At 45.3% G+C, this 60,948-nt stretch overlaps 1 protein-coding gene across 1 annotated transcript; it reads left to right on the top strand.

The window, feature by feature from the left end:
• The first annotated feature begins 1,167 nt into the window (after positions 1 to 1,167).
• Positions 1,168 to 28,855, top strand: Tram1 (translocation associated membrane protein 1). Its single transcript, XM_057791039.1, has 11 exons — positions 1,168 to 1,455; positions 9,429 to 9,492; positions 10,742 to 10,863; positions 10,989 to 11,105; positions 12,379 to 12,437; positions 15,815 to 15,899; positions 20,569 to 20,639; positions 20,738 to 20,842; positions 21,929 to 22,072; positions 22,343 to 22,503; positions 27,349 to 28,855. The coding sequence occupies exons 1-11, from the start codon at positions 1,333 to 1,335 to the stop codon at positions 27,420 to 27,422; spliced, it is 1,125 nt and encodes a 374-aa protein (XP_057647022.1). The 5' UTR covers positions 1,168 to 1,332; the 3' UTR covers positions 27,423 to 28,855.
• Positions 28,856 to 60,948: the final 32,093 nt, after the last annotated feature.

Raw genomic sequence — 60,948 nt, 5'->3', positions numbered from 1 at the left:
AGTTGAGTTCCTGGTACTGGGTCAACTCCCAATCCCTACTTTTTGAGTAAACGGATACATAGATAAGGAAATTGAGTCTCACAGAAGTAACTTGTCTATGAAAATACAGATATTAAGTTGAGCATTGATTCAATAACCGCTATTTATTTATTTGTTTATTTATTTTTGTTTTTTAGAGTCAGGGTTTCTCTGTAGCTTTGGTGCCTTACCTGGAACTCGCTCTTGTAGACCAGGCTGATCTCAAACTCACAGAGAATAGCCTGCCTCTGCTTCCCAAGTGCTGGGATTAACAATAACTACCTCCTCCGATTTATGAAAGTGGCAATAGGGAAAGGAGACTAAATTGCCTTGATTTGGTGCTGGAATGAATGTCGGAGGGCAATAAAAAATCGCAACATAAGTTGATTTTAGCTTCTAGATTGGGCAAGTAGTGCACCTTTTCAGGAAAAAGAAAGACCCTGGGTTCAACTGAAGAAGGAAAGAGGAACATGGCAAGGGAATCTTTTTTTCACGACTTCCTAAATAGTGTTAATACGATGTAACAAGTAAATCTAAACTCCCAGTGGAGAAGGGCAGTCTGGCGAGAAAGACACAAAAGAGTTTTAGACAAACAAGAGTTTAAAGCCAGTCTTTCTTTGAAACAAGGTGTTGCTATGTAGCCCTGGATAGTATTAAACTCACGGCACTTCTGCCTCAGCCTCGCAAGCCAAGGGATTACAGGAAGTCAACCATATCCCTAGCAGATGCTTGAAGTCTGAAGCAGAGGCTCAGACTATCGAAAAAGAGGCAACCTACTTCGTTTTTTTCCAAATACTGGACGGTGACTGTCGCTTACACAACTGCCCATCAGTGTGGAAGAACGTCGTAGCACCAAGGCCAGGGTGGGCCAGGAAGGCGCGAAGGCACCGGGCTAAGATGCATTTACTATGGCACGCGACCTTAGGGACCATTCCCATGAAGCTCGCGCCCCAAACGACTCCCAAACCACCAGCAGGGCGCGAAGCCTCGGCGCGTCCCCCGTGTCCCGCGACCTCCAGCCCACAGGGGGCGCTGTGGGTCACCAGGCGTGGCCACGGCGCGAGCGCGCGGTCTCTCCCTGGTGCGCATGCTCGCCGGGCTGGCTTTTTTTTTTTTTTTTTTTTTTTTTTTTTTCCGGGCCGCCCCGGCGGCTGCGTACTGGCTGTGGGATGGGAAGTGAAGCCCCAGCGAGCGGCTGCGGCGGGGCTGTGCGGAGCAGCCAGCGGGAGGCGGCGGCGGCGCGGCGCTGAGCAGCCGAGAGCGCGGAGCTGGGCGGAGGGAGCACCTGCAGGCACAGGCACAGGCGGCTCCACCATGGCGATTCGCAAGAAGAGCAACAAGAACCCGCCGCTGCTGAGCCACGAATTCGTGCTGCAGAATCACGCGGACATCGTCTCCTGCCTGGCGATGCTCTTCCTGCTGGGGCTCATGTTCGAGGTGAGCCCTCCTCCGTCCCGATCCCCGGCCCTCCCGAGCCCCGGCCCAGGCAGGCGACCCCAGAGGAGCCGGTCGGCGCTGCGCAGCCCCCCGCAGGCCCTGCGGCCCCGGCCCGGCCCGCCGCCCCCTCCCGCGCCGCGCAGTTCCTGCTTCCCGCGAAGGGTTACGTGGCAGCCGGCGAGGGGCCGGCGGGGGCGGCGGGCGCGGTCGTGGCGCTGGCCCTGCGCGGTGGGCGGACCCGGGGCCGGGGCAGCAGGGCCGAGTGACTGACAGGGACCCCCCGACCGACGTCGGCCGCTGCTGCCTGCGCGGAGGGCGGGGACCAGGGACCCGCACTCGGCGGCCCCTCGCCCCGCCGACGGCCACTCACCCAACTTTCTGCCTTGGGTCTCGTTCCCCGGAGGATCGGGTCTGATCCCGACCGAGGCTCGCAACAGCTGTGTTGAGGAGTTGAGCGATTCCGTGTCTCATCGCAGAGGCGATGAGACTGTCAGGAGTGTGTAAATTCTCTTCCCACAGATCTGAGTATTTTGATGACTTATTTAACAGCTGTTGAATGTGGGTAATGAAGTTTGCAAGGTGAACCTGTAACATCCTACGGGTTTTTTCCACCCTCCTCAGTGCATCCGCCCACTCCCTCCCCCCCTTCTAATTTTTTTTATCTGTAAACCTCTGAGCCTCATTAAATATATTGATGATTACCGTTTTGTCTCCCCTCCCCCTTGGCCTGTAACCTAGTGGGGATATTTTATTATTCATTTTTACTAGTATTTTTTTTTTTTTTTTTTACTGTCGAGAATAGAGCTTTCAAGATTTGCGTGAGAGCAAGAAACTAATGGAATGAGACAGCCCAGGCTGAAAGGTGGATAGGGTTTTGGTTTTTGTTTTCCATTAAGCCTATTAGGTGTGTGTGTGTGTGTGTGTGTGTGTGTGTGTATGATCATTAGATATCTGTCTGTGTTACGTTTGCTTCTCTTCTAGTAGACTTTCTAAATCTACATATGGGTACTTACTCCTGATAGTGTCGCATCCCATTGTAGCCACTGCTAAGGAGGTGGCAGAGCGAAGGGAAAGTGGAACTAACTTCTCAACAGCTTACTAGGCAACCCAAATCCAAGACGTAATTTGTCTCCCCTTACCAGACAACATAGAAGTCCCTGGCACAGGCCACACAGCTGGTAATGAGTCCATCGGATAATTTGGCCTGTGGAAGTCTGACAGTATTTTATGGTTAGGTGATATTTAAAATGCAGGGTTTGGTGTGTGGTGTGTGGCAAATGCTTGCTTTGATTGTTTGTTGGAGATTGAACCCAAGACTGGTGCAGGTCAGGCAAGAGCTCTATGCCTGACCTGTACCCCCAGTCCCTAGTGCGTGCTGTCTCAGAAGTGTGGCCCTGGGCTCAGTTATCAGCAACACACACGATGCTAAATATTTGTAATCTCTGAATTTATGACATTTTTCCTGCTGTGATATAAAAGTATGAGTTTGAGGCAGGAGAGTTATGAATTCAAATCTAGTGTGGCCTACATAGTGAATTCCAGGTCCCTCCCTGTCTTAAAAATAGTAGTAATAAAAATAAAACACAATCTTTTATATGCACCGGTATGCACAACAGTTTTTTTATGACTGGCCATCTCCAACACGGTAAGAACTCCTGACCTGAGAGGCCTAATTAAGGGATCTGTAGAGCAGATTTGTGTGCTTTAAGTGAAGCGAAATGTAAACCAGAAACTTGGACACTGAGAAATACCACAGTCTCTGCTCTTATGAAAACTGTTTGGTGTTCTTTTGCCACATTTTCTAGGGAAATTCACTATTATGTTAATGATTGGGGGGAGGGGGTGTAGCCCTGGCTGTTCTGGAATTTGCTGCATTGACGAGGCTGGCCTTGAACCCACGAGAACCTTCTGCCTCTGCTGGGATTAAAGGTTTAACAGTAAGTGAATTGTTTTAATACTAAATAGAAGCTTTTAAAACCACTCCAAAAAGGAGTGTATGAAAACCGTGAACAGAACAGCTTGGTCCGTGAAGTCAGTTCTTTCTCCTTAACCATATGTTAAAGAGTTAAGTTTGGAAGGCACATTATCTATGTGCGGGTGAAACTGGGTGGGTTTTTGCTGTTTGACTGAGGTTTAGCAGCAATTATTTTAAAAGTCAATCTAATTATAGAAGTACAGTGTGTATGCCGAAATAATAGAGACGCTGGTATTTTGCGGAACTGTTAAGACTTTTGTGGAAGAACACTGAGGAAATGTTAGGGAATTCATGGAGAAACCAGGAAGGACTGACACGGGGTGTTATCAGCCAAGCGCACAAGCACGTGGGAATGCTCTAGAAGTCTGTGCTCTGCAACTAATTCAAGTTAGGGAATATCGGAACTCAAGTTTCCTAATCTAGAAATGGGTTATGCAGAGGCTGGAATGAACTAAAATGTATATTCCCTCACTCAGGGTTGGACTTACAAGAAGGTAGCTATGGTAATTCCTTGGAAATTCGTCCAGGTTAGAAAACAGATGGCAGAATAAAAACAGGTTTCTCTCTCTCTCTCTCTCTCTCTCTCTCTCTCACACACACACACACACACACAATCTCTCTGTCTCTCTCTCTATCTCTTGCTCTCATTCTTTCTAAAGATTGAGGAAGAAGTAACCTGAGGGAAATGTTTGATTGTAGGATGTAGGAGCTCTTACAGATCTTCTTGTAAATAATGATGTTTTCTTTGTACAGTCGGTGTCTGTCTACAGAATGCAGATACTACTAGTGATTTTGTATTTAAAGTAGGAAACATGGAGCAATGAGAGAAGCTGTAAGGCTTCTTTGGAAGCTTCCTAGACGGGATTGCTATGGAAGGGTAAATAGGGTTCACAGAGTCAGTGACCTTGCAGACAGGCGGTTAGGGAGCCACGTTGTTTGGCTGCTTGTACCTGGTAGGTATGCGGATATCGATGTTTACAGCTATCACGGAATAGCATTAAAGGTTTCACTTAATTTATTCCTAGATTTATTTGTACATGTGTGCACACATGTGCACATAAGTCTGTACCACAGCACATGTGTAGAGATGAGAACACAACTTATGGGAGTTAGGTCTCTCCTCCTACCTCCCATGCAGGTTCTATGGATTGAACTCAGTTCATGAGGGATGACAGCAGGTACCTTTATCCACTGACCCATGTGTTTTATTATTATTTGGTTTTAGTTTCCATTTAAACTTGTTTACATACATGGATGTCTTGCCTGCATGCATGTCTGTGTACTGCATGTGTGCCTGGTACCCTTGGAGGCCAGAAGAGGGTGTCATACCCCCTAAACTGAAGTTAGTTGTAAGCTCTGTGGGTACTAGGAATAGAACCTGGACCCTCTGGAAAAACAGCAAGTACTATTAACCACTAAGCCATCTATACAATCCCACAAGTTTTATTTATGTATTTTGGGGTTTTTGTTGTTTTGTTTTGTGTGTGTAGCCCTGGCCTTCCTGGAACTCAGTCTATAGACCAGTCTGGCCTCAAACTCAGATGTCTGCCTGCCACTGCCTCCTGAGTGTTGGGATTAAAGGTTTGAGCCACCATGCCCAGCCAGGTTTTATTTTTAAAGATAGCTTGTTTTAATGATATTTCCCTCCTGTCTTAAAAAAGTAATTTTATATAAACTGATGGAGAAGTAGAATTTGATAGTCAGAAATTCTCTTGCCTTTCAGCAATCCAGTATATACAAATATAACAGTCTATCTTAATATACTTCTCATCTTTATAATATGAACAGGCACCAAGCCCCCACTTAGAAGCACTCAAAACACCAACTGACATCTTAGGACTTTGCATGTGTAGGCTTGGATCTCATTTGATTGTGGTAACCTATGTAAGATAGGTCTAAATTAACTCTTTGTCTTCTAAGTGAATAGTAGGATAAATGTCCAAAATGACCAGTTTTACTATTTAATGTAATAAGCACCGGGGTGGCATGTTTACATTCTGAATCGATTGGCTGAAGCCCTGCTGAATGGGATGGATGTTTAGGAAGCTGGGCAATGTCAACAAAGATGAGTTCCACTATACATTCTTAGGTGGGTATAGTTCCTGTTTTTTCTCCTCTCCTCCTGCCTAATGTCACATGCTAAGCCAATTGGAAGCCAGATCTTAATTTTATTTGGAAGCCTTGCATAAAAGGATAATGTAATTTTTGTTGTGTTTGGAATTTGGTACTATATTCATCTGTGAGGATTTACATTTGCTGTGTATAAATGAAAACAAGGTTTTCTCTGTGGTATTGATGATCTCATATTATAAACTGAAAATGGGGGCATGGAGGCAGCAGAAGAGACGGAGTGTAGATACGCACGCACGCACGTCCAGATACCACAGCACACACATGGGGGTCAGAGGACAACTTTGAGGAATCTCTTCTCTCCTTTCATCATGTGTGTTCAGGAATCAAAGTTGTCATCCTTTAACGCCCAAGTCACTTGCTGACCCCACCAAATCTCATTTTAAATCTTTTTTTAGCCTTGTATTGAGAGAGAGAGAGAGAGAGAGAGAGAGAGAGAGAGAGAGAATATGAGAATGTGTATGTTGGTAGGGAGGGAGGGTCAGGAGGTGACTTGCGAGAGTCAATGTTCTCCTTCTGGCACAGGCATCCCAAAGACTGAACCCAAGTGTCAGTCCTGGCGACCAGCAAAACCTACCTGGGCCATGTCCCCAGGCCCCTCACCAGATTTCAATGCAGTACCTTTGTTAACTCTTCTTTCTGTTCAGCTGATCTTCTTATCCTCCCCATTCAGCAACTCACTTTAGTGACCGTCTTCTAGATGGTTTGGTTTTGTTTTATCGTAGGCCTGATTTATCTCTAGATCGTGAACTCCAGGATAGCGGAGTTCAGGCACAGCCTAAACAGTTTACTCCCCCCCCACACACACACCCCCATTCCACTGTTCTTCTGCCAACTCTCTAGTGAGTCCACATTGTTGGGGTAACTTTGTCTCTTCCTTTCCGCCTATGTGTAAACTCTCATTGCTTCTTAGCTAAAGGACACCGCTGCATCTTATCCACAGGGAAGGGGTGTAGAACCCCAGGGATGCCTGCAGCCACATATTTTAGGGCACTACGTGTCCTATGAGTTTGCTACATGTGCTGTCGGTGATGGTTTTAGTAAACCAAGCGTGATGAAAGACTAACAGCAGTGATAAGATAGAACAGTTATACTCTAACGCCAGTCATGTGAAGGCGGCCTCTGTTATCCTCTCGCATTGCGTTCTCCCTTGTGCAGTGAGAAGAGCTGAAACAAGGCGGAGGATGATGCACGGTTAGGCTCCAGTGTCAAGGTCACCAGGCACAAGCACTACCCCAGCAGCTCATCCAGTTACCACGACAGCCCCTGGCTGATTGATGTCCTGGGTTAGACAGAGTGACACGGCACAGGCTCCACCAGGCTGCTCGCTGTAACACCGTTTTAAAACTGACCTCTGTCAGAGTCTGCTGCATTCGTCAAGGTTGCTTGACCACAGATACCTGAAAACATGCCTTGCCTTCTTCTTAGTCTTCTTCCCCAGCCCTTTCTCCTTTTCTGCTTACGGTTCCTTTCCTAACAGACCTTTCCACTCTTTTCCTCTTTGTATTTAATTCCTCCTTTTCCCCTGGGAACTATCCCTGGGGACAGACTCATTATCTTTCCTGGCCTAAAACAGCATCATGGTGGCTGTCTGCTAAGATACCTGGTGCCATCTTGTTACTCTTAGGGTTTCAGTCCACTGCACTTTGACTTCTCTGAGCCCTTCGTTGACATGTCTCAAGCTGTGAGCCGTGGATTTCATTGCAGTCACCTTATCTTGCCTTTTGGAAACGTGGCTATGTGGTCCATCCGGTTTTTCAAGCATTTTCCTCTCATCTTTGGGGACGCCAGACACTTTCCTTTCTCTCTGTCACTGACATTTCTTTTTAGTTTAGGATACCACTGGCTTTCCCGGTTTACAGTTTGGGAAGTCAGGCCGGCTGCTTTGGGTCTGTGGTGGAATGGAGCGGCAGAGGAGCAGGAGAGGGGGGAAGAAAGAGAAAGATCACAGGCTCTCCCAGTCCCCGTGACCCGGAAAGTCCTTCTAGGCTCCACGAGCTAAAGGTTCTAGTAGTTCCATGGCTAAGGACCTTCAGGCCAAGCATAGCAGGGACTTGATTTTTGGCCGTCTCTGTTCACTCTACAGACTCTGTACACTTGCAGAGATGGTAGATAGGCTCCCACAATTCAACCTCTGTCCAGACATAGTAATTCCCAAGTCTTAAGCTAACTTCTGCCTGCCAGCTTCTAGATTTGGATATAAGCTGCCTGCAGCCCTTTGCAACCATGTATCTCAAAGAAATCTCATTAGTTGGTCAGTTTCTTCCCTGATGTTCATAACCTGTTGTTCTTGTACTCCGCCTTTGAGTTAGCATTTGCCACCTTGTTGTGCAAGCTGTAAGCACCAGTAAGTAATGTGGGACACTTTCCTTTGCCTACCAATCCTTACTTGGCTTCCTGAGTGCCTCGTCTATCCCACCGCCACCATCCTACTGCCAACTTTACTGTCCTTCACTGGGTGTCTTGCAAAGTCTTACACTTGGCTTGCATGTTTACTCTGTGATGTTTCATCTTATATTTATTCTATAATGATGAACATATATTCTAGGTCCCACGCTAGGTTGGTCTTTAAAATTAGCATTGCATTCTTTCCCTTACTGTGTGGAGGTCAGGAGACAACCTGTAGGAGTCAGTGCTCTCCCTCCACCATGTGGGCTGGCAGGCTTGGTGACAAGGGCCCTTACTGGCTGAGCCATCTCTCCAGCCTCTCCAGACTAGGTTCTGAGCATACAGTGACAGGGTGATGTCAGCAGGGCCCCATCAGATGGCGCTTACTTCATAGCGGGTGCAACAGAGGTGAACGGAGTCCTGCTATGTTGTGTGACTTGAAGGAGAGGCACACCTTTGTCTGACAAAGGAGCTGCCCCTCCTGTCTGAGAAGACTGTGGAGGGGGCCAGAAAACAGGTGAGACCTTTGAAGAGAGGGAGGAATGTCGGCCCCACTTTGCTAGGAAGACAGGGGTCCAAGGAGAATCCAGGAAGAGTGGGGAACACGGAAAGATAACTGGAAGATGGTTGTGGTGGCGATGTGGAGAATCCAAGAGAGCACGAGACCCCTCCTTAAAATCAAATTTTATTCACACTGAAGCAACTCAGTACTGTTTCTGTGCTTTTCGTTTCTGCCTCTGCTGCCTTCTTCAACCCCTGGGCAACTCAGGAACATCAAACAAGCTCTTGTGCCACGCCTGGGGGAAGCATTTCCTGCCCCAAGGAAAAGCAAAGAGCGTGGTCCTTTCTCCTGAGGATCTGATGTGGGTGTTGACCCAGGTCCTGCAGTATTGTAACAGTCTGTTTACCGCTCCTTGTCCTGGGATCAGTTCATTCATCTGTACTGAGCCTTTCAGGTGGAGCGCTGGCCTCAGTGCCTGTGAGTGCCCAGCGAGTAAACATTCCGTCTTTGTGTTCTGACCACAGTTAATGAAATACCTGCTGACCAGTTAGCCGGGCGCAGGGGAGAGGGGACGAGCGCATAGACCATGCAAGTGCTCCAACTTCGCTCACACAAACTCTGCTTCCCTTATTAATTTACACAACATTTCCCTTGATGGGAACTTCCCAGTGATTGTTCTATAATAGAGAATTGATATTTGAGAGATCATTGTTTGCTGAGTCAACTGAAGTCATGTTTTGAAATGTCAGTGGTACACACGGGTCACGTGGTCTGAATTATAGAAAGGTTCCTTGGTGAATTGTCCTAACTTTAGACGCTGCTTGTGATCAGACATCCCCACTGTGTCTGCCCAAGGTGCCGCAGAATCGGGGGTCTTGCTTCTTGGAAGTGAGGGCAGAATTTGTGATCTTTTGTCCTTGATGTGTTATCGTTTGGGAGAGAGTCACTACTGATGCTTTCCATGCTTTCTCCCTCCAGATAACAGCAAAAGCAGCCATCGTCTTTGTTGCTCTTCAGTATAACGTTACCCGACCCGCAACAGGTAGGTATTCATGTCGCATGCCAGTGGACAAATTTGGAAGTGCCCATGGACACTAAAATGTATGTTACTCTCTAGCATCCGGGCTTTATTTTATCCTAAACAGTGTATGAAACCTGGTTTTATGTGTTTATTGTTTATTATATATTTTGTGCATGGTCTTGAAATTCCATCAGAGAATTTTCTGTATCACTCACTACAGTCCCCTGCTAATGGATATCCTGAGAGTAGATGTGCAGCCAGGATTTCTGCCCATGGTTATATTTTAGCCTGGGGGATGATCCTACACGCTTATTCTTTGCATTTTTTTGTACTCTGCCTTCAGCAGGCATTTTGACGAGGGAAAATATTAGTAAACTTTAGGAGTTATCAGATAATTGTGGCCAAGCTAAACTTTGACTTTAGAAAGTTTTATTTCCAAGTTATGCTATGTAAAAATTGGGTTGCTGTTGAGCAGGGTGCTGTGGTTGACTGTCGTAAGCGAGAGAGAGGATGCTGACTTAAGGAAATGGGGTGTACCCAGCAGTTACCTGCTCTGGGGTTCCCACCTTGGCGGAAGACCAGAGGGACAGGATGAGTTTTTCTGTTGTGTGCAGCTCTATAAACGCTTGGTAGAGTAAGCGACTGGGAACGCAAGTTGCTCGAGACTGTGGTGTTGCTGGGCATTCGAGATTCCAGGATGAACTTGTCACCTAGAAGTCCCTAAACAAACCTCAGAACTCAAAAGCAGTAGCCAGCAGCTCATAAGTACTGACGTTCATTTTGAAAAATTAAAGCAAATTCAAAAATTGACGTAACTTTTAAATAGTAGCTACTACTTTCTGGCGCTCAGAAATCAGAACCAGAGCAGACAAGTCACGTTAGCCTGCGGTGAGAAGCAGAGCGGAGGGTCCATTAGAAGTCCAGCCAAGCGGCTACAGGGCTCTAGAGAAGAGAGTAGGCGAGGTGAATGTCGGCCAGGTAGCGTGTGGCTCCCTCCCCCTGTTTTTTTGGTTCCTGGTGGCTGTGACTAACATGTGTCCAGCCTTTTGTAAGTAATCCCTGAAGCTTCAGGTGGTAGAGAGCCTCTTCAGTTTTCCTTCCCCTATGGCTCGAGACCCTCGGGGGAACTGTGGTATCGCTGTAGAACTCTATTGGGGGCTGGTCTCCTTTCGTTTGTTTCCATAACTATGTTGTACCGAGTGCTGTTTTCATAATCTCACGTATATTTTTTTTTGTGTGTGTGTGTGTGTGTGTCCTTTTTGGCCTTCAGAAGAACAAGCTACTGAATCAGCATCCCTTTATTCCTATGGTTTCAAAGATTTGGCTACAGTTTTCTTCTACATGCTAGTGGCGATAATTATTCACGCCATAATTCAGGAGTATGTGTTGGATGTAAGTATACATTCTCAGAAATCCCTATTTCATAAGGCACTACTAGTTCTCCGTCCTACGATCATCATATATTATGTGTATTTTGTGATTTGTTCTTTATTGCTAATACCTGCTTTTGTTTTCAGAAAATTAACAGACGAATGCACTTCTCCAAAACAAAGCACAGCAAGTTTAATGAGTCTGGTCAGCTCAGTGCATTCTACCTTCTTGCTTGTATTTGGGGCACATTCATTCTCGTCTCTGTAAGTATGTCACCAGGCATTGTCCTTACATCTCTGTGACGCTAAGAACTCTGCTCGTGGATGAGTATAATGAAGAGTTCCCAGGCTGGCTCTTTTCAGATAGCACCAGTTCGAAGCTGCTGACTGTTGGAGCAAGGTTCACACGGTTTTCAGTGTGGGACATCATTATTGTTTCTTGTTATCACTTGTAGATCTCTGCTTTTACAGAGAGGATCTCGTGTTAACCACAAGCTTGCTGAGATTAGATAAGCAGAATTGTTGTTGGTCAGTTCGTCCTTGAGACAGTGGGGGGGGGGGGGGGGGCTCCTGAAACAGCAGTGTTCAAGTAAGGCCGTTCGCTCTCTGATGAGAGGGACGACTGTGTCGACTTTAGTGTTAAATGACAACACACAGTTCCCCATTCACACCCCATTCCATGGCTCTACACACCTCTGAGACTGTTGAACCTTTTAGTCATCAGTCGTCATGGTGGAAATCAACAACAGCCAAGGAAGGTGCCCAGGATACAGCACTTAATGGCGGAGCTGCATTAAAACTCAACTTTCGATCCAGTGCCCACCCCATCTTACTGATGTAGGAGACATAAAGGAAATGTCAGCTTAAAATCTGTTTTATGTAAGCTTTTAATGTAAGTTACCCTGGGCCAGGAAGTGGTGGCATATCCCTTTAATCTCAGTACTTGGGAGGCAAAGGCAGGCAGATCGCTGTGAGTTCAAGGTCAGCCTGGTCTACAAAGTGAGTTCCAGGACAACCAGAGCTATGCAGAGAAACCCTGTCACAAAAAACAAAACAACAAAAAAGTTATACCAGGGACACATAGTCTTCTTAAGCCATCACTGTGGTTTAGAGGGGTTTTGCTTTATTTCTTGTTCTCATCAGATACATCCAGTTCCCTGAGAAGGAGGTTTGCATGACATTGTATGAGTTGCATCATAGTGAACTTCTGTCAAGAAGTACTGTTTTCAGTTCTCTGATTGCAGCTAAAATACAGCCTCACAAAGCTGGTCCACGCCTGTTCCATTCGGTTGCTGTTTACTGCATAATGCTTGTGTGTCTGTACTTCTTACTCTCCTGTATTGAATTGAAAGATACTTGAAAATTGGGTGCTGTATCTCACTTGGTTTATATGTCATACTTATATCCCTTGGTAACACAAGCCATTCAGATTAGCTTAGAAGAGCTGAAACCCTTGAGTTCAGCTCACTCTTTGGAACTTTGTATGGGGAACTGTAAATGTTTGTGGTGCTCATAGGCCAATTTTCCTGTCTCTTAGGAAGACTATATCTCAGATCCAACCATCCTGTGGAGGGCTTATCCCCATAACCTGATGACGTAAGTTAATACTGTGTTTTTAATTGGGCCTTTCTTAACTAAAGACTGCTCAAGTGACAAACAAGCTGAAGCCATTCCTGTTCATCTCTTCTGGGCTTGAAGCTAATACATGAAGTGGGCGGGCACGTTGCCTGCAGCTTAAGGATAGTGACGTCACCATTGTCCTAAGGAAAAAGAACTGTGTGTTGTTGTTTGTGTGTGTTTTCATTACCTTTACCAGCTTGAGACAACTGATTTTAACCACTGGGTTTTTTTTTTTTTTTTTTTTACTAAATGGCTATTTTTTTTTCTCTTTTTATATATTTTATTATTGATAGTTGTTGAGCTCTACATTTTTCTCTGTTCCCCTCCTCCCCCTCTCTGCCTCTTCCCTCCCCGCTTCAATCCTCCCCAAGGTCCCCATGCTCCAATTTCCTCAGGAGATCTTGTCTTTATCTACTTTCTACTTCCCATGTAGATTAGATCTATGTAAGTCTCTCTTAGGGTCCTCATTGTTGTCTAAGTTCTCTGGGGTTGTGGTTTGTAGGCTGGCTTTCTTTGCTTTATGTTTAAAAACCACTTATGAGTGAGTACATACGATAATTGTCTTTCTGGGTCTGGGTTACCTCCCTCAAAATAATGTTTTCTGCCTCCATCCATTTTCCTGCAAAATTCAAGATGTCATTATTTTTTTCTGCTGTGTAGTACTCCATTGTGTAAATGTACCACATTTTCCTTATCCATTCTTCTATTGAGGGGCATTTAGGTTGTTTCCAGGTTCTGGCTATGACAAACAAAGCTGCTATGAACATAGTTGACCACATGTCCTTGTGGCATGACTGAGCATCCTTTGGATATATACCCAAAAGTGGTATTGCTGGGTCTTTTTTTTTTTTTTTTTTTTTTTTTTTTTTTTTGGTTTTTCGAGACAGGGTTTCTCTGTGGCTTTGGAGCCTGTCCTGGAACTAGCTCTTGTAGACCAGGCTGGTCTCGAACTCACAGAGATCCGCCTGCCTCTGCCTCCTGAGTGCTGGGATTAAAGGCGTGCGCCACCACCGCCCGGCTGCTGGGTCTTGAGGAAGGATGTTTCTTAATTTTCTGAGAAATCGCCACACTGACATCCAAAGGGGTTGCACCAAATTGCATTCCCACCAGCAATGCAGAAGTGTTCCCTTTCCCCCACAACCTCTCCAGGATAAGTTGTCATCAGGGGTTTTGATCTTGGCCATTCTTACAGGAATCTCAGAGTTGTTTTGATTTACATTTCTCTGATGACTAAGGATGTTGAACATTTTCTTAAGTGTCTTTCAGCCATTTTAGATTCCTCTGTTGAGAGTTCTCTGTTTAAGTCTGTACTCCATTTTTTTGTTGGATTATGTGATCTTTTGATGTCCAATTTCTTGAGGTCTTTGTATATTTTGGAGATCAGACTCTGTCTGATGTGGGGTTAATGAAGATCTTTTCCCATCTGTAGGCTGTCGTTTTGTCTTGTTGACTGTGTCCTTTGCTTTACAGAAGCTTTTCAGTTTCAGGAGGTCCCATTTATTAATTGTTTCTCTCAATGTCTGTGCTGCTGGGGTTATATTTATGAAGTGGTTCCCTGTGCCAGTGTGTTCAAGTGTACTTCCCACTTTCTCTTCGATAAGGTTCAGTGTGGCTGGCTTTATATTGAAGTCTTTGATCCACTTGGACTTGAGTGTTGTGCATGGTGATAGATATGGTCTATTTTCATTCTTCTACATGTTGATATCCAGTTATGCCAGCACCACTTGTTAAATATACTTTCTTTTTACATTTGATATTTTTTGCTTCTTTATCAAAGATCAGGTGTTCGAAGATGTGTGGATTGACATCCGGGTCTTCTATTCGGTTCCATTGTTAACCCCTTTTTTAAAAAGAGTATTTTATATACATGACTTTTTGCCTAGACGTATGTGTGTGCCACCTGTGTGATGGGTAGAGAGGAAGTTGTGGGTGGTTGTGAGCCACCTTGAATGTGCCGGGAATGGAGCCTGGCTCCTCTGTAAGAGCAGCAGGTGCTCTTACTGATGAGCCGCCGTTTCCCCAGGCCCTGATTTTAACAGTTTTAATCTGTGTTCTTTTCCCTTCCTGCATCCACCTTTGTGCTTCTCGTCGGCATAGCTGCATCTTTCCATAGTTTCTCTCTTTTCTTTCCCATGCCCACGCCATCTCTTCGTTCCTTCATTTCTGCTCTGTGCTGTGCTGTTCCTGAGGTTGTGGTTCTCTTTTGTCTTGCATCCTGGGGGTCTGTATGTTGTTTCTGGTAGCTTAATGGTTGTGACCACAGTGAGCTGTCCATTACTCTCCAAGTCTCCTGCTGCAGGCGAGTTCTCCTCGCTGCTTTGCCTGCAAGGAGTCCCCACACGAATGTTGTTCAGTTTGTTTGTATAGCATCTGTGTATAATCCAGATGTTCTCTCGTTGTCTCGCCTGTGTGAGTCCTGCTTTATGTCCATACCCGCCACAGCTGTCTGTGCCTTTGCAAGAGTGGAGCTGTCTGTCTAGTGTGTTTGTGTACTTTATACTCTCTCTGCTTGGAAATATGTAGGTGCTTCCAATCTAGAGACCGCTCACTGACTACTAGAGAAAAATCCAGGAGGAAAGGGAGTCACATGGCATGCGTGTATTTGTCATATCCCCTTACTGAGTCAGTCTTTGATGTAAATATGTATTAATATATATGTATATTTGATGTAAATATGTATTATATATATATGTATATTTTAAGATGTAGTTACAGACATCAGTCTTCCATGCAGCCCTATTACATTCTGGAAACTTTGATTTTAGCTTATAGAGAGAGTGAAGGGGGAAGGGCCAGAGGTTTATGATGTAAGAGGAGACTGCTGAGTGGCACCTCAGCCCTCTCTTTAGCTCTCCCTCCACCTCCATGTGTTTGCAACCAGGAGGAAATAATGTTTTACTAAGGAAACAGCAGGGTATTTGGCCTGAGATTGCCCGTTTCCGGTGACAGTTACATCAGCCCCTCCCCCTCCTAGCATGTATTTAATACAGAGTAATGGATTTGGTTGTGACATCAGGGGGCTTTTTGCCCATTTCCCTGTTGATGGTGTCTTACAGGTGGGCCAGTCGCGCCCCTGTGTTTTTCCGTAGCTAGCATGGCCTACTCCTCAGCCTTAGGTAGCCAACAGACCAGAGGCTGAGGTTCTGCCTGCAGTGGCTTTGCTCACTGTTGCAGCAGCAGAGTTGACTGACTGGTGGGGAGCTGAGCCAGCGGCTGCTCAAGACAGTGTATGGGATGGCATCAGAAGCACGGCTGCCTCCTCTGTCCTGTTTCTTGCGCCTGTTTGATTTTTAGGTTTTTGTTTGTTTTGTTTTAAATGCAGTGCTTCTAAAGATATTTTCGCTTTCTCACAGTTTCCAAATGAAGTTTTTCTACATATCCCAGTTGGCGTACTGGCTCCATGCGCTCCCTGAACTCTACTTCCAGAAAACCAAAAAGGTAAGCTGGGTTTGGTTTAGGTTTAGAAATTGACTTGCCGTTTCTAAAACCACAAACCCCTGTGCCCTTGGCCTAGGCCTTGTTTCTGCCATTCTCTCACCTCCGCCTTCATTCAAAACCTAAATCTCTTTCACCTCAAAAGCTTGTGATTTTGCTTAACTTCTGCATTTAACGTGCTGATTGCTCACTTTTACATTACTGGTAATTTCAATGAAAACTTAAGTTTTTAAGATGTTAAACGCTTTTAAGAAGTTGGAGATGTGCTAGCTTCCTCCTACCTGTTTTACGTTTTTTGGTTTTTTTTTTTTTTTTCATTTTTGCTGTTGTTGTTTAGCAACTTATTTCACAAGTAACTAGTTGGAGTACAGTTAACAATTTCGTGTGTAAGTCCAAAAGAAGATTCAGTGTTGGCCAAAAAGTTAAATTTGCACCAGTCCTCTTTTATCCTGTGGGGAAAGGGCTTTGCTTAGAGAATGGGTAAACTAATGGAGCCCTCGGTGCCCCCTTCCTGAAAGCGGCCTCCTTAGCATTGCACAGTCACGTTCCCTTAGCTAAAGCTGTTGACTTTTGCTCTGGGGGCCCCTCTGTACCCCCTTCCCTCCTCCCCCTCTGTGCATCCCCCTCCTCCCCCCTGTACCCTCTCCCTCCTCCCCCTCTGTACCCTCTCCCTTCTCCCCCTCTGTACCCTCTCCCTCCTCCCCCTCTGTGCCATCTCCCTCCTCCCCCTCTGTACCCTCTGCCTCCTCCCCCCTGTACCCTCTCCCGCCTCCACCTCTGTACCTCCCCCTCTGTACCCTCCACCTCTGTACCCTCTCCTTCCTCCCCTCTGTACCCTCTCCTTCCTCCCCCTCTGTGTCATCTCCCTCCTCCCACTCTGTACCCTCTCCCTCCTCCCCTCTGTACCTCCCCCTCGGTACCCTCTCCCTCCTCCCACTCTGTACCCTCTCCCTTCTCCCCCTCTGTACCCTCCCCCTCTTCCCCCTCTGTACCCTCTCCCTTCTCCCTCTCTGTACCCTCCCCCTCCTCCCCCTCTGTACCCTCTCCCTCCTCTTCCTCTGTATCTCTCTCCTCCCCCTCTGTACCCACTTCCTCCTCCCTCTCTGTGTCTTCTCCCTCCTCCCCCTCTGTACCCTCTCCCTCCTCCCCCTCAGTACCCTCTCCCTCCTCCCCCTCTGTACCCTCTCCCTCCTCCCCCTCTGTACCCTCTCCCTCCTCCCCCTCAGTACCCTCTCCCTTCTTCCCCTCTGTACCCTCTCCCTCCTCCCCCTCTGTACCATATCCTTCCTCCCCTCTGTACTCTGTGCCTTACACTCCTGTTCTCTGGTCCTGTCATTGTCACCAGAGAGGTGCTTTCTCAGGATTCCCTGGCCCCGGTGATAAATTCATCAAGTATCTTTATTTTTGTCTAGATAGTTAAAAAAAAAAAAAAAAAAAAAAAACTATGTAGGATTTACTTGAAAATAAAGTCAGGGAAGGATCTAGATGGGCAGGGTCTAGGTGAGACGATTTCTGTCATTAGTTAATTACTCTGAGCCTAAGCTGATTCATTTTACTCCTTGTCGGTTATGTACATATTTACATTTGCCGCAGTTAGAAGCTTTTGTCTTTAACTCCCTAACTTTGAGTTTTCCTAAGTGGAATTCTGAGAACCATTTACTCACTGATTTAATCTCTGCCCTCCCATAAACCACAGACTGTCTTTAAAAAGTACGTTCTGCAAGTAGGCCCTTTATCACCTGTTCTGTACGTGCGTCCGCTGTCTGCTCTGATCAGGAAACACTCCCACGCAGAGGCCATGCCCTCTGGCCCGTGTTACTGTTTCTTTTATAAGGTGGGCGCTTTTCCAGGAATTACACAGGTCAGGGTGAGGACCCGCATTGGTGTTGAATGTCTAAGAATTATTAGGCCCACCGTTTCCAGGAGCTCTTCCCTGTAGTTGAGCTCCCAGTGAGTCTCAGGTGTCCTAAAGTTGTGCTGTGCAGAACAGTGGCTGCTTAGCCACCTGTAAGGTCAGTGCAACCTCGGTACCTCTTCTCAGTCGTAGTGGCCTTATCCGGCGCCTTTGTCCACGTGTGGCTAACAGCTGCCGTTTTAGATAGGAAGCACGCACATTGATAGTCAGCGTGTGTGTGTGCGTGTGTGTGTGTATTTATTTACCTCTCTGTCTTTGTCTGTGGTTTTTCTGTGTGGCCCCAGTCTGGCTTGTAACTCATGGTCCTCCTGCCTCAGTCTCCCCTGAGTGAGGGAAGGTGGTAGGTGTGTACCCCCACTGATGACCTCGACATTGATTTAGGGAACATTTGTGTAATTGTGGACAGCAATATTGACAGCATCTTAGTTCTTGATGCTTTGCTGCTGGACATGGCTCGACTGTTTTTAGCTTCCTTTAGGTATTTGCATACCCATGGGCATAATACCTTTAGATTCTGTTATTTAATCAGTATCTGCATCTTGCTCACTGACCCTTGTAAGTAAAAAGAAACATTTCTAAGCAGTTGTTCATTTTAGCTTCTAAAGCTTTTTTCTTATCAGTCCCTGCCAGATGGCATTGCTCCAGAATGCAGTCTAATTTTTATGGAATAATTTGCATAACTTCGAACTTAACTGAAACTATTTTTAACCCTTACACGTGACAGTTGAAAGTAACTGTTTCAAGTAATTAGCATAATTTGAAAGTAACAGCTGCATATGTGTTAAATAGTTCCTTAAAATTTACTCTATGAAGTTTATTTTCAGAAGAAATCTTTACTGGAAGGAACTAGTGCAGTGATTGTTTTGAGCCAGTCTCACAGGCAGACGAATAGGAAGAGAACACTGTTAAGGGTTGGAGAGGGCTGGAGAGGTGTGTCTGGCAAAGAGTGTAGTGCCCTTGAGTAAGAAGATTGATTCCTGCAACTTGAGTGAGCAAATCTCCATTTTGCCCGTGAGAAGATGGGAATGGCATTTCTCAGCCTGGGGTTGTATTGTGCAACCACAGTCCCAGCTACTGAAGAGAGAGGATGAAACAGGATGGCCGGGTCCAGCCTGAGCAGCATCTCAGAGAGCAGTATTGCTCTGCTAGCTTGAACTTGCAAGACTTTACGGAACTCGAGAAATAGTCAAATGTTTTGTTGCTGATAAGCAAATTAGCTTTGATTTTAGATAATATAATTGATTATTATATAAAATACTAGAAATGTTTTCCCCATTGCCCTTCTTGGCAGCCATGATCCCATCTTTTTAATCTGTCACTCCGCACAAGGCTTCCCATTGAACCATCTCAAAGCTTGTCCAGTCTGTCCGTAGACCCGGATAAGGGACTTTTGGTGGCAGTGGTGGAAGCCACAGGTGCCTTTCTCAAACACTAATGACTACTCAGAATGACTGGTACAGACTCCTGCAATAGAGAGCGTCTTAAAAGTGTCAGTTCACGATGGATTGTAGAGAATCCTTGCCTTTTATAGGCGTGTGTGTGATCATTTCTAAAGTTTGGTTTTAGTGTCAAGAAGTGAAATTAGAAATGAAAATAGAAATTTACAAGAGAATAACTCTAATAAGATCCTGGAATAACAAGTGAAAGTGATACTTAAAGTTATTTATAGTTTTGGAATTCATAACTTAAGCATACCAATTAGATTTTCCATGAAAAATGAGATTATACAAATTTTACGGCGTTCCACGGTTTCCTCCTTCCATAACTGCACGGACATTAGTATTGAGGATGTGCACAGCCAGATGTGGTGGCGCACGCCCAGAATCGCGCCATCGTCCTCAGAACGCTCTCTCAAGTTCTGAAAAGTAAAATGATTTGAAAACACTTTATTAAATGACTCATGGGTCTAAGTTTTTTTTGTGTGTGTTAATTGTAAGCAAAATCTGGTGGTGGCTTCTGGTGGAGAAAGGTAATTCCCATAATAAGACCATAGAGGGTGCATGTCATGATGTGCCCGCAGCACATATCCTGCCTCTCCTAGTTTCCTTCCTCTAGCCATGGTTCCCATAGCTGTGAGGAGCTGTCCTCGGGCACCTGGCTGGCTCCAGACTGCCCAGCCCCGTTGGTCCTCTCCCTTCCCCCACAGCCCAAGTGACTGTGTGCTCACCAGAGCCTGGGTGCTCCAGACTTGTGCGCTCCAATCCACATGGCCTTCCTCCATGGCGACTGGAGGATGTCGGGGGAGTCTGACCTGGGACAGTACACTGAAGCCGTCATGCTCTAGACGCGCTGTCTAGTTAGTGCACTCTTCTCACCTGGGCTGGGTGCACTCCAGTGGCTCCCTGTGCTTGTGCTTCTGCCTTCTTTCTTGGTGTTGGTTTTAGGCCTAGCCCAAACCCACACCTATGGGAAGCGCAGAACTTGTTTTCTTAGTTATATGTGCTTTTTCTGGGGTGCTCCTTGGGTGAGCAAGCACTGCTCAAGAAACACTTGTTTGTACGCTTCTAAGGGAACTTTCACTTAGAAAAAGGTTCCTGGATATCTGCCCTTTGGAAAACCGTTGGTGCCATCTTAGCAGCTTGGGGGTTTATTGGTCGTGAGGGTGGATTTCAGTGAGGGCGTTTTCTCTGCCATCGGCATTGAACCTATTGGTTCTGAGGTGCAGAGTCAGCTGGGTGTCACAAAGACAATGGGCTGTGCCTTTGAAAACACAAGTGTTGACCATGCTTTCCATCTCTGGTGCCTTTGTACTTGCAGGAAGATATCCCTCGTCAGCTTGTCTACATTGGTCTTTACCTCTTCCACATCGCTGGGGCTTACCTTTTGAAGTGAGTCGGGGTTTGGCGTGGGTGCACATGGACTAGCAGACAGTGCGCTAACCCGTCTGAGTTGGCAGCTGACCTTCCCTCGTGTTTTCTCTCCACAGCTTGAACCACCTGGGCCTTGTTCTCCTGGTGCTGCACTATTTTGTTGAGTTTCTTTTCCACATTTCCCGTCTGTTTTATTTTAGCGATGAGAAGTACCAGAAAGGGTAGGTACTGTCTTCCTCTGCAGTCACCCGGTTGTCAGAGCCGGTGTTCATGAATTCTACAGTTTTCTCAGAAATACACGGAAAGAAAATGGAACCGCTTACAATGTCCATGCTTCATATGTTATTCTTTAAATTGGAGCCTTTCTTAGCTGGAGAGATACTATATTGGACTTACTGTTTGTGAGGTTTGGGGGTCGGATCTTCCTGTAATAAATAGCGTGCTTTTCTTTCGAGATGGAGTGATGGAGAAGACTCATAGGAGAAAATAAGGGGTGGGGCTGGTGAGATGGTTCAAGCCCCAGAACCCACATAAAGATGTGAGAAAAGAACCAAGTCTACATAGTTTCCTTTAATCTCCACACGCGGGCCATGGCATCCATGCACCCCACCCACCCCATACAGCATACACACAACAAATAAAATTGTTAAAGAAATGGGTAATATGGCCATAATGATATGAAAATATTTTAATAAAAAAATCAGATCAAGAAGAAAAATAGGTGTAACCCGTAAAGTGAGACATCTGTGAAATGAAGCACTCCGTCCTGGCTTTACCCAGAGTGCTTCAGTTACTCAGTAAATACATTCTGAAGCCTGCAGCAACCATTTAACAATGAACAAACTGTTACACAGTAGTCTCCTGCAGTTGTGGAAAACCTGAGTAAGGTGATGGATGGTGACTAAGGACCTCTGACAGTGTGCTACATGTGTAGAATTTCCCACCATCTGAATCCAGAAATCCTTTTGCAGAGTAAGTGCTGTCTTAGGAGGTGGGGAGACGGCTCAGTGGGGAGTGCTTGCTGTGCCACCCTGGGGACCTGAGCTCAGACCCAGCCTCACGGGAAAAGCAGGCTTGCCAGGTGGTGCGCTCTCTTTCAGGGAGAGACCTGTCCCAAGCAGTAACTGGAGAGTAACTAGGAAGACAGCCTTGCTGATTGTGGCCTCCAGAGGCTCGGCCACACACATGCACGCACCTCTGACACAGCGGCAGTACTGTGTGGCCATGCGTTTGCTCAGGAGGGCTCAGCCTCTAGCAGCACCGTCTCCGCTGAGTTTGTAACTGTGATTTTGCACTTTGTCTTACAGGTTTTCTGTCTGGGCGGTTCTTTTTGTCTTGGGAAGACTTCTGACCTTAATTCTTTCAGTCCTTACTGTTGGTTTTGGCCTGGCAAGAGCAGAGAACCAGAAGCTGGATTTTAGTACTGGAAACTTCAACGTGCTGGCGGTTAGGTAGGGTTAACCATAATGTCCCACTGTTACTAAGTGTGCTACCGCTTCACTTTGCTCCCCGCCATCCAGTGACTCTGGCGATGACCTGCGGGCCGGGAAACCCTTGATTTGATTTTATGCCGGTTATAGTTTCTTTCAACATTGAATCATAATAAGGCCTTTGTTTAACTTCTAAGATTAATTTCTCAGTGAAATGATTATTACCATCCAATCCCAGCAGAATGCGTTACCCTCATGCACTGATCTTTTGTCTGTGTGTGTGGTTTTCAGGATCGCTGTTCTGGCCTCCATTTGCATCACACAAGCCTTCATGATGTGGAAGTTCATTAACTTCCAGCTCCGGCGGTGGAGGGAGCACTCTGCCTTCCAGGCCCCACCTGTGAAGAGGAAACCGGTCGTGACCAAAGGCAGGTCTTCCAGGAAAGGAACAGGTTGGTACTGACTGAGCCATGGAAACCAGAAGTGAAAGCGTGGAGAAGCGTAGCTGCAGGATCTTACAAAGGCAGCCCTTAAAGAAGGAAAAGCATGTTTACGGAGTACACCTCAAGGACCGCGGCCTAGCCAGTGACAAAAATCTAGCTGTTTAAGAGAAATGGGTGTGAAGTGACCCTCTCCCATTCCTCGCTGCTCTGGTCGCGTGAGGGCCGTCAGTCCAGCAAGCCGTCCTCACTGAGTCCCAGCACAGCAGGAATCTCAGCGGCTTCAGCGGCTAGCTAAGGGCGTGGCACTGTATGTTGTCAGCATCTCGTTCATGGTTTGAAACCTGCGGCCCCTTCAAACTTTTTATATACATAAAACTGTAATGCTTGGTGCTTCAATGTTGGGAAGCCTGCACCTCCCTGCTTTTGCCTGTTGGCTGTGACTGAAACGCATTGACACTGCAGATGGTAACTTAGGTGCGTGCGGCGCTTGGGACAGAAGTGTAGGGGTCGCAGCTGTGAAAACACATCAGCATTAGCCGTTCTGATGAGTCCTGGGTCTGCTGGGTTTTCTTCTCCAGCTTTGCCCAGCAGTTCTTGAACCTGTGTAGCTCGTTCAGCCCTCTCCCCTCAAACAGCTTAGATGTTGGACTGAAATCACATCAGCTCTGTGGGTCGATGTAAGGAGAGTTTATATTTCAGCCCATGAATATCATACATGCCTACATTATTGAGGTTCTTCTGAGTTACAGTGATGCTTTGTTCTTCTTTTTGCACTTACTTTGTATGTGTACATTTGTGCCAGAGCACACATGGAGGTCACAGTAGCTTCTCTTCTACTACGTGGGTTCCAAGGATCAAAGTCAGGTCATCAGGATGGGCGGCCGGTGCTTTAACCTGCAGAACCATCTCACTGGCCCCTCAGTAATGCCTGTCAACAGTCTTTATTGGGGTGTAATATCCACATCATACAGTTGGCCTTTGAAATAATACATATCACCATTTTAAACAAAAGTCAGCATTTATGTATTTAGAGTGTGTGTGCAGACACATTTGTGTCATGGCATGCCTGTGGAGATCATGTGACTACCTGGAGGGTACTGACCATCTCCACCATGCGGAAGTCACACTCGGGTCTTCATGCTTAACTGTGGGTGTCCTCACCTCTGAGCCGTTTTAAGGAATAAAAACATTTTTTACATTATATGTGCTAGCTGGGTGTGGTGGCGCGTGCCTTTATTCCCAACACTCAGGAGGCAGAGGCAGGTAGATCTGTGAGTTCAAGGCCAGCCTGGTCTACAGAGCAAGTCCAGGATAGCCAAGGCTACCAGAGAAACCCTGGCTCAGGGTGAGAGAGGTGTGTGTGGGGGGGGGGCACAACAGTATTTACTAAGTGATATGAACTATACCTAATTCCAAAACATTTTATGAAATCTTCCCAGAAAGAGCCAGGCATGGTGTGTGGATGCCTTTAATCGCAGCATTTGTAAGGCAGAAACAGAGGCAGTCATCCCAGAGAAAACCCCTGTGCCTGTCTGCGGCTCCCTGGGCTTCCCCATCCCCAGCCCTTGGCAGCCACCATTCAGTCTTGTGCCTCAGTGGATCGGTCTTTTCAAACAGCTTCCATGCATGAACCAATGCAGTAGTATATGCTCATCTGTGACTGACTTCAGTTGGCGTATTTTAAATTTTCTGTGTATTACTGTAGGTGTGCATACAGGCATGTGTGGGGGTCTGGCTAGCCCTGACCTTGGCAGGAAGGAGCCCAGAGGCCTCACGGCAGGCAGGAGACAACACCATACAGAGAGAGCTTAAGTGGAGAGTTTATTGAGAGGTGGGGAGAAACTGGCCTCTGAGGGCAGGAGTGGCAGAAGATGGACGGAAAGGGGAAAAAGAGTAGGCGGAGTTTCGCCTTTTAAAGGGACAGGGTGCTGCCAACCCTGCACGCAGGCGTGATGCAAGCCTTGACCGCGGAGGTGGATCTCCTTCACCTTACATGGGCTCCAGGGGTCAGACTTGCGCTTCAAGCATTTTGAATTGCTAAGTCACCTTGTCAACATTAGCATAATATTTTAATTTTTTTTTATTTTTGTGGGGAGAGATGAGTGCACATGTGCCATTGGGTGCCTGTGGAGGTCAGAAGACAACTCTCTCAGTTCTGTCCTTCTGCCTTCAATATCCTGGGGGTGGAATTCCGGTTGTGGCTCGGCCGCAGGCACCTTCACCTGCTGGCTGTTACAAAGGCCCTTAGCATCATGTTTGTGAGGTTCATCAATGTTATGGCGTACTCACTGCTCGGTCTTGTATGGCTGCACCACACTTTGTTTATCTGGTTGTTTGTACCCTTAACAGTCAGGTGGTGTAAGCACACCTACCCATGTTTGACTGCACACCTACCCATGTTTGACTGCACGCCTGTCCCTGTCTCAAGTGTGTGTGGATGTAGGCCTCCTGGGCCGTTAGAGTGCCCGGACTGTTATTTCAAAGTGGGTCACTTCAGTGAGCTGAGTCTCAGGATTGTACACAGTTAGTTGTTCTTGGACTGTTTGCTGGAAAAACCTCTCTCTGATGAATTTTGAAAAATTAGTCAGATCTGAGCTCTGGATTTCCCCGGATGTATTTAGGTACCTGTCACTATGCAAAGAGACTTGCTGTGCCATGTGGACAGTGCACTGCATTGCTGTGGCGTGTGGGTAGCTCACTGCATTGCTGTGGCGTCTGAGAAGCTCATTGCATTGCTGTCTTTCTGTGGCTTTGGAAGTTTTGCAGTCGGGATGGGGGTTCTCCAGCTTTCTTTCATACGGTTTGGTCATTTTAGGTGTCTAGCATTTCTGTGTGAATTTCAGACACTGCCTTTCAGTGTCTGCAAAAAGCACCTGGAGTTTTGACTCAGATTTCCTTTAATCTGTAAATTGCCTTGGGGAGCATTAACATGAATGTCTCTTCATTTATTCTGCTCTTTAATTTCTCCCAATTAAATTTTATAGTTATCGGTCTAAATATCTAGTACTTGATTAAATTTCTTCCTAAATATTGTACTCTTTTGGATGCTACTATAAAATAGAGTCCTCTCCTTAATTCCATTTTCAGATTGTTCGTTGTGTGTAGAGAAGTGCAGTTGGTGTCTGCATATTGGTCTGGATCCTGCGTCTCTACTGGACTGGCTGTTGAAATATTTGTCTGTGTGGATTCTTTTGGGTCATCTGTAAATGAAAATAGTTTATGCACCTTCCTAACCAACCCAGATGCTTTACATTGCATTTTCTTGCTAAGCCATCCTGGCTTGAGAACAGGTGTGGGCATGGTGCGAACATAGAGTCCGACAAGGCTGTTGGGTGCCTTGCTCTCTGCCTTTCTCCCTTCAGACAAGGACTCTTACTGACCTGAAGCAAGCCCAACAATCCCCTGTCTCCGCCTTCTGGAGTGCTGGAGTCCCCAGGATAAGTGGCCACAACAGCTTTCCTGTGGCTTCTGGAACTTTGAACTTGGGTTCTGAAGCTTGTGCGGCAAGCACAGTGGCCCGCTGAGGGCTGCCCGAGCCTCCTTCTCTCGGTGTGAAATTCTCTTTCATTCCTGGCATACACCCACAGTAGAGACGGGTGATAGACAACAATGCTGTGTTGGTACCTAATTATTTGGTAGGATATTCCCATCTGTGTTCATATAAAAGATTGGCCTATAATTAGCACTTTTTTCAATATCTTTGTTGCTAGTCTTATAAACTACTATACAGATCTTTCCTTTGTTTAATCTCAACATTTTTGTTCTGTCACTGAGGGACTTCATGGTGATTCTATCTTTGTAGATTTACACTCAAGATAATGAAATTATTAATTTCTCCTTTTTGGAAACTTGTGATTTCTAAGGAATTATGCCTTAGTGGTTAGGACCAGCATTTAGACCGTAGTCTAGGGTTAGCTAGATCAACTACCCAGAATACACAACTTCTAGCACTGTTAAAAACAAAAAAGAGAAAAGAAAAAATTTTTTAAGTCTTTGTTGTTTGTTTTTTTACACTTTTTCTTTATTTATTTTTGTGTTTTTTTCTGTGCCATCGATTCCTGAGCTTGCTTCCAAGCTTAGGTATGGTCGATTGTTTCTCTGGTGGGGTCCCCTTCTTGAGATGGCTCCTGGTAGGGGTCCCAGAACTCGGTGTGACCTTTCCCCTCCTCTCTGTGGTCAGTAGACTGCTCAAGCCTTGAGCACTATTCACTCGCAGACATTTTAGAATTATGATTTGAGTTTTCCTTTGGACCCTGACTTATTTGTGGGTGTATTGTTTATTCATTAGATGGTTTGTCATTTTCTGTTCGTGTCTTCCGGTGCTGCCTGAATCCCTCCATGAGTAGTGACGTCCCTGAAGGGTGTCCCTGCCCCAAACTGTTCTGACTTTGATCACAAAGTCCTCAAGTTCAGTGAATGTGCCTTTTACACCCCAAAAAAGACATCTATTCTGCATTTATGGAGCTGCGATCCACAGAAATCCACTTGCCTCTGCCTCCCAAGTGCTGCTGAACCTGGCCTCCCCATCATAGTTTTAAGGAAGAGGCTGCAGCCCACTTTAACTGTAATAGTCTCCGTCACTGATAGCTCTCATCTGTTGTAAAGACGTATCTGAGAGGTGTGTGTGACGGCTTAGGGGACAGCTGTGTCCTCTCAGGGCTGCCGCAGGGTACAGTTGCAGACCTTGTGACTTTACCACAGGCCTGGCTCTCTCTTCAGCAGTAACTACTTTCTCTTGATTTGCTGCCTTGGTTCCTTGTGTGGTCAGCTTCTTACCCGCAGATGCCTCGTGCAGAACGATTACTGCTCACATTTGCTTATGACGAAACGATACCTGTGCTTGTCTCATTTCAGAGAACGGTGTGAACGGAGCGGTCACATCGAACGGAGCGGACTCGCCCCGCAATAGGAAAGAGAAGTCTTCATAGTGGACCGGAGACTGACTCATCGGTGGCCCCCAAAGAATCTGCTTTCTGCTCTGTCTGTCAGCACTAGAGATTTTTCTGTTCTTTTGAAAATACAGTTTTTGCTCTTTGATTTTTGCTGTTGTACTGTTCCCGCATTTGAAAGGGCATTTGAGGGGAGGAGGACTCCTATGAGTGAGAAAATATTGTAGCTTAGACTCAGCTACCTGCCTTCAAAATAGTTTAGGGACCACCACATATTTCATTTGCTTTTTGTCTTTTAACATTTTCTAATGGTTTGGGGAGAGACCATTTACAAAAAACCCCGCATAACCAGTGAAAAGTTTTCTTGCTCTCACCAATTTTTTATAATGTTAGCAAGGTGACCTGTTCTATGAGGGTCATATTTTTTAAGTTGTCTTTCAGGGTAAAATGGAAATACTATAAAGTCCAGTGTCAAACTTTTAATGTTTTCAGTGTTCTCTAATTTTTAGGAGTTTTTTGTAGCCTTTACACCTGGAAAAAAGATTTGTAAAATCACCAAAATAATTGTGTGCTTTATTTTCTAGGTAGTGGTTGTAGGTGTTACTTCCCATAGTTACTGCAAGGTTTATTGCCATATATTGGAGCAGATGTCTTATTAACGTAAGAGTACTTAGGGAGTGAAGGTTTTGTGCATTTTCAACATTTATCAACTGGCAATCAGAAAATGTTTACTGTGAAGAGGAATAGCCAACTTACGTAGCCCACTTTGGTATGTTTAATGGGGCTTGTTGTAAGTTTGATATGCATAGCATCTTAATGAAATTCCATTTAACCTGCAAACCCTTTCAAAACGTAATACCTGCTTGATTTATATCTATAAAAATGTGTCAGGTAAATTATATTTGGAAAACTAATGCACTAACTTTAAAGAAATTGAAAATTCAGGTGGTTAGTCTTAACAGAAGACATGCTTTATGTTATACTATAGCTTTGAACCCATCTTTAATTGAGAAACATTTATCTGTATAAAACATATTTTTGGATAAATATATATATATATTTGTATCTACAGAAAGGCTCTAAAAAGCATTTGAGTAAAATATTGGTTCCCTTTTCTATAGTCACCCTTACAGCCCTTACATTTGGTTTGTCCGCTGTCCTTACAGTACCTGCCCTGCTCCGTTTGGTGTCCACGTCTTGTTCCCCGTGTCTCACTTCTGTCACCAGCTGAAACATGTCCGTGCCATTTTTAATCTAAAAGCTGCGGGCCCCGGGTCGTGGCTTAAGTGGTCATGCTGCTAGAAAGGTGTGCTTCTCTTTGCGGCCGCCAGCCTAGCTTCCTGGGAAAGGAGTAGCTCGCCGTGGCATTACCAAGTGTCTGTGGAACCAAATGTCTGCCATTCAATGAAACTGGCATTATATTCAACAGTATGTTGAGAAATCAATCAAAATAAAAAATTTTTACTTTCAAAAGCTGCTTCCTGTCTCTCGCGGTTTGTTTATGCTATTTTGAGCATATATTCTCATTAAAGTGTACTGTTAAAGTTTCTGTCCTTCATTAGCAAATACACTTCCCGGGACCCAGAAGTGGGGCAGTAGGGGTACAGTAAGCGTTGCTCGCTCGTTTGACTAGAACCTCTTTGCATTATTTGCAACACTTGTGTTCAGACTGCATTTCAGGGGGAAAAGCGGAGCAAGGGGGGACCTTAGTGTGTGATTAGCGCTTTACAAACCTCATAGATAGACACAGTCTGGTTGTAAATTACGCACCCTGGATCCTGGCTTCCCTGTAGAAAGTGCCCTTGCTGTCTTCCAATCCTGCTGAGACTGGCACTCTGGGCTGACAGTGTGAGCTGTGAGGCCTGATGGGAAGCAGATTTGTGACTGTGAGGGCTGCTGTTAGCTCCCAGGCTCAAAGGGACCTTGAACTAGCCATCCTGGGATTTACTTTCTCTCCCTAAAGTTAGCTCTTGCCTGAGATTAGAATAGAGTTGGGAACAGTCTGGTCGGAATATTCAAGGATAAAGATACTAACCACATTCTGCTAAACCTAAACAATCTTATAAAGTCCTTAGGTTCATAACTCGGGGACCCAGCTCGTCCAGGAACTGGGAGGATCCTGGTCGCAAAGAGGTGATTAGCAAGAGCCCTGTAACACTCATCTCCAGGGTGTTGCCGGGCATGTTCTCTGAGAAGGAGTTCTGATTGCCTACGAATGGACAGCAATGAGCACGTCTTTTCAGAAGAAAAACCCCTCACTAATCACCTGTGCACATTGAGAGCCTGGGTTTAAGAAGTAACCCTGGAGAAAATTCTAGGAGATGGTGGCTTAAGCAGGAGTCACAGGAGAGCCACGTTGGCATACAACCTTTTTGACCAGAAGAGGAATCGGCCATTTACAGAGGCCAGCTGCACACAGCTGCACAGCTCCAGGGCACAGTGAAAATATTTACAAAGGCAACCCAGTTCTGCTCGTCAAGAATGAGTTACTTTACAAAAAGTTGCACCAGAACTAAATGACACATTAACATGGTTTGTCGGATACTATTTGGGGAGAGGATAAACCAGTTTGAGCAGCTCAACCATCTAGTGAGAAGATTATTAATGTATTTATCCAACCTGCAACCAAAGTCTGAAGAGGCAGGGCTGGAGAGATGGCTCAGCGGTTAAGAGCATTGCCTGCTCTTCCAAAGGTCCTGAGTTCAATTCCCAGCAACCACATGGTGGCCCACAACCATCTGTAGTGAGGTCTGGTGCCCTCTTCTGGCCTGCAGGCATACACACAGAACATTGTATACATAATAAATAAATAAATATTAAAAAAAAAAAAAGAACAAAGTCTGAAGAGGCCATTTATAACCTAAGTAGACCATTAAAAAAAAATCCAACAGTCTTCCTATTTTAACCAGTTTAAGTAATAGATAACCTCATTAGGTTCAGCTGACTGATAGTTACAACGGCAGTAAGATTATTCAGCCAGCGCTCACCCTGACTTCACTAGTCAGTTCTACAAATGGCTGTGTCACCACTTCCAGTGGGAAATCCTTGACTTGGAAGTTTTCAACCTTCCAGCGGTTCAAAGATTACCCATCCAACCATTCTACTTCTTCCTTTTGGGACAGTATTTGGTAAAGTCATATGAGCTCAATGCTTTATTATAAGACAGCTCTTGTGTTAGGTGGTCTTGCCCACCTGTAGGCCAGTGTAAGCATTCTAAAGTGGATTAAAATGCATTTTTGCCATTGATAGCTTCTCAACTTGCATTGGGTTTATTGGGATGAGGTGCCACAAGTTGAGTAGTAGCCATAAAACCTACCCTTCCGTGTAGTTCCTATACCCAGGGCACTGACACCCTGTACATTCAGAGTGTGTGTGACTCTGTGCCCGATATTTTTTAAATATCTGCTCACCAGGTTATGAGTAATGTAGGAGACATTGTGAGTTGTTACTATCCTTGTTCGAAGTTCTACAACTCACCGGGCATGGTGCTTTGCCATGCCAACTCCAAGGTGCCATGGTGGCTGCTCTTGAGCCAGTTGAGTGGCCAGCATCACAGCCGGTGGTTACTATAGAATACTATGGAATATGTGGAATATGTGTGTGTGTGTGTGTGTGTGTGTGTGAATACAGTGGTCATGTTTAACAAGCACATCAATATCTGGAGTCTTATAAGTGTGTAACATAATAATAAAAGCCAATTCCATGTGTAGTTTCTACGGATGCTGTTAAAATGGGGGTATAGCTAATGAAGCTACCTTCCCATTGGCCTGTTCATAAAGTGTCCTGTGTTTTCTGCTGCTTGGAGTCACCGTCCTTCCTACTACAGAGAAACTCCAGGTTAGAAGGACTACGTGATGTTTTACTAAGTTTGAGCTGTTCTTGTAAAACACCCTGGAAATCACATTTCAGCAAATGGGCCAGGAGGCTCAGCTGCGGCAGCTTTTGTGGGGTCATTCGTGGTAAGGGCCCTAGGAGAACACGCAAAAGCAGCGTAAGTGCTAAGGACGCAGGTCACTGTGACATTTGTGCAGCCTCGTTGAGGAGTTCAGTCCCCAGCACTACAAGATACAGCACTGCAATTGAATCGAACTCATTTAGATCACTAATGAACTCGAGCAAATAAAGTAGTCCTTTTATACATCATGCTGATGATTCAAAATCAAAGCCATGAAAGCTATTTGTAACAGGGTCAGAAGACAAAGTGTCTATGCGGTATGTACTCAATACAGACAAATGAGAAGTAGGGTTCTCAAGAGTGACTTTAGTTCTCTGGGGCTGGGGGTTGGAAGACCACCCGGTTGGAGTGATGGGTGCTTTATGTATTTTTATATGAAGCTTTGAAAAAATGAGAGACCATGTGTAGCTGGGTTCAACCTCATCTTCACAGAGACCCTTCCAGACCTGGGCAATAATCCATCATTCTCGTGGACAGAAAGCTTGTTTCAAACCGAGAAGGAATTTCTCTGTTGATCCAGTAAGGTGGGTCAACTCAGTCTCCACTCAGAAACGCTGGTACAAAGGGAATGTGAGAGAGAGAGAGAGAGAGAGAGAGAGAGAGAGAGAGAGAGAGAGAGAGAGAGAGAGACAGCCACTGAGCAAGAGAGAGAGAGAGAGAGAGCCACTGAGCAAAAGCACAGTTTCCAGAAGGGGACCCTACGGACCGCTTCCTGGCCGCCATACAGCCACCCTCGCTTTCCTATAGACAGTATCTTAATTGTGCATGGCCTGTGGGTTTGTTTTTGTTTGGGTTTTTTTCCTCCCTCTCTCTCTCTCTCTCTTTTTTTTTCTGAATAAAGAACTTGAAAAGCCATCTTGTGCCTCACATCGAAGCAATCACTGTTCTTGTTTGCTGTTTTGATGAACACCACGTTCTAATTCCAGTCCAGCCACTCTTGTTTAACAGTCCTTGCCAATCACGCAACATACGTTGCTGTAGAGGTAGTGCCCAGAACGGGCTTCTGCAATCACCACCCTCTCCCCACTCAGCCCTGTCCATGTCAGCACCCCCACCTCCAGAGGTAAGAGCAGCTGTACTGGCTGTACTCATTAACCCAGCCGTCCTTGACCTTTGTTCCTTTATTTCTCCCTAATGTCACCACGTCCCTGCTCCCAGCCTGCAGTATTTTAGATTGATTACTTCAGCTGTTTCTCAGGCAGGATCCGCACTTCATCTGAAATCGTGCTCGCTTCCCACTTGAGAGACACGAGGCCAGAGAGAAGACCTGTGTCCTAGGTACTCGTGACAACAGCGTGGCCCGCATGGCAGCTACATTGAAAGCGCCTTCAGACCTTACCTTGCTGATCTGAAAGGTTGCCTTTCAGAGCAATGGAGATGAGCTTCTCTTTGGTTTTTCCCGGTTGCGTGGAAAACAAGTTAGCATTTGCAGCTATTTTTTATTTTTTTAAGAGGTTCTTGCTGTGAAATCCATGCTAGCCTCTAAAAGCCTCAGCCATCTGAGGACTCAGGTTGTCCCCACTCCTGGGTAGTACATTTTATGCTGTCTCGCTTCAGAAAAACGTCACTATAATGGTTTCCGACCCTGATATGCTCCCATTTCCTCTTAACTCAGTAAGTGTCAGTTCTTATCCAGACATGCTCTATCTCCATCTTTCCTGGCTTGTGGAAGGGAGGAAGCAGGAAAAAGATGTTCATTTCGTAGCCTATTATATCACACAAGACCAACCCCTTTCCTGGGAATCTCTAAAATCCCTTCCGTAGCCCAAAACGCCATAAATGTGCTTTGGAGACTGGGGGCCCAGGATCAAGGCACCAGCAGATCTGGTGTTGTAGGGACCTCTTGCTGTGCTCTTACCTGGTGGAAGCGGCAAGCGGCTCCATCAGACCTCTTTGAGACCAGAATAATTCATTCACAAAACCACGAGACCCAATTATCTGCAAATTCCCCCACCTCATAGCATCATCCGGGGGGGGGGGGGGAGGTTTCCACATGAATTGGAGGTGGAGCAGAAACCACACTCAGACACAACATCAGTAATACTGTACATTGTTGGTTCTAAAATCCACTCCCTTTGGACAATGGCACATTTTTCTTGGTGGTACAGAAAACAAAGATGGTTTCGATGTTTATCTTCTGAGTGTTCCAACCTCACTTATGCATTTGTGTTAGCGTTGTGGGGACCATATGAGTTCCACGTCCTCCCCTGCCGGCTCTGTACACTTCTGCCAGGTAATGACACAGCAGGAAGGCTTTTACTGATGGGACCCCCTAGATCCTGTGCTTCCCAGCTTCTCGAACCTGGACCCCATAACTTCCTGCTTATTATGAATTATCCTACTTCAAATTCTGTTACAGCAGCACAAAACTAACAAACTCTTCAAGTAAAACTAGGACTGCTAACATTTATTGAGAGGTGCTAGCCTCAGCATTTAGAGTGCTAGCTAATCCTCCCCCCCCCCCCCCCCGACTCCACTGGCAGGCTACGAATATGTAGGGACCATTTTCAGCCCCTGTTCTAAATGAGGAATCTCAATGGTGTCGAGTGATTGGCAAGGGGTAAATCCAGGCTTTTCAGCGTGGGTATGTTTGATGGTTACCTCTGCCCTGCACAAGGCTCTACTTCACAAATTGTAGGGAGGAAGCAGGGTGGGTGTGGGGAGGGGAAGAATAGAGGAGAGAGGATGGGAGGGGGCTCTCTGAAAAAGGAGTGAGCCGGGAAGACCAAAGTGAGGGTGATTTGGGCAAGTGGAGAGGGAGAAGCATTTGTTAGAAGAATCACTTGGGACAGAGAGTGAGATGAGCCAAGAGAGGCAGCAGGGTGGGGGCCGCAAGACCTGGCTCCTCAGATTGATAACATCCCTCTGAGATACCATAGCAACCGGAGCATCTCTTCCTGAGGTACTCTAGAGCCATGCTGTCAGTGTCCAGCAGGAGGCTCAGCCTGCAGGCTTTTACAGGGCTGAGCCTGGCAAAGGAGCAAATTCACCCTCCCACTACCCCGCACCACGCAGGCCCTCACGAGTCTTCCTCCTGTGAAGACACGGGCAATAGTGAAATGTCTCTGGACCCCCCCCTCCAAGCAAGGTGTGAAAGTCTGATTGTAAAGCACCTCGTTACTTCCCAATACGTTCAGTGAGACTGGACACTAGTTCTGGGGGCATGGGTAAGTTCTGCATCCCTCCCAGGAAGGAGGAGCAGTTGCTAACTAACATGGATATCAAGGCTCACAGGATGTTTCCACGCTCTGGTATAAGCAGGTAGCGCCTGTGTGCTACCTGTTTCTGCTGTAAGAAGTTCCTGGCCAGCTTGTGAAGCGTATGCCTTCCTAATTTGATTTGAGGCAGGTTCTCCCTGTTTGGCTTAGACTGGTCTTGAACTTGTGGTTCTTTTGCCTCTGCCTCCCAAATGTTAGGACTGCAAGCTGTGTGTATGTTTTCGGTTTTGTTTTTGACTGCTTCGAAAGCTGTTTATCCATGATAGATTCATATCCTTATCTCAACCCTCCCCCCACCCTGCCCAGCAGTCTGAATCAGCCTTACAGCTTCCAGAAGGACCCGCAGGTCTGCCACTCTAGACTCCCATCCAAGTCCAGACTCTCTGGATTCCAACCAGCAGGAGGCAGACTCCTCCTTTGGAACTTTGGAAGACGTGCACCCGCCCCTTGAAAGTCTGACCTTACGCTCAGGGAAGTGAAATGGCTAGCCAGTAAGAGGCACAGAGAGCTTGGGGGTTCCCAGCCGAGGATGTCTTCAGAGCCTCAGGTCAGGCCTGCTGCTTTTCACTGTAAGACATGGAAAGAGTCTTGAGCTCACAGAGTACGGTGGCTGATCTTGATTGTCAACTTAGTAGGGTTTAGATTCACCTGGAAGGCAAATCTCTGGCCATTCTGTTTGGGTGTTTCTAGTGAAGTTTAACTGGGAAAGAAAGATCCATGCTGGACGCCAGAGGCATGTTCCACGGGCTGCAATCCCTAATTAAATAGGAAGAAGGAAGTACAGCCCGATCTACCAAGTGAGTTCCAGGACAGGCTCCAAAACTACAGAGAAACCCTGTCTCTCAAAAACAAAACAAACAAACAAACAAACAAACAAAAACCCAAAAAGCAGGAAATGAAGGGCACAGCGACATTCATTGCTCTCTGCTTCCCGAATGTGGATACAATGTCGCCAGTTAACTCGAGTTCAGGTACCACTGCTTCCTTAAGTCTCTTTGGCCTGCTATTTCACTGAAACAATGAGACCAGTAACTAACCAATATGTGTCAAACAATAGGTTCCTTTCTTACACTTTCAAAGCTTATTTTCCTTGCTGGGTACTGTTTTATTTAAGACTTTTGATAAATTTAACTTAGAATTCTAGAAATAGGGAAGGGCACGCCTTTAATCCTAGCAGTCAGGAGGCAGAGGCAGGTGGATCTCTGAGTTCGAGGCCAGTTTGGTCTACAGAGCAAGTTTCAGGACAGCCAGGGCTGCACAGAGAAACCCTGTCTTGAAAAAAAATTCTAGAAAGGAAAGGACATGGGAAACATAACTCTGGTTCTTGTGTGCTCGGGGTCTCAGCACATTGTTTCAACGGCCAACTTTGCTCAGGTGAAATCCACACTATTCAAACACGTGAGAAAGACTCATACAATTAGGTTTCTCTGCGTGAAATTCAGAGATCATGATCTAGAATCCATAGTCTTTTATGTTCCCCTTTAGTGTCTCTTAGCAAAAATCCAGCACTACCAAGTTTGGAAATGGATGAGCTCCAACCTATACCAATCAAATTGGACTACAAGATTCAGTAGGCAAGGGCCTCCTCTCCTCTGATGGAGCCCATGTGACCAGGCCCCGGGGAAATAGCCAAAAGGGGAAAGTACCGTCTATGAAAGAAACTTAAGCCACCGCTGTTGACATTAGTTCATTTTATAGAGATTATAGAGACTTGACCCGAGCAGAGCAGCTGGACCTGGGAACCTGACTGGGAGCCAACAGGGGAGTCAGAGAGACAGACACAAGTCAAAGCTAGGATCAGGTGGGCCATGCCCTCAGGTGGTGCCATAGCCCAGATGCCAGGCACATGCGTTATATACATTGCATGAACAGGGATGCTGTGAGCTCATTGCAGTAGAGGGTCCCTGTAGGGAAGCGGTCTCAGAGACATGTGCAGTGATCTCAACAACTGGGGTCCACACTCTTTGCACATACTGTCTCATTGATCAACAGCCATACTTGGAGCAGAGGAAGGCCTTGCCATTCCCCTGAGACTGCCCTGTGGAAGGCCTGGCAATGCTCTTGAGTCTAAGGCATTAGCATCCTTGACATGACCATGTTCGTGTCATGAATGTTCCTTTGTATTGGGTACACTCACCCCCTCACTCATTCTTGACATGCCTAGGACACAGAACCCACCTTCTATTTATTGTACCTTATTTATCCTCCCATCTACCCCAATACCACCAAACCCATCCCCTTCCTGAATTAGTCTATTTTCTGCAGTTATAACAAAATAGCTGTTGTTGTGTACTTATTTAAAGATCGATTTAGCTCATAATTCTGGCTATCCAAAAACTTGACACCAATATCTGCTAAGGCATCGTGAGGGACCGTTTAGGTGTGTCGCAACAGGGTAAATGGCATCATGGCAGTAGCGTGTGCAAGAAGAGGAGATGGCGTGGCAGTAAGGAAACCAGAGGCGTTCAAGAGATGGACTTCCGTTTTTTATTTACTTCCTCCAGCAAGGCTTTATGTCCCACCCTTCCCCACTCACACATGAGCCTATGGGAGACGTTTCTCATTAAAAGCATAAGACATTAGTATTCAAACACTATTGTCATGCTCAGTGTGGTGGTGCCACGCCTTTAATCTCCCCTCCCCAAGAAAGTCAAAAATAAGGATAAATAAATAAATATCTCACATCTGTACATGGTATCAGAATCAGAATAGCATCTTCTGTCTTGTTTTAGTATTTTGTTTTTCAAGACAGGGCTTCTTTGTGTAGCCTCCACTGTCCTGGAACCTGCTCTGTACACCAGGCTGGCCTAGAACTTACAGAGATTTGGCTGCCTCTGCCTACCGAGTGCTGGGATTAAATATATATGCCACCATCACCTGGCTTTATGCTCATGATTTCTAACCTAATAAGTCCACATTATTGACTATATTTGTAAAACTCGTAAACTCTACGTAGCCTTCCTTCTTCTTTCCTTCATATTTGCCCACCACCCTCATCTCCTTCTGATAGAGTATAGATTTTGTTTGTCCGTTTGTTTTGTTTTGTTTTTTAGATGTTCTTCTTTTGGTATCCTCAGGGTTGGGGGCTGGGTCTCCCATCTTTTTCCATTTATTTTTTTACTCATCTGTTATTTATTTATCCTCCCATCTTTTTCTTTGAGATGGTTAAGGAAACTTACAAAGAGAGCCGCTGACCTCACAGGAGCTAACCAGGACGCCCTGACAGCTACCTTAACCCTTTCTGAGATTGTGCCATATGGCCAGTTTTACTCTCTGCATCTTGTATGATGTATGAGATGTGATCTCTCAACTTCCAGCTCCTGCCACTATGCCTTCCCCACCATTCAGATGGGCTAGTCCTCCAAAACAGTAAGCCAAAATAAATTTATTCTTAAGTTGCTTTGGTTCTGATGGGTTATCACAGCAATAGAAAAGCAGCTAATACAGAAGGTAACCTTTTTTAAAAAAAAAAAAAAGCTGTTTTTAAAAGTATTTATTTGTGGGGAGTGGGTGTATGATGGGGTGAGTGTAGATTCTGTTCTCTCCTGCCAGTCATGTGGGTTCTGGGGATCAAAATCAGGCATCAGGGAATGGTGAATGCCTTCACCTGCCCAGTCATTTGGCCGGCACCCAGAAGGCAACGCTTAGACTTTTCAACAACTCAAGGGTCTAATAACAAATGACAATAGAAACCAAACAACAACAAAAACAAAAACTTTGGTTGTCTCCTGTGTTTTCATCGTTCCACGCCCCTTCCCCCATCTGAGCATCTGCAGGGTCCCTGCTGTTCTGGGGAGAATGGCTTCCACTCATACTATCCCTTCTCCTCCTCACTGGACGGCAGTGGCCTTTACTTGGCTTAATCCTCACAGGCTACTTCCGCCTCTTCCTGGGAGTCCTTGCTCTGTGAGCATTTGCTTTCGAGGAGTCTTCCTCCATTTTGGTCCACATGGACTCTAAGCAGCTGCCCAGTTTTGAAGTCCAGGGGAAGAGTACAGTCACACACAATGTGCCATCTGCTATGTGTCCAAACACTTGCAAGTTTAAGTCAAGCTAATTGGTTGTTAAATAAAACATGCTCCACAGTCTTAGCTAACTTATGTCCTTGCAGGCAGAGAGACCAGGTTTGCATTTAGGATGCTTGCATGCCTTGGCATCCTACATTTAGAGGGGGTGTAGAAGAAAGACTATCTTCGGCCCCTCAAGGACTCCCCCACACCCTCTTTTCTTCCCATTCCTCACCCTGCCCCAGATCCAGCTCACTACCTTTCTCCCCACTACTGGGCCTACTCTGTACCAGTGTCTACTCCCCATTCTCAGTCCACGTACCCCACCTCCATCCACAGCACACAGCCTCATCGTGGCTATATGCAAACCTACACAAGCTCACTGCTGGGGTGATACACTTAATGTAAGGAGGCCCACTCTGGAATCATTCAGCCAGGAATTTCAGGAGCCCCAACAGCCTGCACAGTGGAGAGGGCAGGGAGTGTAGGCTCTGGGTAGTCATCTTTGTCTAATTAGGGGTGTAGTCAGACAGAAAAGGCCTGGGGAAGGTACCCTCTTGTCTCTGGAGAGAGCAGGGAATTCAGTGTGTACAATATCACAATATCACATCTTATGCTTAAACCTGATGTAATTATTATCGGTGCTGGCTAGTTGTCATCGCCATCTTTGTTATCGTGAGTAGCCTGCAGTGCTAAGTGATCTTGGTGATTCTCCTACCATTCACTCAATGGCTTTCAAGTAATGGAAACCAAGCGCCTAGTGTGTTGGTTGAGTTGAGAAATACCTAGAAGGTGAGTGAAACACACCCTGGGCATGTCTTGGGGGTTTTTCTAGAGAGGACCAACCAAGGGAAGAATGGTACTCTGGATGGAGGTGGCACCATCCCATAGGCTGGTCTGGATGGGGAAAGTCCTCTAAAGCAAGCATATTCTCTATCTCTGTCTCGTCTCTATTTCTTCGTCTGTCTCCCTCTGGCCCCCCTTTTTCTTTCTCTGTCTCTCGATCATCATTTTCTGTCTCTCTCATAGTTCCCGTCTTCCATGAGGTGAGTGGCCTGCGCCATATACTCTTGCTGCCATGACATTATTCGTCACCATGGGCCCATACACAATAGCCAAGGACTGTGGAGAGAGACCTTGGACACCAGGAGCTAAAAGAAGGCTTCCATGAGTTGCTTCTCTCATTTACGTCACAGCTATGAGAAAAGTAACTGATGCATACTGACCATGTGTGTGCTATGTTTATGTAGAAGAGTCTCTGGATAAATTTGACTGTAGGTTGTGTATGTACATCTTCATGTGGATACATATGTGTCCATATGAATGGAGGCCAGAGCTCAGTCACACAAGTCTTTCTTTGGTGGCCACATCCACCTTATTATTCATTGACTGGCCCAGACTTTGTTGATCGGCTGGGTTGGGCTAAGCCCCAGGGATCAGCCTGTCTCCACCCATTAAACCCAGCAATTACAAGTGCTGGCCACCGCACCCAGATTTTTTTTTTTTTTTTATGTTTAAACATGGGTTCTAGAGGTTAATTTTAGGTGTTCATGCTGGTATGACCAAGAATTTACCAACTATCCTCCTAGCCCCTGATGTTTCACCCTGGGCGTGATTTTGTTTTTATTTTTTTATTTATTTTTTGATTCTGTAACCTAGTCAGTTGTGGAATCCAGTTTGTCAGTTACTAAATCTCAGAAAAGAGCTGGTGAGATGGCTCCACAGGTAAAAGCACTTCCCTCAAACCTGACAACCTGGCTTCAATCCCTGAGTCCCCCATGGTGGAAGGAGAGAACAAATTCCTGCACATTGTCCTCAGCCCTCCCCATAGGTATCACAGCACTTACATACCTACAACACACACAAACAAAATGTAATAAAAAGACAATGGTGTGGGATTCCCCTCTGGATGCTGTGAATATGTTTTATTACCATTGGTTAATAAAGAAGCTGCTTTGACCTATGAAAGGGCAGAATATAGCAAGGTAGAAAACCCAAGCAGAGATAGAGGAGGAAAGAAGGTGAAGTCAGGCAGATGCCATGTAGCTGCTGAAGGAGAAAGATGCCAGAATCTTTCCACTAAACCACAACCTCGTGGCGATACATAGATTAATAGAAATAGGTTAATTTAAGATATAAGAGCTAGGTAGAAATACACCTAAGTTGTTGACCAAGCAGTGTTGTACTTAATATACTTTCTGTGTGATTATTTGGGTCTGGGCAGCTAGAAAATGAAGACACAGTCTCCACTTCCAAGGATTTTTTTCTGACATAAGTATATAAAAAAGAAATGAACGGGGCCAGGTTGTGACAGTGCACTCCTTTAACCATGCACTTGAGAGGCAGAGGGTTCTCTGTGAGTTCAAGGCCTGCCTGATCTACAGAATGAGATCTATAGAACAACCAGAGCTATGTAGACAGATCCTGTATTGAAGATAAAGAAATAATGGCACTAGGTTTTGATCCTAATATATGAACTGGCTTTGTGGGAGCTTAGCCTGTTTGGATGCTCACTTTCCTGGACCTAGATAGAAGTGGGAGGACCTTGGTCTTCCCGCAGGGCAGGGAATTTGGACTGCTCTTCAGTATCGAGAGGGAGGGGAAATGGAGTAGGGGGAGGAGAAGAGAAGTGGGGATGGGGGAGGGGAGTGGGGGGAGGGGCAATATGTGGGAGGAGGGGGAGGGAAATGGGAAATGGGGAGCAGGTGGAAATTTTAATTAAAAAAGAATAAAAAAAAAAAAAAGAAATAAACAGCCGGGCGATGGTGGCGCACGCCTTTAATACCAGCACTCGGGAGGCAGAGGCAGGCGGATCTCTGGGAGTTCAAGACCAGCCTGGTCTACAAGAGCTAGTTCCAGGACAGGCTTCAAAAACCACAGAGAAACCCTGTCTCAAAAAAAAGAAAGAAAGAAAGAAAGAAAGAAAGAAAGAAAGAAAGAAAGAAAGAAAGAAAGAAAGAAAGACCACTGTATACACAATAAATAAATCTTTTTTTTTTATTTTAAAAAAAAAGAATCCCTGGTATTTTCTTGGTCTAGATCTTTCCTGAATGTATTCCTCTGTTTGCACAGATATATCAAACTGCAAGTGGATTCCTTTGTGTGGTTAGTTACCTAGATTTGTATGACATCATCTACAATTTGCCTTTTTCACCACTTAATGGTATATTATTGTAGGTATGTCTTCAGATCAGTATCTACAGATACTATATGTTCTAAGATGCTTAGTTTTCCCATGAATGGATATCTGCCAAGATCACCATTTTAAATCACTTCCATTATTTGAATGCTTACAAGCGATTCTGCAGTGTACGTCTCCATGTGCGTATATACATAGGTATTTTTATACATGCCTATATTCTGGGGGACTAGAGACCGAGAAAGATGATTGTTCATCCTTCTAGGACAATCTTTCCAGCAGGAGGCGCTCTTTAGCATGGCCAGTAGCCCGCTCTCTTCTCCTTCACCTGCAACAGTTAGAAATCATGTGGATTTTGAATTATTGCCAATCTGACAGGCATACGGTGCAAAATTTATCCTTTTCATTTGCACTTCTTACAGTATAAATTTAATTAATATATTTCTTGGCTTCGTACGGACCAAATACCAGTGTCCTTTCCAAATTCATATGCTGACACATTCACTGTTAATTTAAAGGCATTTAGAAGTGGGCCTCTGGGAAGTGATTAGCTTATACATTTAGGGTTCTCTTAACAGGAGTTACTACACCTGTGAACAACATACCAGCAACTACTCTTCCTCTTTCTGTTCTCTATGTGAACCAGATGAGAGCCAAACTGGGAAGCATTCTCACCAAATACTAGATCTGCTTGAGTCGAACCTTGGATTTTTCACCCTCTAGAACTATAAGAAATAAATGTGGTTTTGTTTAAACCTAATATTATAGCAGACTGAACTAAGATACGGGTGTGTGTGTGTGTGTGTGTGTGTGTGTGTGTGTGTGTGTGTGTGCTAGACCAGCCCTCTACCTCTGAGCTACATCCCTGGCCTTACTGTATGGCTATCAATCCTGTCTGTGATATTTGTCATCAATACTGTCATCTCATCTGTTACTGATTTTCATACTTTCGTTTTGATGAATTAAAGGTCTGTAATTTTTTAATCCGACCTGTTAATCATCTCTGTGTGGTTTCGGGGATTCAGGTCTTAGGGATCTCTGTGTCCTCTACTTTCTTTCTTTTGAGCTGCTGTAGCGTGGTCTGCTGGGTTGGACATGACCACAAACAGCTTGAATCAGAGCAGCTGTGACCACTCCTGTGAAACCTCACCCTTATGACTCGGGGTCTGTGGTGGACTGAATAAGAATGGCCCCCCAGGCTCATGTGTGTGAATGCTTATGAATGGCATCATGTTGGGGCATTCTGTGCTGCACAAGTCAGTAGAAGAAAGAGGTCACTCGTGTGGCACCAGGAAGGTCCAGCCTCTGAAGAAATGAACCACAAACAGACATACGTGTGCATATTTATTGACTGATACACAAAATTGTTTTGGGGGTAAAGTTTTTCATCATATCAAGGTCTTTAATTTATATGTTTCTTGGAAGGAAAGCATCACATGACTCCATGACTTTAGTCCTCATTGTCACCATTTGTAGTACACAGTGATCAAAGCATTTCAGGTGCGTCAGAAGTGTATTGTGGCTAAAGGCTGTACCACCCCTCATAAAAACAATACTGCAAATCACTGTTTTCCACAAAGATTCTTCAAGGTCAAAGTGCTTCTAGAAAACAGCTGTTCCCTCTGCTGTTTACCCTGGATATGGTAACTCTGCTAGATTACTACAACAGCATTATTTTAAATGATTAAGAGGCCAGGTGGTGGTGGCTCATGACTTTAATCCCAGAACTCAGGAGGCAGAGGCAGGCAGATCTCTGAATTTGAGGCCAACCTGGTCTATAGAGTTAGTTCCAGGACATCCAGGGCTACACAGAGAAACCCTGTCTCAAAACAAAGAAACAAAAACAAACAAACAAAAAAACAACAAAGAAGGGGGGAGAAAAAGAAAGAAAGAAAGAAAGAAAGAAAGAAAGAAAGAAAGAAAGAAAGAAAGAAAGAAAAAAAGAAAGGAAGGAAGGAAGGAAGGAAGGAAGGAAGGAAGGAAGGAAGGAAGGAAGGACTAATAGGTGTAGCCCTGTTGGAGGAAGTGTCGCTGGGGTGGTTGACTTTGAGGTTTCAAAAGCCCATGCCGGTCCTAGGATCTCTTTCTTCTGCTGCCTGTAGATCAGGATATAGAACTCTCAGCTACTGTGTCTGCCTGCCTGCCACAATGAGAATAATGGACTAAATCTCTGAAGCTGTAAGCCAGCCCCAATTAGCTGTTTTCCTCTATAAGAGTGCTGTGGTCATGGCGTCTCTTCACAGCAACGGGACACTGACTAAGACAGAAAAAGGTAAGACAGATATATATATCTGCCTGAGGCTAAATTGAAGAGTTTTGGATTGATGGTATTGGCACAGGAGATTTCAAGACAGCCTAGTATTGACTGGGTTGCTTGGTTATTAGTACCCAGTCTTTGTTTTGTTTTTTGAGACAGGGTTTCCCTGACTATTCTGGGATTAGGTCTGTAGACCAGACTAGCCTCTAACTCAGAGATTTACTTGCCTCTGCCTCTTAAATGCCGGGATTAAACATGTGCACCACCACATTCAGCAATATCCTCATTTATTTTTTAATCATCTGGTGCTGAAACCTGGGATTGGAATATGCGAGTTCCCTTCTAAAGAATTTGGCCTCCTCAGACCTAACTGCTGTCTGAGTCCATTAAGGTATGTATGGGTCATTGGTTTCTACTGGCTTCTGCTGCCCATCATGTTTGATTACAAATCCTAGAGCCCATCTCTTCCCTGCTTTCTACCATTCATCTCTCCTCGGTTTTTTTCCCTTCAGTTTGTTTGTTTGTCATTTTATTCATCCAAGGGCCATGTCCCAGCACCAGGAAGCAGAGAAACTTGGTTGCTTCAGCTGTGTGGTTCTGGCTTTAGAGTCAAGGATACAAGAGATATCCTCTGTATCTAAGGGAAGCTGCTGAGGCCAAGTGTGTGTGACCCTGCATGGAGGTCCAGAGAGACCATTGCATTAAGCTGTGAGAGTAAATCCTGGATTTCACAGGAGAACCCCAAAATGTTGGCAATGCCAGAGGCACGGGATACCTGCTGAGGAAAGCTGCTAACAGGTAGTGGAACCAGATCAAGAGAGAAAACTGTGTTGTGGTGTGGGACAATTCTGTATTCTGTCAATTGTGTTTTAAATAAATGCTGATTGACCAATAGCCAGGTGGGAAGTATAGGCAGGTCAACCAGACAGAAAGTAGAGGTGGGGCAATGAGAACAGGAGTATTCTGGAAAGAAGGAAGCTCTTTCCCCAGTCCTGTCCAGACACTGAAGAAGCAAGATGTGACCTACCATGCTGAAAAGGGTACTGAACCATGTGGCTAACATATACTAGAATAATCGGCTAATGTAACTTATAAGAGTTAATAAGAAGCCTGAGCTAATGGGTCTATCAGTTTCTCACTAATGTAGACTTCTCAGTGATTCTTTGGGACCTAATGACTGTGGGAACCAGGCAGGACAGAAACCCCAACAAGCAGGTCCTCATGTTACAACCAACAAAACTGAAAGGATTTGGAGATCTGAAAAGCACTTTGACATCAGACAGAGATGCGGAGTTTGAAGCTGAATTTAAGTCTGGCTTTGGTCTGGTATTTCCTCGCTATTCTCCCTTTCCTCCATTTTGGAGTGGTAATATATATCCTGTGTCATTACATGTTGGAAGTATGTGACATGCTTTTTTATTTTGATTCTACAGAGGATTATAGTTAAGAGATTGTCATGAGTCTCAGAAGAGACTTTGACCTTTTAAACAAATTTGAGACTATTATAGACTATGGGGACCTCTGAAGTTGAACTGAACACATTTTTGCATTATGATAAGCCTTTGGGGGCCAGTGAGTCAAATGTGATGCTTTAATAAGAATAGCCCCTATAGGCTCTCATATTTGGATCCTTATGGAGTGACTCTGTCAAAAAGGATTAAGAGGTGTGGCCTTATTGGTGTAGCTGTGACCTTTTGAAGATAGGTGTGGCCTTGTTGGAAGACGTGTGTCACTGGGGGATTGGCTTTGAGATTTCAAAAGCCCATGCCAGTCCTGGTGTCTTTCTTTCTTCCTGTTCTTGCAGATCTGTATGTAGAACTCTCAGTTACCATATCCACCTGTGAGCCACTATTCTTCACACCATGAGGATAATGGGCTAAACCTCTGAAACTGTAAGCTAGCCCAAATTAGATGTTTTCCTTTATAAGAGTTGTTGTGGTCATGGTGTCTCTTCACAGAAATAAAACACTGGCTAAGACAGAGTCTACTAACATTCCTTTATGAAGGACAGAAAGATGAGCATTATGAGGGTCATGGAGCTCTGGCGTGATTCAAGAGACTTCCTGAAATCCTCATGAGGTCCCTCCTCCGACTAGGTTATATGTGTAAGAAGTGAACACATGAATGGGAGTGGGGACTTCTCAAGGGAGTAGCTGCCTGTGAGTCGCCCTAGAGGTAGGAGACTTGAATTTACCCACGCTCCCATACGTGACCCTAAAATCTTAACTGTTCAGCAAGCTGGACTTGGATGACATTCTCTGGTCTGTTGGTGACTTCAGGGTTTCTCTGTGTAGTCCTGGCCATCCCGGAACTTGTTCTACAGACCATGCTGACAATGAGCTCACAGAGATCCACCTGCCTCTGCCTCCTGAGTGCTGGGATTAAAGGTGTGTGCCACAACTGCCCCACTCAGTCCGTGTTCTCTACCTCTTGCTTTCTCTCAACCAGCATTGCTGCGGACATTATCCTTGTCACATGAGCTCATATATTGTCTCCTTTCTAAAAGGGTCAGGATTGTTTTCAAAGACACAGGCACACAGAGATAACATGCATCCTAAATACCCAAGGAGTCAGACTTATAGAACGAGAAATGTCTGTGTTCACAAAGGAGAATGCAAACCACACACTCGTGAACACCATCTGAGATTGGAGAGCAGCGTCTTCTTTGGAGGACACACTAATGCAATGAACAAGGTCCTCCTGGTAATTGCAGTCTGTGGTTTCATGTAGCTTTTCTCATAACAGCGTTCAGGGTCAATGGCAGCATGCCATTTGATCAATTTAATAAGGGCCAATATCAAACTCTCTAGGTTAGTTTCTCCTGAACAAGGCTGAATTCTGGGCGATAGCATCTATGACTCGGCATGAATTATGGAGAGGGAACGGGGAAGAAAGCAAAAGTCAGAGCATTGCCATCTTCTTTCTTAACGGGTGAGCCAATGTCATTGTTTTCATTATAATTTTGGTAATTAAGCAGACTTATGAGAATGTTCATGAAATGCTTTGTAGTAACTATTAGTAAAATTAAAAACAGATCTTTCTGTTCTCCAAATTATTGCAAAATACAAGAGAAAACAAGGTTCTGTTTATATTAAAAAGAGAACTGAATTTAAAAGTCAAAGAAACTAAAAGCAGAACCATAAAATTATATGGCAGTGGTCATAACAATTATGATAATTAAAATTTCTTATTAAAAACAAGATTTATTGGTACACAAATTGCCTTGACCACTTTGTAAAGCTGTTCATCAGTGCCCTTTAAATCTGGAACTATGCATACCCTGAGACTGAGAACTTCCACTCTGAGACATATTCCAAACAAAAATGTGTATATCAGTTTATCAAAATATCCGTACAAGAGGGCAGTGGCACTATGTAAGATTGGTTTATACTGGACAATACACAGAAGGCATCAACAACAAATATAAGGCTACTCAGCCTTGGAAATGAGAGAAACACAAAAGTATCAACCTGTGTGAATGAATCTCAGAGTCATGAGTCTGTGCAAACGTTTGTAGTCACCAGCATGCTCTTCCTGTATAGTCTCCTTCCCTCAGGTCCCAGAGAACTCCCCCTTGGGCTGTTAGAGATGTCTCTCATGGCAAAGCCAATGACTGGAGGAAAGGAGAAGCGCTTCTGTGATGCCAGTTCTTCAGCTTCTCTTTATCCTTTGTGAGAACTCACCAAGGAATACACTTATAATTTGTGTACTTCTGTGGATGTACACTATTTTCAGTGAAACTGCATTTCACTGGGGCCGTGTCCACAATAGCCTGAGTACTTATAGAACAACCTAAGTGTTCATCAACAGATAAATGAATAAAAAATATGGTATGCACACAGCAAGGTTTTAATGAGCCATAAAGAATGAATTATGCTCTTTTCCAGGTAATGGATGCAACTGTATATCATATTAGGTGGGGAAAAAAGTCTCAGAAAGGCGAATTTTTCATCTTTTCTCTCATTTGTGGTTTCTAGTTTTGTTTTTGTGGGTTTTTTTTTCTTCATTTTTTTGAAAGAAGTTCTCATTCTGTAACCTAGACTAGGACTCACTATATAGTTAGGTAGCCTTGACTCATGGTGACCTGCTTGCCTCGGCATTTCAAGTGCTGAGATTACCATCCTAAGCTACTATACCTGGTTGGTCCTAGAATTAGTTATATATACTTAAAACCATGTATGCATTTATGTGTGTGCGTCCGTGTCTTCCTCTATCACTCGCCAACTTTTTGAGATAATGTTTTATTTATATGAGACATGAAAGCATGGGAGACTAAGAGCAAGGATAAACTCGTGTAAAGAAGACAAAAGCAAAGGGGAGAGGAGGGTGCTGTGGTCGGATTACAAGATATTTGAAAGATACAGTCTTCATGTATACACTAAGAAATGTCTAGGGCCTGGGAATACAGTTAGGAGGATTGAGAGTCTGCTGCACAGGCATGAGGCCCTAAGTTCTGATTTCCCAGCACCCACATAAAAGGTAGGCACAGCAGCACAGATAAGTGAGGATTGGACACTCGCCAAACCCAGAGGCTGACTGGTCAGCCAGCCTAGCCGAACATCAAGCTCCAGGCTGAGACAGAGACAGTCCCAAAATAAGGAAGCAAATGATGAGTAAGAAATCTGACCTTGGCTTGTGGTCTGCACACACACACACACACACACACACAGAGAGAGAGAGAGAGAGAGAGAGAGAGAGAGAGAGAGAGAGAGAGTTTTAAGCCAATATTTGATGATTTGCTGACTGTAAAAGAGTATACCTCAAACAAAATGAAAAGAAAAGCTAAAAGTTGGGATATTAGAAATGATGCCAGACATCACTTATCAGTCAGTAGTTATAGACCAGACACTAATCCAAGCCCTTTCTTTACATTGCTTTATTGGCTTTTCCAACCCATACAATAAAGATCACTTAAACATCACATAGGTGTAACCAATGAGAATTCTTAATACTATAGAATATTTATTATTATACATTTAGTATTTGATTCATCAAATGACAGTGCCCAAATACATAAAACAAAAACCTTTGAGATAAAATAAATGCTAATAGAAACACAATTAATATATGATAGTCAATGGTTTGAATGAGAGAAGATGTGGGATGTCCTTCTGTATATGTATTACTTTTTTAGTTAATGAATAAAGATGTTTTAGCCAGTGGCATATGAGAGTAAAACCAGGCAAGAAATCCAAATGGAGATATATAGAGAGAGTAGGCAGAGTCAGGGAAGAGAGTAGGCAGAGTCAGGGAGATGCCATGTAGCTGCCAAAAGAGAAAGAAGCCAGAACATTACTGGTAAGTCACAGCCTCGTGGTGATACATAGATAAATAGAAATGGATTAATTTAAGATGTAAGAGCTAGTTAGGATATGCCTAAGACATTGGCCAAACAGTGTTGTAATAAATACAGTTTCTATGTGATTATTGAGACCCAGGTGGCCAGGAAGTGAAAGCACAGTCTCTGTCTACAAAGAATGGCACTCATGGGCTCCTATATCTGAGAGCTTTAGTCATCAGGGAATAGCACTATTTGAGAAGGTTACAAGAATTAGGAGGTGTCCTCTTGTTGAAGGAAGTGTGTCATTGGGGGTGGTTTAAACATCACACAGGGCCATGTCTCCTCTTGGCCTTCAGATCAGGATGTAATTCTCAGTTATAGCTCCTAGGCCTGCCTGCATGCCACCATGCTCCCTGCCATGATGATAATGGACTAAGTCTCTTAAACTGTAAACAAGCCCTTCATTAAATGTTCTCCTCTCAAGGAGTGCCTGTGGTCATGGTGTCTCTTCACAGCAAGCGGACAATGACTAAGACAGACGGTATTTCCATAAACTCTTTACCAAAGTAATGCCGTAAAAATAAATATGCTGTTGAGAATTTGAGACATATATTTACTTTATATAAATCCACAAGTCAGTTTTTAACAAATGATCAGATATTAGGGCCAAAAATAAATTCTGAAAAGGAAATTTTAGTACTTGAAAAGGCAAAAGTGGGGCCAGAAGAGTAGCTCTGCTGGTGCAGGGCTTGACTGTCAAGCAGGAAGTGCTGGGTTGAGCCCCAGCACTACATAAGGTGGTTGAAGTACAAGCCTGCTCCGCAGGCAGAAGCAGGAAGAGCTCTGTGGGGTCAAGGCCAGCCTGTTTGACATTGTGGGCGCCAGGCCTGCAGGGTATATAATGAGTCCCTGTTTCAGAAGCAGAAAAGTGCTCAGGACCAACCTCAAATATACATAGCAAAATGGCAACTTGTGGGGCAGCCTTGGGTATGTGAGAGTCTGTCTTTTCCCCCCAGTTTTTCAAGACAGGATTTCTCTCTGTAACAGTCCTAGTTATCCTGGTACTTGCTTTGTAGACCTAGCTAACTTTGAACTCACTGAGATCCACCTGCCTCTGCCTCCTGAATGCTGGGATTAAAGGTGTGGGCCACCAATGCCTAACTGTGAGATTCTGTCTTAAGAAAGTAAATAAACAAATACTGTATTTTAAAAATACAGTATTCAAAGAAAACATTTAATCTATACTATTACTAATAACAACTCACATTTGGAAAATATATTTGAAGTCTCATATCCTTAAAATAGAGTTCACGAAACTCTACTTAGAAGAGACCGCAGGGTTTTATAATAAAAAAGAAAGATAGAAAGTGAACTAATAAGTACTTTCAAATTTTATGGAAAAATCAATAACTTACTTTTAAACCACTATGAGACTGTTAAAAAATGAAGTATGGGGGTGGGGAGAAAACAGTCCATTAACAAAAGCAGAGTAATCAAAATGGGAACTGCTACCTAACAAGCTGTACAGGAAACACAGAAGAGAATTCTATTGCCAAACAGGAGGCCCTTATCACTGTGACTCCAGGAGACTGAGCGTGGAGCTCCATTGTAGCACAAATGTGATGGATACGTCAAAGCCCTGGACTCTATCCCAGCATAAACAAAACTAGAAATTGAAAGACATTGTCGTAGCTACTTTTCTATTGCTGTGATGAGACACCAGGACCAAGGCAACTTACAAAATAAAAAGTTTATTGAGAGCTTAGCGTTTCAGAGGGTTAGAGTTCATGGCCATCATGTAGAAAGAGCATGGCAGCAGGAAGGCAGGCAGGCATGGTCCTGGAGCAGCAGCTGAGAGCTCACATCTTGATCCACACACATAAGCAGAGAGAACTAACTGGGAATGGCATGGGCTTTTGAAACCTCAAAGCCTACCCCTATTGACACACCTCCTCCAACAAGGCCATACCTCCTAATCCTTCCCAAACAGTTCTAACAAGTGGGGACCAAATATTTAAACACATTAGCCTGTAGAGGCCATTCCCATTCAAACCACCACATGTGCACATTTCTAAATGTAAAGATTGTAGGATTATTAAGCCTCCTCACATTGGCTTATAATTGCAATGTAAGTTTAATCATATTGCCAATTAAAATGTTCAAATTAAATTAGGCCTGGTGGTAAACACTTATCGTCCCAGAATCTGGCAGGCACAGGTAAGAAAACTCTAAATTCAAAACTAGCTTAGACTACACAGAGAGCTTCTGTCTCAAAACAAAACCCGAACAAATAGGTTTTTTTTTGTTTTTTTGTTTTTTTTTGTTTTTTTGGGGGTTTTTCGAGACAGGGTTTCTCTGTGGTTTTGGAGCCTATCCTGGAACTAGCTCTTGTAGACCAGGCTGGTCTCGAACTCACAGAGATCCGCCTGCCTCTGCCTCCCGAGTGCTGGGATTAAAGGCGTGCGCCACCACCGCCCGGCCCGAACAAATAGTTTTAAGAAGTAACTAAGGACCTGTGATGCCACTCAGTGGTTGAATGCTTATATGCAACATGGGCAAGGCTCAGAGTTCAATCTCCAGTAAACACACACACACACACACACACACACACACACACACACACACCAGCTTGGGGGAAAAAAAAACCAAAACTTCAAACGGGAATTTTTGTAGGAAAAGGAAGGGAAGAGTAGGTAGGGGAAGATGGAGATGGTAGACAGGAGAGAAGTTATAGGAAGAGTGAAAATTATTAAAATACATGGTATGAAATTCTCAAAGAATTAATAAATATATTTTTCAGACAGGATCATTGAAAAGTAAAGTGTAGTTTATGGAGCACCTTTAAATTTGAGCTGTCTGTCTTCTTTTTTTTTCTTCTCTCATTTAGAAAATTATTTTTTAAAAATACTTTTACTAATTCTGGTTCCCAGAACCTACATGAGGTGGCTCACAATGGCCTGTTACGCCAGTTCAAGGGATCTGTCTTCCGGGGCATGCACATAACACACCACACACTAACACAGATTCACATTTAAAAAACAAAAAAGCCAGGCATGGTGGTGTCTGCAGGAGGCGAGGCAGGTGGATCTCTGTGAGTCAGAGGCCAGCCTGGTCTACAGAGTGAGTTCCAGGATGCCTGAAACTGATCCCACACAGTAGGTCCTCTTTCTGTAAGCAGGTGGATTTACGAAGAGGCATTCTCAGACTAGCCACGTAGCGCAGAAAATGCACAATCCGGTCTCTCTGACCTTCTGGGCTGCCTGCAAGCTTTGCGGTAAGTTTCAGGGACCGAGCTTTTGTGAGCTGTCATCTCTGCTGGGCCGGGCTTTCCATTCTTCCCCGTTCCTCTAAGTCCCCCTCGCCCACAATCCAAGTTGTGCTTCGGTATCGGTATCTTTGACCTGCCCTTGATTCCTTATCTGGGCACGTAGATGTTTGCCCCCAAACTCCTCAGGAATAGCGTCACACAACAGAGGTCAGAGGACGCTCGCGGACTACAGCCCCTCTCTCCTACCACGTGGGTCCCAGGGATTGAACTCGGGTCAGCAGGCGTGAGGGCAGGTGGCTAGACCCACTGAACCAAATAGCCTGATTTCTTCTGTCAGAAACTATGGAAGTCAGAACGCAATGGGACCTTTGAGGTGCGTACTGAGAAAATGAACAAAACATTCCACATGGAATTTCATAAGCAGCAAAAATTTGACTGGAGAACAAAGGTGAGTCCCCGGGGGTGGTGCTGCTTGCTCATAACGCAGCAACGGGAGGTAGCAGGAGGGCTGCACATTCCAGGCCAGCCTGGGCTGCGTGGGAAGATCCTATCTTAAATAAAATAAAGGGTAAGTCAAAGGAACTAGTAAATAAGCCGAAGCAAGTTTTAGCACTAGAAGGGCAAACCAGCGACAATCTTGAAGATGATCTTTGGACAGACAGAAGATGGAAGGCTAGAAAGGTAGGGGCACAGGAGCGATGAGGGTGGTCCCAGGCAGGTAGATATAAAGGAGCATTGATAACACAAAATGGTAAAATGGAGCACAAAACAGAGAATCTCGACCACAAGGCCAAAACATTAGCTGAGACAGTATATGGGAATCAAACATTCTAAGGTCTTCGGCATTGCTGGAAAGGAGGTTAAAATACCAATTCGTGCTAGACTTTGAAAAGTAGAAACAAAAGCTCTTCTCATTAGCGTAATTACCTAGGTGCCTAAGATACCACACAGGCACACACACAAAGGATAATTAAAAGGTGGACAGTTTCTAAGAGAGGGGACGGAATAACGAAAGGACCGGCAAGAACTGAAAGAGACAGAAAGACAATCCACTCAATAAGAAGGTGTGTTTAGCCTCCAAGCAATAGTAATTCATTAAGTGGAAGTGGATGGGATTCTATAATTAAAGGCAAAGATTGCCAAACTGGATAGATGAGCATACATTTGTAATATAATTTGATGCCATAATTTTAGATATGGGTGGATACACCCACATGCCGAATCTTTTCTCTTTATAAAATAAACACACAGGAACACGAAGTAAAAAAGATTGCTTAACACCCAAATTGGCTCTTTGAAAATACGTTTGAAGCAGGAAGAAGGGTCTCCAGCAGAAAGGGTAAGCGGATGTATACAGCATAGGCGTGGAGCTCGTAGAGTGGACACCAAGCCTTGAGGCCGGGGAATCTGGAGAAGGACCACTCGTGTTGTAATAAGAGCGGCGGGGCTGCGTCCCCGGCAGCCTGCACGGCTAGCTTTTTGCCTCGAAATAATTACGCGGCCGGGGACGCAGCCCCGCCGCTCTTATTACAACACACTCGGGTACGCGGCAGAGGGAAAAGAGGCAGAAAGGAGCATTCAGGCCCTTGTAGGGGCCTTGGAAAGGGAAGAAACCATCACTGTGTGCATCTGAAAGCAGCAGGAGTAGCTAGATAGCTAGCGTACATCTTGTATTCCTAGCACTCAGAAGACAGAATGGGTGGGTTTCTGTGAGCTGGGGGTCAGCCTGGTCTGCAGAGCTAGGTCCAGGTGACCCTGTCTTAAAAAACCAAACTGGCAAAACATAATTGAAGAATGATTAATATAAACTCAGAGACAACCTAAAGACTGAAAAAGCAAAGCAGCCAGCCATTGGCTCTTACCTCGACCTCAAACTGAAAATGGTGAGCCTGCCTCCAGGAATCTCAGAATGAGATTGAGCCTGAGAGCTGTCTCCTCCCATTTCATGATCCTCTGTAGCTCTGGGATTAAAGGCGTGCACCACTACTGCCTGGTTTCTATGACAAACTTCCGTGGCTACTGGGATTAAAGGTGTGGGTCATTGCTGCCTGGTCTGTGTGGCTGGCCAGTGTGGCCGTTTAACTTCTCCTCAGGCTTGTTTTATTTATTAAAATACAAGTGAAATGCCACTACGAAGAACAATCCCCTGGGGATAAAGGCAGGAGATGTCAGAGAGATGGGCAGTAAACTATATGGTAGCGTGTTGGAGACCTCAGGCGCCAACTCTTAGACCTCCAGGAGAGTAAGGCAAGGTGCTGTTGTCAAGGAGACAGCTGAATGACTTGGGAGGGGATGGGGAGGGGAGGGGCTAGCAGAAGTGCCCACAAAGAGGACCGAGGATGGATGGCCCAGGTTCAATGACACAGGGGAAGGAGGGGTAGGGAAGGCGCAGCTGGAGGCTGCCATGTTTTAGAGCAGGAATCTGAGGAGAACATTCAGGGATGAGGTCCAAGGATTAGGGGTTTCTGGCCCCAGTGGCCTGGATAAAGGGGGCAGGGCTAGGGTGGAAAAGTATAAAGGAAGTCTGATAGGGTCCGAGCCCCAGGAGGACACTGGGGGAGGAGTGACAGCATCTGTCTGTGGCCTCCAGGTAATAAGGGACACGGGGCCTGGCGGTAAAAGGTAGGGAGGGAGGGAGACCGCCAGTGACTGCGTTTGGAGGGTTGATTTTCTTAGCTGCTAGGCTTGTTTGTTTCCATGTGTGCTTTGGTTGTAATGTTTGGTCCCTTCCTTCAGTCTTGTGGATTTTGTGTGTGGAGCTGGCTTGCATTCCTCCCCACCCTATGGTGGCCTTGTTGTGGCTACGGTGGGGCCCCAGGACCCCTAGCTCAGTGCCAGCTGTTTGGCCTTATTCAGGAGGACACACTGGGCTGCAACCGTCTGTCCTCGCGACCTTTCTGTGAGCTGGAGCAGCAAACAGCTAGAAAAGCCAGTCTCCGTGGGCTTCATCCAGAGAGGCCGTCCTGGGCCTCAACAGAGCTCCTGGCAAGCCTTGGGAAGCAGTCATAGCTTGCCGCTGTGCGCCTGACGATGCCTGAAACACGCGCCTAAGATTTCAACTAAATGAGGTCCTAATTTTCCTTAATAATCTTACTAGTTTGGGGAAGGATTCTAGAAGAATTAAACAGAAGTCCGAGGCCTGGGAAGATTGATCAGTCAGCAAAGCGCTGGCTACCTCAGAAGCATAAGAAGTTCAGGTCCAGTCACGTTGAGAAAGCTGGGTGTGGTCACGCCTTTAATCCCAGAGCTGGGCAGCCTCGCCTGATCGGTGAGTTCCAGTGGTAGGTACTGGGAAGAAAGAAGACAAACAAACAAACAAACAAAAAATGGGAATGGTGCCTGAAGAGAAACACACCAGAGGTTGACCTCTGACCTCCGCATACACACACACACACACACACACACACACACACACACACACACACAAGCTCTGGCCGTGGGACAAGGATGTTAGCGAGTGTGGGGCTCAGGTTTCCCCTCCCGGTAGCAAAAGCAAAAGAGAAAAAGAGAAACTTAGCTGTCTTCAAAGGACCCACCCACACCCAGTAGTGAAATCAACAAGAAGTGTGAGCAGCCCAAGGGTGGCGGTGGGGGGTAGGGCTGGGGAGTGCTACACAAATGCGTATTTCAAACATGTTATCTAAAAATATCTCTGTAGAGAAAAGCAAACTAAAGCTCGACTGAAATATCATTTTAATTTGTCAGTGTCTGGCTGGCGATGGTGCTGACCTACCAAGAAAAGCGGATGGCTCAAAGAAACGCTCCACATATTTTTGCATTTCACGCTCCTGCATCTCTTGTTCCCTTTACATAGGATGCCCTTTGACCCCTGGCCATTGGCAGCTGTACCCCTAACTCGGACTCATGTCTCGAAACACTGTTCATCTCACCTCCTTCGGGAACCCCTGACCGCCGGAATGGGCTGACTAATCCCTCTGTTCTTTGTTTCCACGTAATCTTCTTCTTATAATCTGATCCTCTCCGAGTCTCGCTGGTTCCAGTGTTGATTCGCTAGTCCCCTTTCCCTGCGAGAACACCGAGTCTAATTCGATTCCGCGTTCCCAAGGCCTAAATCGTTGGAAGTACTCAAAGATTCTTTGTTGGGCAGATGAATGCAGAACTTGTTACTACCCTCGGAGAATGCGCTCGGTGGGCTTAGTGACGCTGGGGCTGTGTGCAGAGCGCTCCGCTAGGGGCCAGTGTTGTGCAGAGAAAGGAATGCCGGACCCCGCCGTTTCTACCTGCCCTTTGGGGGCACGTGGTAGTCAGGAGACATTGGCAAAACAACCTGTAGGGAGAGCATGGAGGAGATTGAGGATAATGTGGGCCATTTAAGGTAAAGAACGTTGGTTGTTCATCATAAGATAGGTCTTGATTTCTTGGTTAAATAGTAACAGAAGCCATCGCAGGAAAAGGTCCATTTCAAAGGAGTATTTGTAGTTTAAGACAATCTCAGTCTACAGCCCAAGCTAGCCTGGAACTCACCGGTCTACAGCCTATGCAGGCTTTGAATTTGTGGCAATCCTCTGATCTCAGCCTCCCAAGTTTGTGGGATTAAAGAGGTGTGAGCCACCCTACCCATCTTCAAGAAGTTTTGGGGGTTTTATTTGTTTGGTTGGTTGGTTAGTTAGTTGGTTTTTTGTTTTTTCCAGACAGAGTTTCTCTGTGTAGCTGAGAGGCTGCCCTGGAACTTGCTCTGTAGACAAGGCTGCCCTTGAACTCAGAGATTCGCCTGCCTCTGTTTCCCGAGGGCTGGGATTAAATGTGTTTCCCACCGTCACAGGTTCAAGGAGAATTCTTAAAATCACTCTGCAAGTGATTGTCTCTCTGAAGGTGTAGCCACAGCTCCGCCACCACCACCTCCCTTAGAGGGCTCAAGTTTGGGTGCCAGCCCTTGGTGCTTCTTTGAATTGGGTGTCCCGTGAGTCTTAAACAGGTCAAACATTTGAGGGACTCTCCTTGCCAGGCCCTGATTCTGTTCATGTGCATTAAGCAGATTTTTGTGCACAGGCCTGGGAAACAAGCCACCGTCTATAATTCTGTTTCTATGGGGAAAGGCTTTCTGTGTTCCAAACAACCAACTTACTAATGAAGCCCTTGAACACAACCCGTTTGTCGATGGGGACTGGCTGGCTGGGTTTACACGGCTGAGCCAGCCGCCCAAGTGACTGTTCAGTGTTGATTTAATTATAATGAGTTCTCTACGGTGACTAATCTAGCTGTGGTCGCCACAATTGACATGGAATTCTGAGAAACTGGGGAGAGTTCTGTAAAGAACCACAAGGATGATTAAAAGGACTTCCGGCAAATCTGGTCTGCTCTCTGCAGCTAGAAGAGGCTTGTAGAAACTCAGTTAATAATGGCTCTCAAACAAACAAACGAAAGAACATTTGATTCTGCACCATGGCAGGGGTATTTATCCTTTGCTAACTTACAGTGGGGTTTGTGCTAAAGGGATTCGGCATTTGCTGCGATACCCGACCCTCTCCAGCAACTTCCTGTGTAGTAATAAACGTTATCTTTAGAGATACCTTGTCAGACAGATACAAGTACCTCAGCTTAACAAACAAGGAAAGTGACTGAACTAACTTGTTGAAAGAAAATTTTCTGTATGTGAGCATATGGTGTGTGCGTGTACTTATTTGCATGGGTGCGTACAGTGTGGGTATTGTACGGGTGTGAGTATGCTTGCTTGCATGTGTGTTTACGGTATGGGTGTGGGTATTGTGTGATTGTGTGGATATGAGTTTGCTTGTTTGCCGGTGTGTAGGTGCACGTACGCCTGGGTGTGCGTGCAAATGGAGGCCAGATGTTGACATTTGGTGTCCTCCTCAACCGTTCTCCACTTTACTGAGGCTGGTTCCCTTATTGATCCTTGAGCTCGCCACTGTGGCCGGTCTGCTTATCAGGGTTGTCCCCAAGACCCCTGGCTTCTGGCTCCTGGAGTCCAGTTGACCTCCGCACTCAGCAGCCACTGTGTGGTGATCCTAGCTCCAGTCTTTGTGCCCCCACAGACTCTCCCTCCCCAAGCCCCAATGAAATAGCTGAAAACTAGTACCCCAACTTTCCACAGGGTCGCTCTGCACAGTGTCGAAGGCCTGTAATTCTTTTTTTTTTTTTTTCGAGACAGGGTTTCTCTGTGGTTTTGGAGCCTGTCCTGGAACTAGCTCTTGTAGACCAGGCTGGTCTCGAACTCACAGAGATCCGCCTGCCTCTGCCTCCCGAGTGCTGGGATTAAAGGCGTGCGCCACGAAGGCCTGTAATTCTAACACTGGGTGGTAGAGGCAGGAGGATCAGAAGATCAAGGCCAGTGTGGTCTCTGTGAGAATTTGTCTTAAATTAATTAAGCCAGCAAATAAAACAAACAAATAAAGATACATACTCTAGTCAAAGCAATTTTTTTTTCCTGAAATATAGTCTGTCCTTTCCATGCATGGAATAGTTCCATGCCATTCGCTGCTCCTTAGATGAAATTCAAGTTTGTAAACATGGCTGAGTTGGCCACCTAATGTTCTGGCCTCCACCATTAGCGCCCCCCCACCACTCTGCCTGATGTTCAAAGATCTCGCTGATTTCCCGTTTCTCCACGTGCTGCCAGCCTCCTGCTGTCCCACGGGCGGCTCCCTGTCCTTACTGTTGCAATTGTTGTCTTGGCTGACAGTTTTCTGTCCGTCCTTTCTAAGGGTAATCTTCAGTCGTCTTAGGCTCTCGCTGCTTGCTACGTTTACATTTTGCTTGTTCTTTTTTATTGAGACTGAGTTCTTGAGTATGGAGCCCTGGCAGACCTTGAATTCACAGATCTGCCTCTGCCTTGAGTACTGGAATTAAAGGCGTGTACCGCCATGCCTGGCTTACATTTCTGTTATAATAGCATTTATCACAGGGAATTATGTATGTATGTCAATTTTGCCAGGTGGTGCATGCCTTTAATCCCATCACTCTAGGAGGCAGAGGCAGGCACATCTCTGTGAGTTCAAGGCCAGCCTGGTCTATACAGTGAGTTCCAGGACAGCCAGGGCTACACAGTGAAACTCTGTTTTGAAGAAAACCAAAACCAATAAGTAAATAGTATATATCATTTTATCGATAGACATTACCCAAACCCAACTGCCTGTTTTGTCTTAAAATTGTTAGATAAATGTAAGTAATCACATCCCAAGTTGTTTTTACAAAGGATAAAAGACCGCCATAAATATTTACCCCTCTGTAGCCCAGGCTGGCCTGTCTAAGAAGAGGAGCTGGAATGGCTCCTCTGACCACATGACTCGTACTTATCTTTGACTGTGTTTCCTTGGTGGGAAGAGGTTTGCAGCTGCTAGGAAGATGCTGAGGATTATGGGAAAGATCAGTTTAGCATCAGAGAACGTCCCACAGCAGACACCACAGAGACTGCAGCAAGAAGAAAGACCAAGAACTTTCCCTCCCTTAAGTGTCAGAAACACCCAGGAATCCACACTGAAAAGAAGCGCTGTTCTTCATAACTGTCTTGTGACACATCTCCACCTGGCTGGTGTGGGACAACCTGGGGTCGAGAAATGACTTTCTAACTTTAATAAGCCCATTCTTTTGGTGTCCATGGCAACAGAGAAGAAAACTGCCATCCTACTGCAGAGATCTTCTGAAGTTCAACTCCAGCCCCGATGCTGCTTCTTAAGTTACCCAGAGGCATCTGGCCTCTGCGTTAAAGGAACCCAGGCCCTCAAGCCCTGCCTGCCGGTCATGGACTGATAGTCTCCTTCCGCTCAGTTTCTGCTGAACTCTGGAGCCTGGAGCCAGCCCCATCTCTGTCACACAGAGCTCCGGCCAGTGCAGAGCACGATGTAACAATGACCTCATGATACAGACACGCTCTCCATTTGCCACAGCTCTCCGCTTGCATTTTTTGAGTCCACAGAACTGCAGGCTGGTGACAATTCCTCCCGGTCAACTGGTGATCTCCCAAAGCTATACTCTCCATCCTCCAGCCAACTGCCTTTGAGGGCTTGGCACCTCGCCTTTGAACATGCTCACTTTTGATTCCAAGTACATAACCATGAATTTTTCTATTGAAACTTTCTGCAGAATTGTATCCATTACTCCTATTGATCAGACAGCAGTGCCTGATGGGATGGCTCTTGTTCTCTGAGTTTGGCCCCCTTTTGTCATACCTCTGGGGTTGTTATGAGCTGCTGGCTTCCTGTGCGAATTTCTTTTCAAGCAGTGCATTAGTCAGATGATGCTAAATTACACTGCAGCAAGCAAGCCAGCACCTATCTCAGAATCTTAAGTCAATAGTTTCGGGGTGCTACTGTTTGTGTTTCCACTGTGTTTCTTTCTCCTTTTTATGGTGTGTGTGTGTGTGAGAGAGAGAGAGAGAGACAGAGACAGAGACAGAGAGACAGAGAGAATGCGTGTGTGTATGAGAGAGAGACAGAGACAGACAGAGAGGGGGGAGAGAGAG

This window comes from Chionomys nivalis, chromosome 16 (assembly GCF_950005125.1).
Source record: "Chionomys nivalis chromosome 16, mChiNiv1.1, whole genome shotgun sequence".
NCBI lineage: Eukaryota > Metazoa > Chordata > Mammalia > Rodentia > Cricetidae > Chionomys > Chionomys nivalis.
Note: the sequence above shows the minus strand (reverse complement) of the source record. Positions and strands in the feature narration are given on the sequence as shown.

What these genes read in the sequence shown, in the direction of transcription:
- Tram1 (XM_057791039.1), top strand. Translation starts at nt 1,333, where the DNA reads ATGGCGATTCGCAAGAAGAGCAACAAGAACCCGCCGCTGCTGAGCCAC. An exon ending in CGTTACCCGACCCGCAACAG is followed by an intron (nt 9,493 to 10,741) that starts GTAGGTATTCAT and finishes TTTGGCCTTCAG; the next exon opens with AAGAACAAGCTACTGAATCA. An exon ending in GCACATTCATTCTCGTCTCT is followed by an intron (nt 11,106 to 12,378) that starts GTAAGTATGTCA and finishes CCTGTCTCTTAG; the next exon opens with GAAGACTATATCTCAGATCC.